At 38.7% G+C, this 72,089-nt stretch overlaps 1 protein-coding gene and 1 long non-coding RNA gene across 3 annotated transcripts; one reads left to right on the top strand and one right to left on the bottom strand.

Moving 5' to 3' along the window:
• Positions 1–13,071: 13,071 nt before the first annotated feature.
• Positions 13,072–27,063, bottom strand: LOC130462054 (uncharacterized). 2 transcript variants are annotated; one of them, XM_056830409.1, is made up of 15 exons: positions 26,918–27,063; positions 25,336–25,523; positions 19,171–19,477; positions 18,846–19,076; positions 18,440–18,739; positions 17,893–18,315; positions 17,515–17,790; positions 17,203–17,415; positions 16,770–17,116; positions 16,480–16,683; positions 16,280–16,387; positions 16,121–16,202; positions 15,936–16,037; positions 15,686–15,830; positions 13,073–13,302 (listed from the first exon to the last, which is right to left on the bottom strand). In XM_056830409.1, exons 3-14 carry the CDS (start codon positions 19,462–19,464, stop codon positions 15,732–15,734), a joined length of 2,679 nt encoding a protein of 892 aa, XP_056686387.1. In that variant the 5' UTR covers positions 19,465–19,477; positions 25,336–25,523; positions 26,918–27,063; the 3' UTR covers positions 13,073–13,302; positions 15,686–15,731. The 2 variants fall into 2 exon arrangements, with proteins under 2 accessions (XP_056686386.1, XP_056686387.1); XM_056830408.1 differs by lacking the exon at positions 26,918–27,063 and having other exon boundaries at positions 13,072–13,302; positions 25,336–25,913.
• A 3,362-nt stretch (positions 27,064–30,425) lies between these two features.
• LOC110790842 (uncharacterized) lies at positions 30,426–30,939 on the top strand. Its single transcript, XR_002533939.2, has 3 exons — positions 30,426–30,545; positions 30,648–30,709; positions 30,796–30,939. It is a non-coding gene; the product is annotated as an uncharacterized lncRNA (long non-coding RNA).
• The last annotated feature ends 41,150 nt before the right edge of the window (positions 30,940–72,089 follow it).

Consider the following 72,089-nt stretch of genomic DNA (forward strand, 5'->3'; position numbering starts at 1 on the left):
TGCAATATATACATATATAGATATCAAAGGCCTTGTTTTAACTGATCTGATCAGCACGGATCTGATCAGAACTGATCTAATCAGAACAGAAATATTCACAACTAATCAATTTTGTTCAGATCAAATCAGTTCTGATCAGAACAGTGCTGATCAGATCAGTTCAACTACTGAGTGGATGAACTCGCCAGAGTGACACACTATTTACCGAGCCTGTTAAACTAAAGTGCAGAGTAGGATTCACCTAGCTAAAAACTAATGAACTGAGAAAATAAGCAAATAAGAATTTGGCTACTTTTCAAAAATTGAAATGTCTTCACATATCATGTTCGATACTATAAATTGGAGCAATATTGAATTAAGAAGTTCGCATAGATTAGGGAAAGATTGAATAAGCTCAACGCAATGGATACCATAAATTGATGAGAGAGTGTGCCCTCTTCAAAGCTTCCATCTTTGGCATAAACTGATTTGTAAAATGCCAATTCGCTAAACTCCCCTTTCTTTTTCTACAATTATAGGAAACAAATAAATAAACAAACTTTTGGAGTAGGGCTGATTAGAGTATCTTTGTGTTTTATGTTCCTATCTACTTAGAATCTATAGTAACTAAAATGCAACAACTCAAAGAAGGTAGAAAATCATACCAAATCAGCTCTTCGATTAGCAAAACTTGTAGCACCACTCTTGTGAAAAACGGTCTTGTAATGCTCGAGCATTTTTTCCCAGTTCAAATTTTTCCTAGTTTCAAGAAATCAATGTTAGCATGAATAAAATAAATTAAACTTACTAAATTTAGGATCTTTCGAGGTAACAAACCATGGCCTTTGGTGTAAACTAATATTTAACCAAATCCGACCAACTCGAACTTAGAGGAGACTCCATCAGGAAGATTGGCAAAGTTCTGTTCTGGAGTTTTCAATGGATCAAAATGTTTTTTCTTCAATGTGTATCTATGTTGCTTCCATGGTCTGTCCATGCGGTTTAAAAGTGATGTGTTAACTAGCTCCCCATCAGGTATCACAAAATGTTTCTTCAAAGAAAAAGGACTCAATGTAAGTGTTAAACTGTGTGAAAAAGTATGTTTCAAGTATATAAAACGGAAGAAGTGCCAAATTAAGAGTGAACTTCTCTTATGTATGTCTATCCTACATTCCTACTGTGTCGATCAACCTCGATAACTTCTGGTAACTTCTGATATGCTAACATAAAAGTGTATAAGATAGGCTATTATAGTTGGTTAGGGTAAGAATCAACCATGCTCAAAGAAGTAGAGCGCTTAGGTGGTTGAATTGAAGTTGTAATGGCTTAAAATGTAAGTTTTTGGTGTTTGAATGAAATGCAGTTTCTTCTTTATTAAACATAACTAGTGTGTGCCCGTGCAAATGCACGGGGCATTGATCATGTAGAAAGCTGGAAAAAAAAACACTTTGTGTACAAATTATAAAATATTAAAGATTAAATTATGCACTGTAAATTTTTATTAATAGTTGATCAAATATGAAATTTTCAGCGGACACATACAATATTATAAAGTTTTACATATGTAAGATGAAATTAAAAGGTGAAAAAAGTATATTGACTTCCTTCGTAATTAATAAATTAAAGAAAATAGAAAAAAAATTATTATAAACTATTACGTATGATATTTAAATATATCCAGTAAGACTTGTTAGAGTGTAGTAATCCCCATACCATAAAAAAAGTGTGCATAGCAGCTGCAGATTATTGTGCATACCAGCTGCAAATTATTGTGCATAGCAGCACCATCACAGTATAGTAGAAACATCAACACAATACAACAGCAAAAAATAGCAGAAACAACACCATACAGCAACAAAATACAGCAGAAACAACACAAAATAGCATCAAAATACAACAGAAACAACACAAAACAGCAACAAAACTACAATTAATGTAAGTGTTAAGAAGGATAAATCCACATACCCGAATAGCTTTAACTATATTAGCTCTTAAGTTAGCGTCCAGATCACGCCAACTATTCAAACCCACTGGACACGTTTCATCTATTTTTGCAATATCTCCAAGGAAACTCACAAGGATTTTACCACCTTTTTGAAGAGGTTGGTTGAATTCATTGAACTTAACAATGTATATGAATCCCGGTGTATCAATCCAAACGTCTCGAGGCATAACCGAACCTTTCACAAGGTGGTGTATTCCTTCAGCATCTGCCAGAGATATGGAGTAAATGAGATAGAAAAAATCACCAATATAATTCACAGTTTGCATATGTAATTTAAGTAGAGAAATGTTTACCTATAGCTATAACCTCGTCCTTCTCATCAAACTCCCTCTGATACGGCCAATTTCGAACAATAATCCGATGTCCAGGTATTGATTTTTTCACAGTAGTATCCCTTCCTTCCTCTTCATCCAATCCTTCGTCATTCTCAGGGGCTGATTCTTCTGATTCCTCCCAATTGTAAGTTGGCATAACTTCAGCCTCGATGTGATTGGATGGAGGAGATCGATTTTGAAATACATTTTCACTCACATGCATGTAAGTTGGAGGCACCTGACCAGAAGCAAGCTTCCGACTCGATCTTTCCCTGACATGGTGATTGGTGGTGTAGTAGGTCGTGACATCACAGATTTGACTCTAATGGGTGCAACAAACGCTCTTTTTTCCAAATGTGGTTTTGTACCTATGAGTGAAGCTTTTTCAGGCTGCGGTGTAACTTTATGAAGGTGTTGGGCAGCTTTGTACCCCTCTAGAGAAGGTTTTCGGGTAGCTATATTATGCTTCACAATAGCTTGAGTAGTAGGTTGCAGAGTAGGCTTGAGGATTGGCTTCACAGTAGGCTGCTGAGTAGGCTTCACAGTAGGTTGGTGTGAGGCTGCAAGCTTCGTTGATGTTGCTTTTTGTGCTGCCATTTCAATCTGGTTGGGAAACACAGGTCTTTTTGACCATCTACTTTGTGCCACCTTTGTTTGCAGTTGTGATGCTCCTAAAGGAAATAAGGCCCTTGGTCCAAGTATGCATTTAATGGTAAGTCTAATAAATGCGGTTCAGTATTAATTATACAAGTTAATAATTCAGTGAGATCAAGTGAACTGTATGCCTAGCTAGAGGCCGCTTCAGTTCAAGTGAATTAATGATATTAATCCACAGCTTACTCTTGACTGAACCCGTAGGGTCACACAAATAGTACGTAAACGGATCAAGTATTTAATGGCATTAAATACTCCTTCTATGGATATTCGGAATCGACGGATCTTGGTTTCAGTGGGAGCTGAGATCGTCAAAGGCAAATAAATGAATACTCCGGAAACGATGATATTGCCGGAAACGGAAATATGGATCGTATCGGAAATATAATTATTATCCAAGTCGTAGATGTTGCCGGAAACGGAAACATGGTACGTGTCGGAAAATATTATCGGAAATGGAAATATTGTCGGAATCTGAAATATTGCCGGAAACGGAAATATTGTCGGAATCAGAAAATAATTCCGGAAACGGAAATATTAAATATTCGTTCGAAACGGAAATTAATTCCGGAATCGGAAATGTTAAATATTTTTCGTATCGGAAATGACTTTCGGAATCGGGAAATTAATCGGAAGCGCGTCGTACGAAATAGCATCAGACGAGGTTGCTAGACGAAGGCCCAGCACGAAGCCAGGCCCACGCCCAGCAAGCCTGGCGCGCCTCACAAACAGCCCAAGGCCACGCGAGGCCCAGCGCAAGGCAGGCCCAGCGCGCGCCTAGGCTGCGGCAGCTTCGTGGGCTTTTGCGCGGGCATGGCCTGCGCGCATGCGGGTCATGCTCGTGTGTGTTTGTGTTTACGTACGAAACCTAAATCGTGTAGGATTTGTTTAAAGATTAAATTCCTATGTCTACTAGATAAATTAATTAATAGAGTTTTAATTAAGTTCAGATTAATTAATTCGTTTCCTAGTAGGATTTCAATACCTTTTCCATTCCCTATAAATAGGGGATTAATGCTCACAATTTATAATGAGTTTTCTAAGTATTCAAGAGAATTTTAGGCATAAAATTCAGTCACTTATTTGCCTCATAATAGCCGAAAATACATAGTACCTTTGGGGCGATTCTAGTTAGTCAAACCTAAGGCGGATCCGGACGTGTTGTGGACTTCCTACGAAGGGACGACACTTGGAGTCCTAAAGACTTGTTCTTGTTCGGTTTGGGCGCAGCAAGGGAGGGCACGCTACAAAGAGTATGCATCCTAAATTATGCTAATTGTTATATGGCAATTAATTTGGATTCCTGGCTTTAATAGTTTTTCCGCATGATTTATATTCAGTTATATGTATCATAACCTAACAGCTCCTGTAAGAGTTGGCGAAATTGATTGTGGTAATAGGTTAGAGGATGGTTTTGACTAGGTAACAGCTAGTTTTGACGATGTTTTATGTTTTTGCTTTGAAAGCATGAAAGTAGACTGAGGCATGGATGATTGTGGTGCACCCATGGAAGGAGATTATGTAGGAAAAGTTGGTTTTTTAGCAGCTGTGGATTGTTTGATGGGTTGTGATATGGACCCAAATGTTTGTGATGCTCCAAGTATTGGAGGGGTGAACCGTCCCCAGTTTTGGATGGATGGATCAGAAGATTTGGGTGATGGATCAGAAGGTTTGGGTGACTTCGATGCACCAAGGCTCGATCTTTCGTCGGTAGCTAAAAATGTTCTTTTAGTACTGTAAGTCATACTTTTTAGTTTCTGTTCAGCAAGTAAGAAACACAATCAGCCATACATATGAGACAACAGCAGGTGTGCAGGACCTATCAGAAGGCAACAGCAGGCGTGCAGGACACATAAAGCAACAGAGAAATATTAATCCTTGTCTAAGTATGCAACCAATAAATGAACAAGTGAATTTCATTTAAGTATGCAACCAATCAATGAAAAATGTGATAATTTCAATGAAAATACAGAATCTACATGGTGGCGTTTTAATGAAAAAAGATACATTCTAAGCATAGAATTGCAGTCCAATCCTTGAATACTTTATTGTTTGTTTTAATGCAGTTACTGATATTACCCTAGCATGGTTCCAATATCTCTGAAGGCTGGCCTTTCTTTTGGATCTTTACTCCAGCATTCTTCAATTAACCTAATTGACATAAATGACTTATTTCTTTGACATAACTGATTCAAATTGACAAAACCTAAACAAAATCATTCCAAATCATTTTCCCCACATAATGGACAACTCCAAATAAAGTAGGAGAATCTTTTCAGAAAAAATGGATCATTTGATCTTACAAATGAAATATTTCATGATGAACAAGTAAACAAGCACAACCCTACAGAAACTGCTTATATTTCTATAACATCATTGTTCCTATGCTTCTCGTAACTTCTAAGTCATACCGCAATCACGTGTACACCATATAGCTTAAAGCATGGAGAATAACCTTGACATTTTCATTCAGATTTGAGTTCCAATAACACCAGGTTCAAGTAAGCCTGCTTTAGGAATAACAAGCAGCAGACTTGTCAACCGGACATATCAGGTGTGCAGGACATATCAGAAGGCAACAGCAGGCGTGTAGGACACACAAAGCAACAGACAAATATTAATCCTTGTCTAAGTATGCAACCAATCAATGAACAAGTGAAGTTCATTTAAGTATGCAACCAATCAATGAAAAATGTGATAATTTCAACGAAAATACAGAATCTACATGGTGGCGTTTTAATGAAAAATTATCCATTCTAAACATAGAATTGCAGTCCAATCCTTCATGCTCCATACAATTTTTTTTTGTTGTTTTTGTTGATTATGTGCTCCCTAGTTTGCATAGATTTTTCATCACTAAAAAGGGGGAATATTGTTGCCCCTTAGGATTAGATGATGACATACAAACTATACTAATGGGCTACTAAGTTTATTTGCAAATACGACTAAGAAGTCTGGAGCAGGAGTTGAAGATAGTCAAGCAAAGAAGACTTGAAAAACCAACAAATAATCAAGCTCAGCCGAGTTTCTTTGGAGGAACTGTGAAGAGTTCATATGCAGGAACCTGCAAAGGCGAAGCTTCATGTGGAAATATTTAAAGACTAAAAATAGAGTTACTTTTAAGATTAATGTAAGTGCTTAGAAAGAAGACTGTCTAGGGAACTGTGTGGGATGTGATCTCATGAGTATTAAGTTGATGAAAACATATATCTTCAAGTGTTTTTCATATTTTAAGATCCTCTAGGTGATCCTCTAAGTGTTATTGAGAATTCTTGTTGCGTATCTTTTCTTTCTTGAACTGGAGTTGAAATCAATCCAGTATTGTAATCCGCTCGTTTGTTTAAGGGTTGAGTAAATCCTTGAAAGGCAGGTTTGAGTTAAGACGGTGAGTGGAGAGAAGACTTCTAAGTTGAAGTCTGAGAGATCAGTTGTCTTTTTATTTTATTTTTGGCAGTATTTAAAACAAGTACAAGCCTAAGGAAAACACGGCTTTATTTCCTTGCTGCAGTTGAAGTTTGCGAGATCAGTTGTTTCGAAAGCAACAGTTAGGAACTCGTGTTGTGATAATATGTAGTGCATTTGTTGTAACAGAGTTGTTGCCATTTCAGTGAAAGAGCTTTTAAGTAAATCCCTAGAGGGTCGAGGTTTTATCTCGAAGAGTTTCCTCGCTAAAATTCTCTTGCACTTATCCAAGTTCTTGTAGCCTTAGTTTAATTTTTTTAAAAATTAGCTGCTCCCACACTACAATTCAACCCCCTCTTCCAGTGTTCATTTGAGTAATATATATATATATATATATATATATATATATATATATGTTCTCCAACCTAAGTCGGGCACTAAGAACTAAGAACGTGTATTGGAGATGATAATAAGAAAGCATACTATTATGCATTGTTAGGAATCATGAAGAACATTCAAATAGCATAAAACCAAATACATGTAGTAGATTATCACAATATCACAAAAGTAACTGGCATAGAAAAATGTTTAGGGCAATGTCTTCAATAATTTAGTTTTTCAATGATTCCAACTCCACATAACAAGCAATAAATAAAGAAACACCACTCCACATAACAAGCTAAAACACAGATTCCCAAAAGCAAACACAATCCTTAGAACCTCCTTGTACATCTCAAAACCGCCTTACCTTACCAATTGAGTCATCATACATTGTTGATAATAAAAAATATTCACATGTTTTGTCCATGAAAATTTCTCAGTTTTAATACTTCCTTCGTTTTAAAATAGTTTTTAACACTTTGCTTTTTGCACTATTCACATACTTCCCTTTGATTATTTTTTATGATCTATGCTTGAGAAAAAACATGTTCATGCTTAAATTTCGAATTTGGTTTCTTTGGTTTTTATTCCTTTTGAGGCAGTAGAAATTGCTGCAGAAAAGGACAAAACCCCGTGAAGTTGGTGGTTGTGTAAACTCTAACTTTTTTAATTTGTTAGTCCAAGCTTTGAATCAAAAATAAATAAATTAGAATTTTGTTTGGTTTCTTACTGAATCAATAGTTTATTCGATGTTTTTGGCTCGATTAGTACATCGGTTTTAAACTTTTGAATAATTTTATTTACGAAATTCAGTTAACTCGGAAGACATTTGATCTATTTGAAGAGAAATATGAAGGTTGAAGGACACTGGGGGAGTATAGGTACAACATTTCATCATTTCATCCTTTATATTTTATTTTTATTTTTGGTAAGTAAGAGAGAAGTATTATTCATACCAAAGGATTGCAGTCTAAGAATTAAACACGAAGCAAACTTCCTCTCAAGATCCCCACCCAAACTACAACCAGGAGGCACAAAACAAACCAATGGAAGCAGCAAAACAACCAAAAATGACTAATTGTACAGCAAAAAGCTATCTTAGGGAGACTACAACTTAGCAAACCATCATTTATCGACCTGACAAACCTTCTTCCTCATAATACTATGAATCAGTCAACACAGGAAGCTGAAACACTAAGGAAGCCAGCCAACACAAAAGAATCAACTGTAACGTAAAAAGACAGTAGCAAACCTCAACAGATAACGCGCCTGCAACCAGATTGCAAGAGAAAAAAACCAGACTGCAAGAGGAAAAAAAAACCAGCCCCTGCATACATCAGAACAGAACATCAGAACAGAACAGAGCACCCTATCCAGAACAACTAGAAGAAAAGGTTGAACTCATCTTGAAACCAGTAACACAGATGCAAATTCTCAGCCTGCACTTAGCCAACAGAAGCAAGCCAACAGGCTCCCAACCCACTTATTGCATAAACACTACAGACTCGCTATTAAGGGACTAAAACAGCTAACTTAGCTCTGTTTTTTAACTCTGAAAATAAATTTCAATCTAAACTACATTGAACCAAAAATTCAGGTTCAATTATTGTTAAGGGAATTCTTGTTAGTTTTATTTTCAATAAAATTGAATTCGCTACGAACTTCAGCCATGCTACATTGTGAAGACATTCATAGGGGTGAAACCGTTAATAGGCTCATCACTATATATGGGTGTATAGAGAAATAAATGTGTTACTCTACAAACCTAATTAAGGTGAATGATATAAAATTAAACATTATTCTGCAAATGCAAAGAATAACGGCGTAAAAAACCAAGAGACAATACAAGAGAGTAACCCAAAAGCTACAGGAAAAGAGCATGATATAAGTAGTACATTGAAAAGAGCATGATATAACTAGTACATTGAAAATAAAAGATAATAAGTCCATAGATTGAATCAATGGAATACAAATACAAAGAATAACGGCGTAAAAAAAATAAGCATGATCAATCGGCCCCACCCTCTTCCGCGACTGGTAAAGAATCACCTAAATCAAACAAATCTCTTGGCTTATTCTTAACAACATGGAACCATCCTTTTTGTATCTCATCTTCTATGTAAAAAACTTGTTTTGCTTGAGATGAGAATACAAATGGATCATCTTGCAATAATCGTCCAGTATGCATCAATTTAGAGAAATTGACCCATACTCCGCCGTTTGGATATGTTCTTACACCCCTACGAATGTCTACCCAATCACAACGAAAAAATACAACTTTATAATCTCCATAGTAATTTAATTCATAGATATCCATCACTTTTCCGTAGTATGCTACTCCATCCGCTTCAACCATAACTCCAGAATTTTGTGTCAAAAGACGACAATCGCGATTAGTGGAAAGGAATTTGTATCCATTGATTATGTATCCTTTTAATTTTCTACCATACGAATGCAAACCACCCGCCAAAGCTTTTCTTAGTTTCCCATCTTCGGTGGTTGCATCTATGAAATGTACCTACGATAATACTTAATTATATCAAATAAAGTATATTTTTTCAAAAACAGAAGTATGTATTAACATTAAAAGAACTTAAGTAATCTTGTTTCACAGCCACCCTCCAAATTCATTGATGATCCATTTACTTTCATCACTCTCCGCGACGGAAATTTCTAAGTTCATTTGACGCTTCTCGGTTAAAAATTCACTTCATGGAAGGAGAAAAAACATAAGAGTGATTTATTATAAAATTTGTTATTCAAAAGAAAACCAACATAATACTTACTCTAAATCCCCTTTGATCTCATCAGAGTGAAGTAAAACGTAGCGATGGGCTTGTTTTAAGCTTTGGCCATCAAGGCGAATGCTTACCTCCTTTCCAATGACTCGACCGCCGGAATTAAACAAGTAATCATTAGGATTTGAAATTTCATCATCCATCCTTTTAGGCATGTTGAAGATGGTCTTAACACCTTCAAGATATCTCGAGCAAAACCTAATTGTCTCCTCTAAAAGGTAGCCTTCCGCAATAGATCCTTCAGGTTGGGATTTATTGGTTACATGTGACTTCAAATGGGACAAATACCTTTCAAATAAAACATTTGCATATAATAAATGTAAATTATTTCATAAAAAAATATAATTCACATAGGTAATATATAAACCTTTCAATGGGATACATCCATCTGTATTGCACTGGTCCACCAAGTTTAACCTCCTCCACTAAGTGAATCAACAAATGGACCATGATTGTGAAAGATGAAGGCAAAAACTCCATTTCCAACTGACAAAGAGTCAAAACAATTCCATCTTGAAGACCGTTTAAATCATCTGGATCTATAGTAGTAGAGCACAACTTTTTGAAAAAGGAAGATAATCTAGCCAACAAGTCAATCACTTTTGTAGCGTTAGATCGAAGCTCTTAAGGCAACAGGAAGGATATCTTGCATCTGAACATGGTTGTCATGACTTTTGAGGTTAATTAACTTCCTTTGCTTCATATTCACACAACTAGAAAGGTTGGATCCATATCCATCCGGAACTTTAAGTTTCTGCAAAACATTTAAGAATCTCTCTTTTTCCTCCCTAGACATAGAATAGGAAGCTGGAGGCATGTATTCACTTCCATTATGATCAGTACTAAGCCAAAGGTGACGCTTTATTCTCCATGCTTCAAGGGCTTCATCCCTACTATCTCTACTCTTATCCATACTAAGAAGTCTTCCCAAAATATTCTCAGACACATTTTTCTCAATGTGCGTAATGTCTAAATTATGCCTTAGAAGATTATGCTCCCAATACACCAAATCAAATAATATGCTTCTCTTGGTAACAAAGAGAATTTCATCTTGCACATTATTGTTATCAGTATGTTCTCTTTGTCTCTTTTTCGGTGGTGCCTTTGACTTTCCATAAACATACTCGACCTTTTCTTGTTGACTCAATATATCAGTGTCGCTAGGACGAGATGGGGCTTCACCCAACTCATTAGTTCCAAACTTCTCACAAAAATTTTCACCCTGACGTCGATATGGGTGATCTGCGGGTAACCATTTTCTATAGCTACAATAAGAAATCTTGTTCCCAAATCTATCAGAGGGCGTGGAATCCATGCATATAGGACATGCATTGTAACCTTTTGTACTCAAACCAGAGAGCATTTCATAGCCAGGAAAGTCATTAATAGTCCAAAGCAGAGCCGCGCAAAAATTAAATTTCACTTCGTCAAAAGCATCAAAAGCATCAACCCCTCCCCACAGCAATTTCAACTCATGAACTAATGGTTGCAAATACACGTCAATATCATTTCCAGGACTTGCTTTTCCGGGAATAAGTGTGGACAAAATGAAAGAAGATGGTTTCATACATAGCCATGGTGGAAGATTATAAGGAATCAACACCACTGGCCATGTACTATAAGTAGTGTTCATTAAACGGTAAGGATTAAACCCATCACTCGCAAGACCTAATCGAACACTACGAGGGTCTAATGCAAAATCTCTATGACGCTCATCAAATGCCTTCTACGCTAAGGCATCGAAAGGATGCCTCAAAATCTTCTTATCATCTTCACCCAATCGCTGTGTATCATGCCATCTCATATCTTCTGCTGTTTCGGATGACACGTAGATTCTTTTTAGTCTTGGGATAAGAGGAAAATATCGCATTACCTTAGCTGGCACACCTTTCTTACAAGTATTCGTACCTTGATCACTTACATCGTCACCCTTCTTACCCTTGGTTGTTTTCCACCTCGATTTACCACAAACATGACACTTGTCTTTATCTAAAAATTCACCCTAATACAGCATACAATCATTAGGACAAGCATCAATTTTTTCATACCCAAGGCCTAAGTCTTTTATCATTTTCTTACTGTAATAATCAGACGAGGGAAAATCAAGTATTTGAGGAAATGCATCTAAAATCAGCTTCAAGAGCATATTGAAAGATTCAATGGACTAGTGATGAATACACTTCAAGTGAAATAAGTGTAGAAAAAAGATAACTTTGAAAAATTAATACACCCCTCATATAATTTCTCCCTAGAAGCTTGAAGTAGCTTCTTATATGTCGCATCTTCTTCTATTGTAGAATCATCATATTCAACATCTGTGTCGTATGACACGGGCTCCTCAGTCCATTCACCATCCTCTCTTGCTTCAAAAGTCGGAAAATTGGGTGGCACATTAACACTAAAAGCTGATCTTAATTGTCCTCCCATATTATCTCGACCTACAAACCCACTTTGATTACCAAGGGATCCTTCACTAGTACTCCCTCCATCACTCCCTAACATACGTTGAACCATATCCCCTTTACCATGAAAGATCCAATTTCTATACGACTTATAAAACCCCTTAAACAAAATATGTGGCTCTACATCATTAACCGGGAACCATTTATCCACCTTACAGTGCTTACATGGACATCTAATTTTTCCTTCGAATAGACCTTGCTTGGAAAACGCAAAGAATTGCATACAACCATCGACATATTCAGGGTGGCCAGTGGGTAGATCTATCCAACTTGTATTCATATCTATACGAAAAATAGTATAGTAATAAGATATATATTTAGTAATATGCATTGTATAATATGAAATTTTATAGGTAAACGTTGTGATCATTCTTAGAACCTTGATATAGCATATAATTCATAACATAACTTTATGCTTTCTTTTTTTGGCAATTAACAATCATTTTATTAACAACAAAAGAGACCTTGAAACATCAAGGTTACATTAATCGAGGGCTACCAAACAAAATCACCTCTAACAGAGGCACCAACCCAACCTAAGATATTACCAATAATCTAATTAGTGCTTCTACACTAGTGGAAAAAATACCTGTTGAGGGGGGCATTTTGGGTTTATTGAGGCGAACAAGGCCCGCTGCGACAGACGTAGCTTCAACAGCTCAGTGATCTGTTGAGGCGGGCTTTGTTCGCCTCAACAGGTGATCTGTTGTGGGGGGCTTTCAAAAGCCCGCCTCAAAAACCTCTACAGAAAGCGCGAAAATAAGGACCTGTTGAGGGGGGCATTTAAGAAGCCCGCCTCAACAGCCTCCTCTGTTGAGGCTCACTTCTTAAATGCCCCCCTCAACAGGTCCTTATTTTTGCGCCAAAAGTTCATATGTTGTTGAGGCGTACATTAAAAGCCCCCTTCAACAACATTAATTTTTTTTTTTCCAAATTCTTTTAAAATATAAAATAGGCGGCAATAACCACAACTAGATATATACTCCATTGAGTATTGAAACCTGTACCCAATCAAAACCAAAATAGCAAAGGTATGAATCTGCTTATCTTTGATAAATAAATCATTACATTAACTTCATTTATATTAACCCAACAGAGCAAAGCGTATATATAGTACGTATGTTTACAATTTTTAAACACCTAGCTAGTCTAACAAATTACAACTAATATTAACAACTAAAGACAAAAGGCTAGAGAGCTAATCTAACAAATGTCTCTAATCCAGCCACTTAGGTCCCTTTAGATCATGCATTACAAACCTTAAGTAAGGTCGTGTTGACTTTCTTCCAATCGACTCGATCCCTAGCCTGCAAGTTGCATGGAAGGAAAATATATATGAGTACCAAAGTTTACACTCACGATATTGTCTTTACATTCCATTGAAGCATAAAATTAAAAGATATAGTTGCAGACTATAGAGATAATTAAGTACGTTGTTGACCTATAACGACCCAATGAGCCTTAAATGTGCATACGTAGATTAGAATGAGTTTTAGAAAGTTAAAGCTATGTATATTAGTAATGTAATAAGAATCAAATGAGTCCTTAGGTTCTTTAGTTCAAAGTTGGGAGCGGAAATGTCATTTTAGCTCTAAACATGACCTATAACGACCTAATGAGCCTTAAATGTGCATAAATAGATTCGAATGAGTTTTAGAAAGTTAAAACTATGTATATTAGTCATGTAATAAGAATCAAATGAGTCCTTAGGTTTTTTAGTTCAAAGTTGGGAGCGGAAATGTCATTTTAGCTCTAAACATGACCTATAACGACCTAATGAGCCTTAAATGTGCATAAATAGATTCGAATGAGTTTTAGAAAGTTAAAACTATGTATATTAGTCATGTAATAAGAATCAAATGAGTCCTTAGGTTCTTTAGTTCAAAGTTGGGAGCGGAAATGTCATTTTAGCTCTAAACATGACCTATAACGACCTAATGAGCCTTAAATGTGCATAAATAGATTCGAATGAGTTTTAGAAAGTTAAAACTATGTATATTAGTCATGTAATAAGAATCAAATGAGTCCTTAGGTTCTTTAGTTCAAAGTTGGGAGCGGAAATGTCATTTTAGCTCTAAACATGACCTATAACGACCTAATGAGCCTTAAATGTGCATAAATAGATTCGAATGAGTTTTAGAAAGTTTTAACTATGCATATTAGACATGTAATAAGAATCAAATGAGTCCTTAGGTTTTTTAGTTCAAAGTTGGGAGCGGAAATGTCATTTTAGCTCTAAACATGACCTATAACGACCTAATGAGCCTTAAATGTGCATAAATAGATTCGAATGAGTTTTAGAAAGTTAAAACTATGCATATTAATCATGTAATAAGAATCAAATGAGTCCTTAGGTTCTTTAGTTCAAAGTTGGGAGCGGAAATGTCATTTTAGCTCTAAACATGACCTATAACGACCTAATGAGCCTTAAATGTGCATAAATAGATTCGAATGAGTTTTAGAAAGTTTTAATTATGCATATTAGACATGTAATAAGAATCAAATGAGTCCTTAGGTTCTTTAGTTCAAAGTTGGGAGCGGAAATGTCATTTTAGCTCTAAACATGACCTATAACGACCTAATGAGCCTTAAATGTGCATAAATAGATTCGAATGAGTTTTTGAAAGTTTTAACTATGCATATTAGACATGTAATAAGAATCAAATGAGTCCTTAGGTTCTTTAGTTCAAAGTTGGGAGCGGAAATGTCATTTTAGCTCTAAACATGACCTATAACGACCTAATGAGCCTTAAATGTGCATAAATAGATTCGAATGAGTTTTAGAAAGTTAAAACTATGCATATTAATCATGTAATAAGAATCAAATGAGTCCTTAGGTTTTTTAGTTCAAAGTTGGGAGCGGAAATGTCATTTTAGCTCTAAACATGACCTATAACGACCTAATGAGCCTTAAATGTGCATAAATAGATTCGAATGAGTTTTAGAAAGTTAAAACTATGCATATTAGACATGTAATAAGAATCAAATGAGTCCTTAGGTTCTTTAGTTCAAAGTTGGGAGCGGAAATGTCATTTTAACTCTAAACATGACCTATAACGACCCAATGAGCCTTAAATGTGCATACGTAGATTAGAATGAGTTTTAGAAAGTTAAAGCTATGTATATTAGTAATGTAATAAGAATCAAATGAGTCCTTAGGTTCTTTAGTTCAAAGTTGGGAGCGGAAATGTCATTTTAGCTCTAAACATGACCTATAACGACCTAATGAGCCTTAAATGTGCATAAATAGATTCGAATGAGTTTTAGAAAGTTAAAACTATGTATATTAGTCATGTAATAAGAATCAAATGAGTCCTTAGGTTCTTTAGTTCAAAGTTGGGAGCGGAAATGTCATTTTAGCTCTAAACATGACCTATAACGACCTAATGAGCCTTAAATGTGCATAAATAGATTCGAATGAGTTTTAGAAAGTTAAAACTATGTATATTAGTCATGTAATAAGAATCAAATGAGTCCTTAGGTTTTTTAGTTCAAAGTTGGGAGCGGAAATGTCATTTTAGCTCTAAACAGAAGCAAACAGAGGAGAAACACACAGATGGAAGTGAAATTCTAAAGACCACCAGATCAGAATTCACATGCAACAGCAGCAAGACCAGCAGATTAGTATTCAAAGCAATAAATTAGCAAATCCAGCAGACTTGTAATTATGGAAAAATTAAAGAACTTTACCAAATCCATGAAGATATAAACGCTTCCATCTTTGTGTCTAAACAACCTAAGTAAATAAATACTCGGTTGTAAAAAACTTAGCCCATTGCTCACGAACCACATCTATTTCCTCATCGGTATAAGGCGCATTTCTTGGAGTGTAAGCCTGAAATAAGTAACATGATAAGTAATGCTACTTGTAAATTAAGAATTCTACTACGTAAAAGTACTAGTATTAGTAGTTCAACTAACATATGGTAAAAGAACGAACATTGTCTAACCGCTCATCAGTGTTATGGTGTAACGTGACTATTTCATGCATGAACTTCATAACGTAATAGCCACACTCGTGGGCGCCGACTTGTTGAGCACACTGATTTGGAGATAAATCATAAATTATATATCCAAGTAGTTACCCAAAAAAAAAAGTAAAGCTAATTAGTAAGCATGATATACCTTTACATGGAAGCCTTTCAACCCCTGCATAGTCGCTCTATTCGGACAAATCCCATCATTAAACTTGTACACTTGGTATGCCCTGGAAGTTGAGTAAAACTTCATGAATCTGATTCGGCACGAAAAGAAATAACTTAAAAAGAATTGAAAGTAACTTACAAACACAAGATTCCCCATGCACTATTTTCTCGGTTGGAACCTATCGCAGAGTCGAAAATATACGCACAACCTCTACGTAGGTCTAACACGTACAAAATCCAATGATTTCTGCATTATATATAAATGTTATTGCAACCTTATGCATGAAAATAACAATAACATAGCTATTTACCAAATATCGATCAATCTCTAACACTTACTCTTGATGGTATGGGATCAAAAACCACTTGGTAATGTTAGGATCACCCTTCTTCTCCTTTTCAATTTCAGCATTGAAAACTACTTTCAAATACATTGATGCAGCCTGAGGGTTGGCCTTGATTCTAGAGCTTGACATTGCCTCGGGACAAACAAACCCAATCTGAGAGTTGTCAAATGCAAAGGTGTGTTCGTGGAATAAACACCTACAAAGTAAATGTATAATGCAAAAATTTCAAAAACTATTATAGTTGACAAAACCAAAAACAAAAATATCGATGGAAAAGTTTACATCATATAGACTTGGATCACTGAAATGTTGAGGCACGCCCCTCTAAGGAACTCTTCAACGTCAACCTCATTTACATAAGTTTGTCGATCTTCGTCATAATGCCAAACCGAAGCGGGCAATGGGATTGAAGTATTTTTATATACATCACCGGGCGCCGTATTGATGATAAACTTCAAATAATTGCATGATGGGCCAAGACCTTGAATTGTGTCGTCTGCCAAATTTTGCTTCTTACTTTTGGCGGCTGATTCTTCAGTTTTACGATCACAACTACCTACCATCTCTTTGGCCGTCTTAGAGTTCTTCGACTTCGATTTCGACTCCAACTTATTTGAGCATGAATTTCCCTGTAACAATAATGTTAAGCTAGCATGAAAAGTTCAGTTTTGATTTCAGTGTTGAAGCACAGGGGAGTGGGAAGCATATGGTTTACCTTGGCCGTTAACTTCAGTGTTGTCTTCTCTTTGGACCCTAAATCAAGTGTTGCCTTCTCTTTGACAATTAATTCTGTTGTCTTATCTTTGACAACTAATTCTGTTGTCTTCTCTTTGACAATTAATTCGTTTTTCTTCCCTTTGGAGCTACCAACCACCTCTTCAAAAATCTGACTCCTGGACTTCTTTGTTGGGCGTGGAGTAGAGTACTCCTAAACAGAGGTAGAAACCAAAGGAGTTCAAGGCTCTGAATCTAATTCTAAACAGATGCATAACGCAATGAATGACAATTAATAATAAAAAAGTTATACCTCGTCTTCTTCGAAAATCACCAAGTGAATTGGCCATTGCACAAAACTAGCAAGAGCCCTGCCTAAGTTATTGAATCCATCTCCAGTAGGTACCGGAAGAGTGTCATCATCATGTCCGTCGTAAATACAATCAACTTGGACCTTATAATGACTAGGCTTCATCGATCTAAAGTGTTGGTGCAACGAACCATCCAATGGGTACGCCATACCATCTGCCACTATCACTTTGTTACCCAAAACTTTATCCTCAAGGGCAAGACGACATGGAGTTATGGCCTTCACAAATAAATTTACAAAATTTCAGAAATCACTACAAAGTACAATATTAAAAACCTAGCTAGGGGTGTTTTGAGTGTATGCACTATAGAGAATATATACCTTCAGCTCGCGTGGTTGCTGCGATGAACTCGGACAACAGGTTACGAGTGCACGGTTAACATCAAACTCATCACTTACAAGAGCAGAATCAAGTGCGGGGGTAGAGAGGGTGTGTAGTTGACCGGTTGCTTTCAATGTGGCTAGTTGGTTTTGGAGGGCCTCCGCCACCTTTCTCTCTAATTGATCTTCAAACTCCCTTCTCACCGAAGCTCTGATTGATTCGATAGCCTCCGGTGATGGTTCAATATGGCCACATCTACTACTTCGGTCTATTGGACCGAAAGCAACTTTGTAACCGACATTAACTCCACCTGTTGCCTTGACACGCCCACGGTGATCCTTTTTTCCCATAGCCTTGGTGAGGGCATCTTCTCCCTGGGTGAATGAAATATTTCCTTTTCCCTCTTCTTCTATGTACTCCAACTATAAGAATTAGGAAAGTAAAAATTAGATGGTATACATGATGGAAAGGAGAAGCAATCTTAGCAATAGAACTAGGAATTAGGAAAGAAAAGGATATAGAACGTAAAATTTCATATGCACTTACAGCCATCTTAGCAATATTTACGGCTTCTTTATCATTCGGGTCAACTTCCCACTTTCCCTCTTTGTTTTTAACTTGATGAGCCAAGATCCACTCTACTGATCTAAACTTCTTAAATCTATCTGGCGCTGTGGTGAGTGTTGAGGTCACTGAGGAGGAGCCACTTGAGAGGGTTAAAGCTGCCTCTGGCGGTAGTCGCCCATCATTTATCCACTCTGGTCTCTTTCTAACATAACCCTTTTGGCCTGTGCGATGTGGGTGCTTGTTTTGTAATGCACTTTTACTTGCTTTTTCTCTACGAACCTGTCAAAAAACACATAAAGAACATGTCGAACATTTAAAGATGGCAACAACAAACTAATCATATAATTATATAAAAAAATATCTAGCAAAGTAAATTCATTATTACCAACATCTCCGGCTTGTTTCGTTCTATCACAAATGTTTTCCAATCATCCTCTGTGATTTGATGGTAGATGTCCCAAGGCATGTCATTTGTCTGATGTTTCGGCATTTTTTCTTTCTTAGTTATCCAACGCCGCGTTAACCTGGACTTGAAAGCTCCAAAGCGTTTCGCCACACACATATGAAAATATTTTTCTCTCCTTTTAGCCGGATCATCAATAATGTGGAACAGAAGCTGTTAATTTTATGGATAAGAGATTGTTAGAAACGTATGCTACACAAATAGATAATCTAGGAGAATACAAATCAAGTTTTTATTCAATGTTTACCTTGGTCTCCTCCCAAAACCCCTTCTTTGTGTGTTCATCTAACGTTGAATATTCTTTCACATTAATGTTAATTCTAGCAGCACAAGACCCAACTTGCTTCCCGTATTCTCCTGACCATTCTCCATCGGGGATTCCATATTGATTATACTGAAGATGCATAGGCTTTTTGGCTTGAACTCCTTTTGACGGACCACGGAATTTGGTCTTTTTACTAGTGTTGGTACCTTGTGATTCCCCCGTAGGATGACTAGCTCCATCAATTCCCTGTATTTCATTATCACGATGATCATCCATGGTAGCTACGGTCCTGCAACAAAGAAAAGAGAGCAATACTTAGTAAAGGGAGCAATACTTAGAAAAGAGAGCAAAATGCTACAATTGGCCATTTACAAAGCTATACCTAAAATAATGGCCTTATGGTATTACACCTAACATGCAAAACAATCCCAAATCAAACCTCACCTAAAAAAACAACCCAAAAAAAAATCATAACTCACCAGTTCTACGAGATCAATGCACAGAACTGATCAGAACTGACCAGTTCTGTGCATTGATCTGCACAGCTCAGATCAGAACTGTGCAGATCAGTGCACAAAACTGGTCAGGTTCTGATCAGTTCTGTGCACTGATCTGCACAGCTCAGATCAGAACTGTGCAGATCAGTGCACAGAACTGGTCAGTTCTGATCAGTTCTGTGCACTGATCTGCACAGTTCTGATCTGAGCTGTGCAGATCAGTGCACAGAACTGATCAGAACTGACCAGTTCTGTGCACTGATCTGCACAGTTCTGATCTGAGCTGTGCAGATCAGTGCACATAACTGCACAGTTCTGGGCAAAATGCTACAATTGGCCATTTACAAAGCTATACCTAAAATAATGGCCTTATGGTATTACACCTAACATGCAAAACAATCCCAAATCAAACCTCACCTAAAAAAACAACCCAAAAAAAAAATCATAACTCACCAGTTCTACGCACTGATCTGCACAGCTCAGATCAGAACTGTGCAGATCAATGCATAGAACTGATCAGAACTGACCAGTTCTGTGCACTGATCTGCACAGTTCTGATCTGAACTGTGCAGATCAATGCACAGAACTGATCAGAACTGACCAGTTCTGTGCACTGATCTGCACAGTTCTGATCTGAGCTGTGCAGATCAGTGCACAGAACTGATCAGAACTGACCAGTTCTGTGCACTGATCTGCACAGTTCTGATCTGAGCTGTGCAGATCAGTGCACAGAACTGATCAGAACTGACCAGTTCTGTGCACTGATCTGCACAGTTCTGATCTGAGCTGTGCAGATCAGTGCACAGAACTGCACAGTTCTGTGCACTGATCTGCACAGTTCTGATCTGAGCTGTGCAGATCAGTGCACATAACTGCACAGTTCTGATCAGTGCATATTCCTTGTGCTACTTGCAGTTCTCGTGGATTGATAAAATGCAATATATGTCAAATTTGATTCCTGGTCTAATTTGATGATTCTGGAGTTCAAATCTTCACCTTCAAACATGTAAATTACACCATACTGTAAGCAAAGTATCAAATTGTAAACAAAGTCATCCTCAAAACGGTTTTTATGTACTTATCCATCATCAACCACCAGAAAGCAAACATCAGAAACTAAGTTACCAATCACAAAGCCATGCAAACAAGAACAGGTAATTGATATTATTAGACAAAATGTACTGAAAACTAACCTAGGAAAATTCAACTACAATTTCTGCAACCTGTGCTTGGAACCTGGCTCACATAAGAGGATACGACATTCACCAAGTTTACACCTGTGTGAAAAAACCAGATAAAGTTAGTCAAGTTATTAGAAGTATCAGACTCTCAGTAACTTAAATAGGAGGGATAAAGCAGGAGACTATCACTGCAATTCCTCTTCACAATACAAGTGGCAATTGATTGGGGTTGAATTTTTAGAAAAAAAATATGAATTAATATCCACAAGTATCCTTCACTATTCAAATTTAAGTAGTCAAGATAACAAAAATTCCAAGGCGCACAGGCTTTTAGATATGAATAGAAAGAACAAAGTCAAAAACTTCAACAATGCATCAGAAGTGAAGCCCGAACTTACACATGTATGTTTCAATTACAATTCGTAACCCATATTCCTTCCGTATGATCTGTACGCATATGATTAGTATTATTTGCATCCTCCTCTTCTGGCAATGGTTGAACAACCATTGGTAACGGAGGTGTGTCATCATACTCATCATACTCATCTTCATCTACAACATCATCAATACCCAAAATATGTCTTTTTCCTTGGGCAACAACACGCCATCTAGGATCAATATTGTCAACCACATAAAAAACTTGCTTAGCTAGTGATGCTAGAATGAATGGCTCGTCACTGTCACTTAGTCGATCAAAATTCACCAAGGTTAAACCCGGGAAAATTTCATCTCGCTTCACACCATTTTGGTTGTTAGCCCACTGACACCGAAAAACAGGGATCACAAAATAGGTATAATCAAGCTCCCATATTTCTTCGATAACACCATAATATGATTGTGTTGAATCAACCGGCCTTTTATCCTTAGCGCTTGCATAGACCCTAGATGATGCAACAACCTTTACTCCACTATTTTGCACTACACTCTTTTCATCTTGCCTTCTAGTGTAGAATGTGAACCCATTGATATCATATCCTTCAAAAGATCGAACACATAGTCGAGGACCTCGAGATAACCACTTGATCGTATCAGAAACATCATGGTCTTGTTTCTTTCCAACTTCCTTCTTAAACCATTCAATAAATGTGCGATTATGTTCCCGCATCAACGCTCTTTCCTTCAACTTAGGATTACAATGTTGCAATTCAAGCAGATGCTTTTCTAAATAAGGATGAACCTCTGTAAGATGCTGCAACACACAAAGATGTGCCTTCTTCTTCCTCTCCGATGGAGGAGATATCACATTTTTACCAATTACTCCCTCCCCTGCGAGCCTACCAACATGTCGAGATTTTGGAAGTCCTATTGGTTCAAGGCTTGACAAAAACTCAGCTAGATATCCAGAAATCTCTTCTTTAAGGACTCCCCGAATGATACTACCCTCTGGATTAGCCGGATTCCTTGCTTTGTCCTTTAAAGTCTTAAAAAATCTCTCAAAAGGATACATCCATCTTAAGAACACCGGACCACATAACTTGACTTCGCGAACTAAATGGACAATCAAATGCACCATTATATCAAAGAAAGAAGGCGGAAAATACATTTCAAATCGACATAGAGTTTCAACAACATCATTGTGCAAAGCATCCAAAGTCTCCGGATCAATCACCTTAGCACATATGGAATTGAAAAACAAACAAAGTTTTGTTATAACATGTCTCACGTGTTTCGGCAATATCCCACGAAGTGCAATTGGCAAAAATACATTAATCAGTGCATGACAATCATGAGACTTCATACCAATCAACCTAAGGTCCGAGAGAGACACTAGGCGCTTAACATTCGACGAATATCCCGAGGGAACCTTAATGCCATGTAAGCACTCACAAAACTTCTTCTTCTCCTTTCTCGACATTGTGTAACACGCTGGAGGCAGAAAGGTCTTTGTACCATCCTTTTTTTTAACAGGCCACAAATCTGGTCGAATATTCTTCTTTTTCATATCTTTCCGCACATTCTCATTGTCCTTGGTCTTTCCTGGTATGTTTAGCAAAGTCCCGATGATAGCATCGCACACATTTTTCTCAATGTGCATTACATCGAGACAATGCCTAACCGACAAATCTTTCCAGTAGGGAAGATCCCATAATGGAGACACTTTCTTCCATAAAACACCCTTTTTAGACTTGGACTTGAAGCACTTACCGTATTTGGTTTCAACATTTTTGATACGTTCATAAACTTGTGATCCTGTCAAAGGTGTACGAGCTACTCCTTCCTCGGTGAACCCATTGAATTCCTTCTTCTTCTTACGATAAGGATGATATCGACTAAGGTGCTTCCTGAAATCTGGGTAGATATTTTTCTTGAAATGATCCAACCGTGTGGGCTTCATGTCCTCTTCACATATAGGGCATGCTTGTTCTCCTTTGGTTTTGTACCCAGACAAGTTTCCATAGGCCGGAAAATCATTTATGGTACAGAAAACCATTGCCCGCAATGTAAAGTTTGAGTTGGTGTGAGCATCGAACATTGGAACACCTTCATTCCACAACAATTTCAAATCATCTATGAGTGGAGCGAGATACACATCTATATCATGTCCTGGCTGCTTAGGCCCTGAGATGAGGAGTGACAACATGATATACTTGCGTTTCATACACAACCATGGAGGAAGATTGTAAATTGCAAGAAGAACCGGCCAAGTGCTATGCTGACTACTCAGAGAGCCGTATGGATTCATCCCATCTGTACATAGAGCAAGTCTCAGATTTCTAACCTCCTTGCCAAATTCAGGATACTTCTTATCAATAGTTCTCCATTGAGGAGAATCAGCCGGATGTCTAAGGAATTCATCTTTCTTCCTCCCTTCCGCATGCCACCTCAGATACTTAGCATTCTTCTTTACGGAGAACAAGCGCTCAAACCTAGGTATGATCGGAAGATACCACAATACCTTGGCGGGCGGTCCCCTCTTAGCTGAATTGGCCCCTTTACGCTTGTAACGCGACATAGAACACGTTGGACACTTATCCAAATTTTCATACTCTTTTCTGTAAAGAATACAATCATTTGGGCAAGCATCTATCTTGACGGCCTCTAAGCCTAAGGGATTCGTCAATTTGTTGGCATAATAGGCAGAGGTGGGAATGTCATTGCCATCGGGAAACCAAAGACCTAGTCGTTTCAATAATTTCGTGAAACTTTCTTCGGTCCAACCACTCTCCGCTTTCAAGTTGGAAAGTGATGCCACACATTCTAACAATTTGAATTTTGTACACCCAGGGTACAAAGGCGTCTCAGCAGCCTTTAATACCTGCTCGAGTATGTGAGGTCGTTCATTCAAGTGATCTTTCACCGCATCCATCATTTCATTTATTTCATTATCTTCTTGCTCATCATCATCCATCTCATTATTCTCAGAAATATCAGAATCACTCTCATCACTCTCTGCCAGAACATCAAATTCATTCACACTAGAACTTGGACGATCAAGTATTTTCTCACCATGCCAAAACCAGACATGGTAATCTTGCTTAAACCCACGACGAAATAAATGATCCTCAATTTCATCAATATCAGCTAACCGCCTTACATTGTTACAATCACGGCAAGGACAATAGATCTTTGCGGCTTTCGTATTCCGTTGGTGTGCTAAAGCACATCTAAGGAACTCCTCAACCCCACTCAAGTATTCCACCGTAGTATGGTCACCGTACATCCAACGACGACTCATTTCTAATAACACAAGGTTTTACACAGAATTAGATAAATCAAGCCACAAATTCTTAATTTTGACACAAGAACTATACTAGCTTGGCATAAGATCTTTGTTCTCTAATGATGCAATCTTAATTTTGACACACGAACTATACTAGCTTAGTTTCTGATGTTTGCTTTCTGGTGGTTGATGATGGATAAGTACATAAAAACCGTTTTGAAGATGACTTTGTTTACAATTTGATACTTTGCTTACAGTATGGTGTAATTTACATGTTTGAAGGTGTAATTTACATGCATGAAGTACTGTTTTAGCTTCTCAGTGCACTGATCAGTTCTGTTCTGTGCACTGATCTGCACTGCCCAGATCAGAACTGTGCAGATCAGTGGACAAAACTGATCAGAACTGTGCAGTTATGTGCACTGATCTGCACAGCTCAGATCAGAACTGTGCAGATCAGTGCACAGAACTGGTCAGTTCTGATCAGTTCTGTGCACTGATCTGCACAGCTCAGATCAGAACTGTGCAGATCAGTGCACAGAACTGGTCAGTTCTGATCAGTTCTGTTCACTGATCTGCACAGCTCAGATCAGAACTGTGCAGATCAGTGCACAAAACTGGTCAGTTCTGATCAGTTCTGTGCATTGATCTGCACAGCTCAGATCAGAACTGTGCAGATCAGTGCACAGAACTGGTCAGTTCTGATCAGTTCTGTGCATTGATCTGCACAGTTCTGATCTGAGCTGTGCAGATCAGTGCGTAGAACTGGTGAGTTAAAAAAAACTAAGATTTGGTTTTAAGTCCAAACCTTGGTCTGATGGCTGATTCTTCTATTGCAAAATGAGGAATAGATGGATATAAGGAAGACAGGGTTGAATAGCTTGGTCTGAAGTTCCTCGAGAACTGGCACCAAGAAGCATAAAACAGAACATCTACACAGTCCTGATTGAGGTTGTACACCAAATGCAGCGCTTTTTGCAATGATGCTTCATCTCCCTTGAAAATTAGAAGTAAGCAAATGCTATTAGATTTAGTTGAAAAGTAACAGAAAGGAAAAAGCTCCACATAAAATAACATAGCTATAGAATCTCCTAATTTGGTTATTAAAGTCCTTTCTTAAGTTAAATATCAAACCACAGTTTGTTTCCATGCAACAGGATGGATAACTGAATGAGCCCCTATGCATGCAACTATGCAAGAGTTAAGCTACAAGCACCTGGCACTACTCATACTCAGCCATAGTCAAAAGCCTTGTAAGTAGAACTAGTTAATATGAGACTGGTCCTCGGCAAAGGAAGAGGCACGGAGGTTTGCTGCGGACTGTGCATACATTTTCAAATTTTGACAGGTGCTCGACGACCTGGCTTGATTAAATTTTTAACCAAGAAACAAAAAAAGACTAAAAAATCTCTAGGGGGGCAGACTAGTTTTTTTCACACCGTTAACATAATACTTGCAATAAAGAAGTGTTTACAATCTGCGTTATTATCAGATACTGTAGCAGGCTATATCAGGTACACCAGCTGGTTGCATCAGGTACACCAGCTGGTTGAGCTGCTGCGAGCCCAAACCACAGACCGATAAATCCAACCTTGACCGAAAATGCCATAACAACTAGTACAGGCAATGCAACCAAGTAGAAGGTGACAAAGTTTATTGTTGCACCTATTTTAGTCCTTGTTGAACCTGTCAAAGCCCCACAGGCAGCTGTCTATGGACAGTTTCCGATCTCACAAAACCCCAGAATAGGAACTCAACAATAGCAAGAGCAATATTGTAGCATAATAAAAATGGAACTAAAAGAACTTGAAAATCAAAGCAGCAGCAACAACAGTCTCCACTGTCATACATCAGAATATTGTAGATAAGCGTGTACAAAAAACATCACAATATACTATAGTGAATACATCAAGCTATGGTAATTTTAGAGCCTATAAAGCTACAATCCAATATCAACGATTAGTTTACATCATTAATAAACTATCAATATTACAATGAACACATGAGTATATTTTATGCAGACATATTTTCAACAGATTCATATCGATTCGCTCCACTTAAAAGTTCAAACACTTCATTTCATCTGCATACTTTGGATCGAGCTACTCACATAGCTTACATAAACCATCACCATAAAAGAGACCTTCATCATTTAGACACAAAACCCATATCACTAACTTCTATTTTGTAACTGAACTAGAAAAATTTAACCTAACATCTATTTTGTAACTGAACTAGAAAAACCACAAATATCAAACCCTAATTTGTAAATTCATCCAATATTGAAACATTAGCCTAAATTCTCTGCATAATCAACTCATTATGCTCAACTAATTGAAGAGAAACTGAATTTTAAGACCAAGCAAAACAAGAATCAATTATAACCTAACCTTGATATATTGCGGCACTGTGTGAAACAGAGTCAACCGAGATAGGGAAGACGACGGTGGGGAAACTCTCCTTCAGATGGTGGTGGTGGAGCCGCGCGGTGAGGAAGGTGGTGGTGGTGGTTATGGTGGTGGTGGAGTCGCGCGGTGAAGAGAAGAGATGTGAAGAGAAGAGAAGCTTATCGATCTGTTTGGCGGTGGTTTTATTTTTTTAAAATTTAATGTAGCCTATTGAGGCGGGCAATTAAAAGCCCCCTTCAACAGATAGACCCTATTGAGGCGGGCAATTAAAAGCCCCCTTCAACAGCTTCTATCTATTGAGGCGGGCAAGGAAAGCCCCCTTCAACAGCTTCTGTAGAAGCGAACACTAAAAAAGCCCGCCTCAACAGAATAGTAAAATATTTGACCCGCGTTGACTAAGTAGCTATTGAGGCGCGCTTATGTATGCCCCCCTCAACAAGGGGGCTACAACAGGGGTTTTTTCCACTAGTGCTACAAGAGACCTTAAACAAGATCTCTTTTACAAAAGCATTTACTGATTTAAAAGCCTTCTTAAAAACAACAGAATTCCTACAAAACCAAATGTTATAAATTGAATCTGAAAAGCACATGACATAACTTTATGTTTCTTCTTTAATCCTTCTTCATTAGTGACTAATATTTGGTACCTATATTTGTCTTCTCACTAGAATGTCATTTCCATTAACTCCATATTATATTATTTTTAGCATAGAAGGTCATACGTTCAACTGCACGTGAATTCAACAAGGAAAACAAAGCATGCGAGTTTCACTCATTTATGAGCACCAAATTTCGACATAATGAATAAGATGGTAAAAGCTAAAAGAAAATATCCAAGGCAGAAGTCTAATAATTGCACTCAATTTTTTTTTTTATAATAAGTATGATTTGATCTTTTTATCACTTACACACAACCACAAGTTGAGTAGAAAAATGAAGGCAAACTCTTCATAATAATAAGAATGTCAAATTTAACACTAAGCACCTGTAAAACGCTTGGGAGAGAGATGTTGGGATAAAGTAGATCCTAAATTCCACGAAGAAGCTTAAAACCGGCGGCCACTTGAATTAAAGTCCAAAGCTTCCAATGCTTCTTTGTAAGATAAAGATTTGAAATGGTAAGTAAAAATACAAATTTGAAATGGTAAGTAAAAATATAAGTAGAAGTATAAGAAAGGCAAATAATATTTAGCAAGTAGGTGTTGAAACTAACGAAGAATATTACAATTTACAACCCTTATAAAGAAAAAACAAAAAATCTATAAGGTGACAATAAGCGACAATAAATATGGCAGATGTGTTGATTAGTGGTGATCGTGATTTGTATATTCTTATTCTCTATAAACTTATCAAGAATAGAGAGAATGGTTTCATGTATTTCAGTAGCGGAAACGAGAGATTATCAAGCTTTAATTGACAGAAAAGAACTATCAAAACTGAAGACAAAAGGCTGGCTAAATACCTAGCTAGTACAATAAGAGGAAAAAAATTTAGTAGAAGATATTTGGATCTACATAATGTGAAGTAGAAGCAGCTCTATGATCAGGTTGAAACTGAAATCCTACAGACAAAACTGATCTGAACAAACTGGTCAGAACTGAACCGATAAAAACTGATCTGATCAGAACTGATCAGAACATAACGTATCTGATCAGAATAGAACTTATCTGATCAGAACAGAACTGATCTGATCAGAATAGAACTGATCTGATCAAAACATAACTGATCTGATCAGAACGGAACATCATAACTGATCAGAACTGATATGATCAGAACAAACCTAATATGGGAGAAAACAACAAGGATACTATTACTGGAGCTGATCAGAATAGAACTGATCTGATCAGAACTGATCAGAACAGAACTGATCTGATCAGAACGAATCAGAACAGAACATCATAACTGATTAGAACTGATCTGATCAGAACACTTGCATTATCTAGATTATACTAATACCCTAAAACTCTCAACCATATATGAATCCTCAATATATAAACCCTTCAAGCTCGATCAAAACCTATCCCAACTCCACTATGATTGTTCCAAGCACGATTACAACAACGAAATAATCCTAATCATCATCATCATAAACCAACATATATTGCATAAATGACGGATGAAGGCATCATTTTATCGTCATATGAGAATTTCATGCTTAAAACTACAAAAACTACAATCCCACTAATTTTCGCATCATCTTGAACTTTAAATATTGAAATTCAAGCAAGGAAACACCATTTATTGTAAATTAACATAGTAGAACTCCACAAATTAACCACCACCATAGAACCACAATCAGACTATCAAAATTATAAAAATAAATAAAAATAAAAATAAAAACTACGATATAAATACATGTGTAAAGAATACCTCTAGTCAAATAATTCAGCTTCTTCGTCGTCAATTACTTCAGATGCTCTTCGATCTACTGCCTCTAATCAACTACAGTCAATCGGCAATGGAAAACACAAATATTAGTTTTGCTTTGAATTAACTAAAGTCAGATTTTACCATTTCATGCAACTTCAGAGAGGCAACCTCACATCATGGACATCAGATCAGGTCTGTACAACTATGCTAAAGTCTAAATTCACATGCACTCTAGAAAATAATGAGCTTCATAATTGGTTATACTACTCCGTATATACTGTTATGGGGCTGTAGTGAGATTCTCTTGTAGTTATTTTCTTCTATGTGAAATATAAAGTGGACTAAAAACAAGTGAGCAGACCTTCAGAACATGTTATAATTGGTTATCGAAGTTTGATTTTCTTGTTAATGTAGAGGCTATCAGAAGTGGCCACTGTTTTTTCATAAATCCGTTATACTTTCAAAAATATTGAATGATAAAGAGTCCTAAAATTAGCCAAAAATAACGTTGGCTAGTGGACTAGTGGGTGCTTGGTGCAACCTGTAAGTGATGTACGTTAGGGCGATTTGCGCAAATACGCAATTTGCCACTGAATTGCTGCAACATGCCCTCCTCCAACTTCCTAGCCATCATTTACCTTGTGCTAACTCCTAAGGCACTGCTTATGTTGTTTAACAAGACCCCAAAATAACAATAGCTTGCAATTTACTTTATCTGCCTTTTATGTATATATTCTGCAGTTGATTACACGCAAAAATTAACAAAGATATATTTATATAAAATCTCAAAACACCACATATTGCCTTTATACTCACTTTAATCTTTAGAGGAAACAGATGCTCACATGCATATTATAATCAATCGATCCGATTATGCTGATAACATAAAATTTTCAATGACTGATTAGTAATAAAACTTAGCAATCACAGACATTTTTACTCTTTTTTCTTTTCAGACTAAGTTGTTATTTAATACAGTATTTTTTTCTTTTTATTTTCATTAATTGGCAAATTTCTACATTTTGGAAGAGTTTGATACTGTTAGAAAGCCTAATCATGAAATATATATCTTGTCTTGTGGAAGATAAGTGAGATTGATGTTACTGGTTTTATTTGCAGTATGACTTTGAGCTAGTGTTTGCAAAAAAAAATCATCAAATTGTTGAAGAATATTTGAAGAAGCCAGAATTTGGTGATCTTATGAGGAGATTGGGTGCTTTGGGTGATACCCATGATAAGAGTGAGTAATGTATTTTGGTAGTTATTTTCTGCATGCCTTTTAGGTTCTCATTTTGGTTTTACACTTTCCATGTTATTGATTCCTCTAGTTTTCTGATTTCAGGCACATTGACACCAGATGAGTGGGAAGTAGCTTACTTATATTTGGCTTTTGTGCTGAGAAAGGTAATTGGTACACTAAGAATATTGCATTTTGTTGTTTGATAAATCAGGTGATATTATTCTAAAATTAAACATCTGTTCCATATCAGCGAGGGCAACCGGACCCAACGCAGAAGCGGAGTATGAAAAAGGGCGACAATGATACGCCCATTAAAAAGGAAGACATAATGTACATTACTAGTTGAGTTTAACAGGATAACATTTATTTGACTCTCAAAACACAACTGCGAATCTGGGACGGGTCCTATCCAAGATGCCAAACTATAGGCAGGCGTTCAGAGTTCAGACCTACAACTCGGGGGTGGTGCTTTCTTTCAGTTCCATGCTTTGCTGAATGTAGATTCTTATCTGCATTTCAGACAGTTTTGAATGCAGTAGGCAATAAAGCAGCAAGTAATCTTATCTGGGTAGACATACAAAGAGACACATTGTTCTCCTTTAGTAGAAAAGATTTCTCTCTGGTAAAATACCAAATGGAATTACCACACTAAAGCGTCTCACCTACATACATTTGTCGAATAATAACATAACAGGAAGCATTACCGTATTCCATAAGCAATATCCCTAAATTACAGTCCTTATTCCTAAACCATAACAAACTCACTGGACCAATACAAAATTTCTGTAGGTAAACCTTCTCAATTGCGGGATTTACATCTGAACCATAACAAAACTACTGGAATCAGTTACTGAACCATAATTTTTGGGAGTTCATTTAGGTCTGTTTGATGCAGTTCTTGTTGATATCCATTTCCATGTTATCATTTCTCAAGTTATTGGTGGTTGATATCGTATTAAAAGTCTCTTGCAGCCAATATAATGCCAAAATAACATTAAGTGAAAAACAAATCCATCAGGTATGATCACCAATCCTGCTGACTCCTGGAAGCCAACAGAAAAAGGATAGAAAAAAAAGCCAATCATCATGTAAAAAAAGCCAATAGCTCTTGGTATTTTCTAGAATAGTTAAATCCAGATTTTTGTTTTTCCATCCACACTATCAAGCCTAACCTAGACACCTAATCACAGAACCCAAGTTTATGTCAATTTTGGCCCCACTAATTAGCATTCACATATTCAACAATCTCCAGGCAAAGAAAAGAAAATACATCAACAAATACACAAATTGAAGCAAAAATTCAAAAAAACTCTTTTCGGTCAGGATGTTGAGACAATTATTTCACAAAATACAGCAACAAAAACTAAATAACCATACAATTTGTATAATTTCCTGAAAATATTTTAAATATGTAGAGAAGAATTTAAAACATACAATTTCAGCAACAAAAGTAAAAAAGTAAAAAAACAAGAAAAACTAACCTAGAAGATAGAATTACAAATTGAGCGGATTTATCAGATACACCAAGGAAGCAGCAACTCAAAACCCAGATGATGCTTGAATTTCTGCAACAAAAAAACAAAGGAAGCAGCGAATTTATCTTGATTTTTTTGGGCGAATTGCTAATTCAATTGCGATTTCATTGAAAATATAGGATGAGAAGTGAGATAAAAGTGGGCTGAATTGAGAGAATTGAGGGATTTGATTGTGCTAACGTATAGGTTGAAGATGAAATCCAAGGGATTCTTTAACGGTGTTGAACGTGATAGAGGAAGAATGAAGACGGATTCGTCGGATTCGTCGGAGGGTGGTTAGGTTTTGGAGCTAGCTAGCAAGGTCGGTGATGGAGGAGTTGAGAGAAACGTGGGAATTGCATCCCAGTAAAGCGGGATTGCGAAAATTTCAGTTAGGCGGGATTTTTTGTGAAAAATAAATTCTTTTCGCAACACGTGGGTACCACGTGTCTTTTTAAGCACATATCGACGCTTCGGGGCGTCGAAATTTGTTTCGACTGTACAAACCGTCGAAATATGCAAATTAAATATTCGCACCCGCCTTACCCATGCGACCCTTTCCAACAGCATCGAAACTGATCGGTCTAAATATGCACCCTTTTTTTGTAGTGTAATAATACTCACTAGAATCCAAGGGAATGTTGGCCTCGTATGACGTTTCATGCAGTCGCGGAATTTTTCAAGCTTCTAAAGGTGAAGCATGTGGTGTTGGATTTCTTCAATAGTCGTAGAGTTCAATCTTCGGATACCTTATTGGTTGTTGAATACCTCGCTCCACTAATATGTTAGTTCAAGTCTTTAGACACTAACATTTATGCGCTAAGCCTTTCGTTTACTGCTCAAGTTTCAAGATCTCTTGTCCGTATGCATTAGTGGGGGTTGTTGGTAATTATAATGCAATACGGACCCCTTTAACATGATAATGCATGTGGGCCCGTTTAAGAGTTTATCGTGGGTATTGGTTTTGGAGAATTGTTTTGGAGTTGTGGTTTACACTAGATTCCTTATAAATACTCCTTATTTATTCCAAGATATATACCCAGAAAGAAAAACAGTGAAACCAAAAACCCTAAAAAATATTATCTCTGTCATTATTGTCCCATAGAGATCTGAGCAGTTCTTGTAGTAATTCCAGCCTACCAATCTGGGTACAAAGTTGAAAGGTAGATGTGTTATCCTTGAAGAGCAATTGTCACTGAGAACCTTGTACCGGTGGTGGCGAAATACGCTTCTAGGGCAGGCGTAAAACCCGTCACAGCTTTTGAGATCAATTATTAAGTATTGTGTTCTTCCCTATTATTTTATTGTTAATTTCATGGTTAAAATATTTTATTTCCAACACCTCATAGTATTATTTTTTAAGGATGGCAGTATCTGAATACATGTTCTGCATTTTGAGAATTTAATTGTTAATTGTTTTCACTGGTATTACATATGAATTTTATGTTCTTATTTTGTTGAATGTTGTATACTTAATTGATAACCAAGGATGGTGTTAAAAATTTACTTCTTGCGGCTCCTATGCCAAACATATCAACCACTCACATTCTCGGGAGTAACGAGTGCTTTAAACCATAAACATCCAACATTTTCAACCGATGAGCTTTAAGATTCTTAGTGCTATCTATTTCAATAACTTGATCTAGTTGGTAATGCTTGTAATCTGTCCATATTCTCTGAACTTAATTTTCTTCTATTCAGTGGTGAATTTTTTGTTTTTTTCTCAATTAAGATAATCATGCATCAAGTGTACAAAAAATGATCAACCATTCTTCCTCCTTTGATATGCCCAATTTTATGATGTTCATTTATTACTCTTACATTTTAACTTATCTTTTAGTATTTTACGGAGTAACAAAGTTGCCACATATTCTCAAACTACGATTGACGAGCTAATTAAGGGAGAGGTGGATCTCATACGTTACCGAATATCACCGAACCAAAATCGATGAAGATGACGATGGTCTAGTGTGACTTAAGCTAGCTCAAGGAGAAGGTTACCTCAGTTCAGTCTTGCAGACGAACTGCCAAGTCTACCACCAGTAGACAATTCTACCAATACTTTCCCTGTTGTTACTGCAGAGTTTGTTGTTGCTGTAGAAGATGTTTTTGTTGCTGATACACAATCCCCAGTTGCTGCTGCTACAGAAGCTCCAGCAGCTGCTGCAAAGACTAGCTCTTTGATTTTTTTTTATTATTATTGATATTGGAAATCTCTTTGATTTTGTTTTTTCCGTACCTTGTATAAATCATTTATATTTTGTCAATGAATAATAGGATTTTGTTGTTGAATGAACAATATTATTTTGTTATTGAATGGAAGGATTTTTGGAAATATTGTGTGGATATCATTTTCATTTTATCTATATAAATTTGGTTAACATACAGGAGCTAAGATCGTAACATCCTATTTTAGGGATGCGTGTGCTGCTATTTTTGAATAATATTAAAAATGGTTTTTCTACGTTGTACCCCCGTATTTCTTTAATTTCTACGTTTTAACAATGCATTTAAAATTTTCCACATTGTACCCATGTACTTGTAATATGTAGTCAATCTTATACTTGTTAATCTAACGTTTAAAAACTCCGTTACTTTTTAAACAACTAAGGTGTTTCTATATTAAAATCAACCTTATGCTTGTAGTTAACCCAATATTAATGTAGAAAATTCTTGCTTTTTTAAAAATATAGCGGAAATTGTTAACATTGGGTTGTCAACAAGGATAAAAGCGGTTAAGTTTTGCAATTATGAGGGTACAATGTGTAAATCTTAAAATTCTTGGGTACAACGTAGAAATCAATGAACTACAAGGGTATAACGTAAAAAAACCCTATTAACAAAGAGGGGTGTAGCATAGAACGATTGTGTAAGGAAACTGCTTTCTATCTTAATATTAAACATGAAGTATATCGTAAATAAAGTACGGAAGATGTTCTCTATTATAATATTTAACACGGAGAATAAAGGATGGTTATGTACGGAAGGCGCGCTTTATAGGAGACGGTTATGTACGTTAACCATTCTATATTCCTTCTTCATTTTCTGATTTTGGGAAGGATTAGATGATGCTTATCTCTTATCACTGTACTTTATGACTAGGTATATAAAACTCTTTATAGCGCGTTGAGTTGAAGAACGCCTCTCAAGCGTCCTATAAAGTGTATTTCAACAGTACTCTTTTCCCTTTTCTATAGTCAATGGAAATATGGTTCATTTCGGAAAATATTAACCAAAATCGAAATATTACCGAAATTGGATGTCGGAATCGAAAAATATTTTCGGAATCGGAAATATTATCGGAAACGTAAATATTTTTCGAATCGGAAGTAGGACAAGCGATTGCTCGAAGAGCAAAGCCCGCAAGGTGCAAGGCCCAGCGCAAGCGCCACGCACAACGCCTGCGGCCCAGTAGGCTTGCGCGTACGGCAAGCAAGAAGCAGCAGCAGCGTGGACTTGGCGCCATGCGTGTGCAGCGAGCACGTAGGCCCAGCCCTTGAGGTTGCTTGTTGTCTTGGGCGCCAAGCTTACTTGTTCGGCAAGTAACTTGGGCCTCAAGGTAAAAGTTTTCCTAGTCCTACTTAAACCAGAATTTTAGGATAGATATAATACTAATAGTATTTGATTATTTCTAAAACACTAAGAGATTAATATTAATTAGAATCCTAATGGGTATAATTAATGTAATCCTAGTAGGACATGACTACTCTATTTCTCCCTTATATATATGTCATCCATGATCACAAATAATATATGATATACAAAATACATTAAATTCAAGAGAGTCTAATATTTGCCCATCACATATTGTGAGTTTCCCAAGTGCATAAAACCTTAGAGCATATTCTAGTTGGTTGAATCTAAGGCGGATCCAAACATATTGTTGACTTTCTATGGAGGGGCGACATTTGGAGTCCTTTACTTGTTCTTGTTCAGTTCGTGAGCAACTAGGAAAGGCACACATCACATTGTATGTATACTAAATTATGATAATTGACTATGTGGAAATTAATTTGGATTCCTGGCTTTATGAATTTTCCCTATGAACTATTGTGAGGGGGTCGAAAAAAACACGACAGGGAGCCTCTTGAGAAAGAGTGTACGGCCCGCACGACTTTTCCCCTCTGGATATGTCAAGCATATTAAGTAAATAAGAACTAACTTTGGGCGTTAGCCTCTTTTTACTAGTCTTATTGGAGTCGTCATCCAGTTTAAAAAAATTGACAAAAATCAGTTATCGTGATATGCCTGGAGTGTAAACATATTTGATTCACAACGACCATAGGTTCCTTTGTGATCCTTCGTATGGAGATCCCTCAACGTACATCAAGCGGAGCATAGATTGAGAATTCGGGGGACGTTTACTAATACGGGGAGTGCCCAACATTAGCCCATGCGGCGCGGTCCTTACTAGTTCAATTGTGACGACGATGGGACATGCATTATGCTACATTACTACTCTTGATGGATTTTAATGCACAAAGATTTACTAAATAGATGTCAAAACGCTGATTTAGATTGATTAAAGGGGCTTAACAATGCCGGTTTGTCCAAGAGTTTTTTATTTAAGCGTGGGCAATATAACAGATTAAAGTTAGCAGATTTATATGGTGGGCAAAGCAATAAAATGTAAATTCACGTTACAGCAAAGCGTAGGCTTTACTGTGGTTCTCAGGAACACTTACCACTCGCCTTAGCAGAATCTCCTTTTAGCTTTAGAACGACCTTTATACTGACTATTAGACTTTCCTTTTAGATTTCTTAGTTTGGCTTATGAATTGGCTAGAACTTCGGTAGTAACTGAGATGGTTGAATACTTGTATGGATAGAGTTCTGCTTAACAAGAGTTAATACGGCAGAACTGTTATCAATGCGGGGCGAGACGTCAACAGAAATTTAGGATACTAGAGGGGGAAGAGAGAATTCAGAATATTAGAGGAGTGAGACTGAATTGATGATTGAAAACGGGGTGCAGAAGGGCTGTATTTATAGTGTAGGTAGTAGAAATAAGATAGATATTTGAAAAGATCGAGCACAGGAAAAAAGTAGCGGTCAATTTGTCAGTGGAAATTTCCAACGCTCAAAACTGTAGCGCTAGAATATTATAGCGCTTCATAAGATGGGATTTGAAGAGTTTGAGTTTTTGTCGGAATCAATTTGCAGCGCTGGAAAAAAGTGGCGCTTGAATTGTGAGCGCTGGAATTTTCCAGCGCTCGCTATGCCAGCGCTAGAAAATTCCAGCGCAGGTAGATCTGCGGATTTCCAGAAAACTCGATCTTTAAAAGCTCATAACTTCTTCATACGAATTCGGATTCCTTCAAATAATATCTTGTTGGAATTCTAAGGAATCCACCTTTCCAATGTCGCTGATCACGCATTAATGGCCGTCGTAAATCTCGAGTTATGTGCCAAACAGTGGAGGTCGGTCCATTTCAGCGAAACCCAAGTAAAAGCCTTATAACTTTTTCGTTTTAAATCGAATTTGGGCTTATGATAAGTCTATGGAAAGATTACTCCAAGGTCTATACAATCATGTGATGTGCATGATCCAAATAACAATTTATAAGATAGAATTTGACTTCGTAAGGACGTATCATTTGCTAAACGGGCTAATGAGCGTATTCTAGGCACTCCTAAGCACTTTAAGTAACTTGGGTTTAACATTTACATGTGTGGTGCCCAGTAAGTATGAGTTTGAGAAGTGTTATTGTTTGAACTATGTTACTCTAGAGCATGAAAGCAAGCACTAGAACAGTGTGGCGCGTACAAATGTGTTGTAATGAGGACAATCACATTCTATCTTTCTATCGATGCAACCATATATTAAGCCGTATCGGAATGAGAATGCGACTAAATATGTGTCCAATCTATTTTAGGAAGCTTTCTATTTATGGAAGTTTACTATATTTAACAGGCTCTGCTCCGGGTGGTCTCTTTAGTCAGCCGAGGGTCGTTCTTTAGCTAATCATAGTGCATTGTTGGTGAGCGGGGTATAGTTTCATCATCTAACACACTGTGTCGGGCCTAGGGACAAATGTAGGCGTGTACAGATATATTGTTCATAACCTTACAGTTCCGTCCCTCCCCAAAAAGACATTTAATGAAATAGACCAAACATGTGCCAACTTCCTATTGGGGTCTGACTCTGAGAGCAAGAAAATCCATCTAATAGCTTAGCTTAAAATCTATAGTGAGACTAATGTTGGAGGCCTTAACATTAGGTATTCTCTAATCCAAAACCATTTGTCTACGACAAAACTTTGCTGGAAAGTTAACTATACCAAAAATCTAGCCACTAGCCTTGTCAAGGGAAAGTATGTCAACAACATAAACTACCTTGCTTCCTTCAAAATTGGTTCCCACATATGGTAGAATGTTGAAAAAGGTTGGGAATTGTATAGAAAACTTACTACTTGCTGCATAGGGGAGGGAAATCACATTAACATGTGGAATAATAACTGGTCAGGAAAAGGAAGCCTTAGATCCATAGTCATTGGACCTCTAGGTAGAGGAGAGGAAGACCCACCCCTTAGCACCATAATGAAGGATGGTCACTAGAATCTGAACCCAATCTCATGCAAAGTTCTCACAGATTTTATCCATTGGATCCATGCCATTCCTCTTCCTAGATATGGGACTGACACCCCCTTTTGCTCCCTCTCACAAGGCCACCACTTTGACACCAAAACTGCTTATAATCACATTTGCAACACTAAGTTCCCACAAACAGTCATTGACAGAAAGTGGAGTCCCATGTGGAAAGCTAGATGCCCCCCCCCCCAAGGATACACTTCTTTATATGGTTGTGCTTGTGGAATAGACTCCCCATTTCCCATTATCTAGCTAGTAGACAGATCATACCAATAGAAAATAGCCAGTTTTGTCCTAATTTTCGGAACATCTACTTATCACTTGTCCTAGGGCAACAGAATTTTGGTCAAATGTTAAGTTTATCCCCAAAGTGAAACTCCCAGAGCCTGATTACCTGGTTTTTGGAAAATGTGTTGGAAAGAAAATTGAACAATGATTTTAAAATTGAGCATGCCACTGTTTTTAGTTTTTGTCTCTAGAAAATTGAACAATGATTTGAAAATTGAGCATGCCACAGTTTTTTGTTTTTGTCTCTGGATTTTCCAAAAGAAAAGTAAACATATTAGCTTTTGGACTGTGCAAAAAATTAACCTAGCTGTAGAATTTTACCAAAATGACCAAACACCTGTGTTAGATTATGTATAATATAATAATATAATTCATGCGGAAAAACCGAATCCAAATTAATTGCTACATAGTCAATTAGCATAATTTAGATTACATACAATGTGATGCGTGCCTTCCCTGGCTGCTCCAGAACCGAACAAGAACAAGTCTTTAGAGCCCGAAACGTTGCCCCTCCGTAGAAAGTCCACAGCACGTTCGGATCCGCCTTAGGTTTAACCAACTAGGATTTTACTTAAGGTTTTATGTATTCGGTTTAGGCTATATTATGTTCTCCCTTTAACACAATGTAAGTAAAGAATATGATTTTCAATGTATATAATTATGAGGGCCTAGCCTCATATTTATAAGGTAGGAAATAAGGAATTTCAGTCTTACTAGGAAAAGAATTATCAACCCTACTAGGATTGAAATTATTATCCAATTAGAATTGTAACTGTAGACACCTAATTTGTGTCTCCCCTTCGGGATGATGATGATACCATTATCCTTGTTAGGCGATTGGAGTAACTCCAGGCAGAAATCCCAATTGCTAAGAACACCTCCAAAATCCAAGGTCCAAAATCCAATCCCCGAGACCGTTCTTCTCCCGGAACTCGGTACAAAATACAACTTCCAAAATCCAATTTCAAAATCCAAGTTCAATCTCAATTAGTGGACCATCCCATTGGTCTTACTAGGCCTTTTCCACTCAAAATCATATAAGGCAAGTCAAATTCGGGCGCCGACCCACAAAACCGAGCATGCCGGGCCTTGCCCCGTAAAACCGGAATTCAAAAACCCGAGAAAGGCTTGTTTTTAGACGCAAATTCAAGTCTTAACCTCCAAGAAAACACTACACGCAAAACATCGTACTATTCGTACGAAGGTACACCCATACAAGACAAATCAAGGACGACATCTTTCCGTCCTTTTTGGCGGCATTCAGGCCACGTCAGCAGCGCCCAGCGCCTGGCGCCTGGCGTGTGCTGGCGTTTTGCACCATTTCCCTCCTATAAATACCCCTCATTTCCATCGAAAAAAGGAGAGCACAACACATACAACATCGTAATTTCGACATTACTCCTCACAATACAAACTTCAAAACTCTTCAAAAACACATACAAAAATTCCAAAATTCAAGAGAAATTGGGAGCTCGTGCCTAAGCCTAACTAGGTAAATCCGAATCCCATTTCAATCAATCATGCTATTTTGATTTCAAATGATTAGAAAGTTGGTGTTTTTTGCCATAAAAAACACAACTTGCAACAATCATACATGCTTTTTCAAAAATACAAACTTTTTCAAAATACAAAATACAAATTTCCAAGATTCAAGGATATTCAAAGTTGTTTGCATTCATTTCTTTGAAGTAGAATCACCTTCAAGTGTGGAGTAATCAAAGATGACACCTTTTAGCATTTAAAGGTTTAGTCTTTTGAGATTCAAGACTCCATTTTTCAATATACAAGTTCAAGTTTTCAAATTTCAAGGATCCTACCATGTTTAGTGTTGTTCATAACTACCTCTCTAAACTAGGATCATTTCAAGTTCAAATTTCAATCATTTCAAGTTCAAGTTTCAATCTTTCAAGTTCAAACCTTTCAATATTCAAGATTTCAATTTCAATATGCAAAAACTAGGACATTTGGGTTGAGCAATCTCTCCCAAGTCGAGCTTTTTGGCTTTGAACTCGTGCCGGGCGCACTTATTTTTAAGGAGCCGCTTGGCGTTCGAATCTCATGTGCCAAGTACAAATTTCAATTATGCACCTTTCAATATCGCAATTTCAATATCGCACCTTTCAATATCGCACCTTTCAATATCGCACTTTCAATATCGCACTTTCAATACCGCAATTTCAATACCGCAATTTCAATACCGCAATTTCAATACCGCAATTTCAACACCACAATTTCAATATCGCACTTTTAATTCCGCACCTTACTTGCCGCAATTTCAACACCACAATTTCAATATCGCACTTTTAATTCCGCACCTTACTTGCCTAGTCCATTTCTAGGCAATGTGGACCTACTCGCTAGTCCTTTTCTAGGGAGTCTTGTATTTACTAATTCCGCACTTTATTTAGTATTGTGATATTTCTTTATGTGCTTTATCGCTTTCATCACCAACATGCTAAATACAACAAAATACATAGGTTACATCACGCTTAACGAAGATATTTGTGGACAAACCGGCCTTAGGTTCCTTAAATCAATCATTAAAGCAAAGTGACCACCGTACAATTAGAAATTCTATTTTGCTCTAAATTTCAAACCCACATAGTCTAATCTTAGGGTTTATTTTTGAAACAATGTTGTGCCAACTTACTTGAATATTTCGAAAGCTCGCCGAATAAGCATTTTCGTTCCCGAGCCCGAATCTCACCCATCCGTTTCAAGGATTCAAGGCCTTATCCAAAAATAGAGTCATTTTTCGGTCTTCCCAAACGGGACCTAAAATAAGTTTGGTGGCGACTCCTTCGAGGTGCAAAAACAGTTCAACGGTTCTCTAAACGAACCGCCGCGTGCCAAACCCCCCATTGTAGGAAACGGGAAAGGATCAAAAAAACCCCCTACAATTCTTGGCGACTCCACCGGGGAATCATTTCTAATTTCAATTTCGAAAATGAGAGCAGATTTCGAGTAACCAGCCACTGATCTGCCGAAGTACCGGATGCCAGCACTGGCGCCAGGCGCAGCCCCTGCGCCCAACGCCACTGCCTGCATCCAGGATAGTGGCTCACAGTGGCTTGTTGCCCACTTTTGCTCAACTTTTCGTGTTGGGAGTTAGTCTGTTTTTGCATCTGGAAGGACGCTCCCAAGCCTCGTGAACGAGTGCCGAAAAAAAGGCTTTACAAATACAAATTCAAGTACGATTTCAATTTCAATTTCTAGGCATTTCATGCATTTTTCGAAATCCATATTGTGCAAAATGGATTTCTACCTTTGCCCAAACGGATGTGTTCTACATTCGGGCTAGCCCCGGGGGGACCGAAATGGTGACTCTCCATACGGTTCCCGACCAAAGTGTGTGACCATTTCCGCGCCTACCGAAACTTGGCATTTGCTTGACATTCCCGATGTCAAGTATGGAGGCCGTCTACCGACACAAACTTCCCTTAGGCGGAACGTGAAAGCTTGTCGCCGAATCCGTCTCTTAGCCAAGTACCTTTTTGACACCCAAAGCCGACCACTTGCATCATACAAAAACTTAGACCGACCTTAGGTTGAGAACTTTGCATGTCGCATCTGAAGGAAATATGTCCTTCACCCAAGGTGCATTAAGTGTAATACCAAGGTTCAGATTAATTGCGAACAATTAATTCAGTGAGATCAAGTGATCAAAAAAGCTAGCTAGAGAAATGCTTCCGATCAGTGAGTTCTAATGAATATTAAGCTCACAACTTACTCTTGACTGAACCTACAAGGTCACACCAATGGCATGTAACAGATCACCGGATTAAATGAATCGGAAATTCATTTAATAGCTTTTCGGGAATTAGTTGGAAAACGTATTATACGATACGACCTTGCATCGGAATCGTATATCGTATCGCGAATATTTGTAAGCTAGGCGAAACGAATAAATCGTATCGTACGACGGTGATTCGTCGTATACGAAACGATAAATAATATATCGGAAATATATTAATCGCAGATACGAGGAGGCAACGCTGCCAGGCCAACGAGCCAAGGCGCGCAAGCGCATAAAGCCCACTGGGCGTAGCAGCGAGCCAGCGCGCAAGGCCCATGCCTTGGCTGGGCGCGCGCGCATGTGAGGAGTAGCAGCAGCAGCGCACACAGCGCGGCCCAAGGCCCAGCGCCTGTGTGGTGCGCGCGTATGGGCTTGCTGTCCGGTTCTTGCCCTTGGTGCTTGGCCGGATAGTATTATAACGTAAGGGGTTATAATATTATTACACACAAGTTTTCCTAACCTAATACACAATTCAGCCACACACATCAAACCCTAAGGAGGAGAGAGAAACCCTAATTCTCTCTCACCCTCCATGGATGTGTTCTTCCAAAAGCACAAACTCTTGAATGATTGTCTAAGCTACGATTATCAAGACGGATCTGAACATGTCGGTGAACCAAGCAGAGGAACGACAAGTGGAGTTCTTTGTTCGTGTTCGTTGACATATTATTGTGGAAAACACGCTTCGAATGTATGTTTGCTTAATCTGTGCTTTATACATGTTTCCTGGCTTTGGGGATTGTTTCCGCACATGTTATTGTGTTTAACTGTATTCCCCTACACTGGTATCACAGCCTTATGTATTCAAAGCATGAATTAGCATGATTTTATTGTTTTTGCATCTGTCGAAAATTTTGAATTTTTTGTTGAATTTTCGGAATTTTTACGAATTATTGGATGAATTGCATAATAATCAGGTCCGAAATAAAAAATATTCGTTTTTTCGAGTTTTAAAACCCTAATCTGATTGAAAAGGATTTTCTAAGATCAAATCATGGGAACGGAATTGCAAAAACAGGCCTCGAAGTGTCGTGTTTTGGGCGTTTTTGTTAATTTTTCATTAAAAATTAAAAGTGTTGGACAGTAATTCAATTAAAAGGTCGACCTTAACTACTCGGCATTGCTTGAAATTTTGATTTTTTCAATAATTATAAACCCTAATTTTGTATTTCCCCAATTCTTAAAATTTGAAACCCTAATTGTATTTTAATTAATTTTGGTTTAGTAATTCGGTTAATTGGGAAAGGGGATATAATTTCATGGGACAGTGGCTAATTTTATAAATTATTGGATTAAAATTTTGAATGGTTTCGTTAATTTTAATCGCACTTAAACCAAATTATTAAAAATCTGAAATTTAAATGTTAATGAACGATTTAAAGCTTCGGATTTTATTAATTAAAAGTTCAAACTTTAATGTTGATTTGTTCGTTCTAAAAAGTTTGAATATTGTTAGCCCTTGATTTAATAATTTCACGAAATTGCATTGTCGTTGGAGTTTATTAAATCGTTAAAAATCGTTGTTTTTCGAAAATAAAAATCGTAACTTTTTGAAAAATAATATTAATGCAAGTTCGTGAAATTAAATTTATTTTTAATTGAGTTGGTCCGTATCACGAACCAAAGGCACGAACACAAGTATGGTGGACGTATGGCTCGTCGAGCCATACGGGGCTGATGTGCTTTGGCCGAGCCGCAGCGACACGGGCAGCAGCAAGCGTGTTGCGTGCCTCGTGTGCGCTGGGCGAGGAAAGGGGCAGGCAGGACGCTTGCGGGGGGCTGCGACGAACCAAGGCACGAGCCATGCGACGTCCAACGCACGAAGGCACAACGACGCAGCGCAGGGGCAGCGACAGCTGCGGGCACGCGCGCGCACGAAGGCCTGGGGTGTGCGAGCTTGCTCGTGCGCCTCATGGGCCACACGCAAGGGATTGGGCTGGGCGCAAGCCAAGTCCAAGTACGTAATCGGACTTTTTTCGTTGAAAATTGTTTATTTCGTTGGGCTTCGTATATTTGCATTAATTTGGGCTAACGGGATATTTGATTTAGTATTTTATTTGCTTGGGCCAGGCCGCGAGTTTTAATTTAATTTTCATAATTAGTTATCTGGAATAATTATTGGTTTGAGTGGGAGCCACTAAATGAATTTAAAATTAAATAATTATTTTTAATTATTTTCGTAGATCGCATTATTTTAATTAAATTCAATTTTAATTAGAATAAAGTCTAAGGATTAATAATTTGGAAATTGATTAATCTTTTAGGACGCGTTTATGTGAACGTGAATTTTAATTAATTCATGTAAATACTTGCATATTAATATGGGCCATTCGTTTTAGCACACGAATGGGTGAATGCATAGAATATATATTTTATGTAATGCAAGTACTCCAAATGACTAGTATGGCCATTTAGGATAGTTAAATATGGTCTGCGTACCGTTCTATCTTTGAATGTAAAGTTTTAAATATGCTCCGCGTACCATGAAAATTTTGATGTAATTTAATATTTTCAAGTATTTCTAAGTTTATAACTTTAAGTTAGCAATTGAACGAAGATTCAAGACGATGCCAAGCTAACAAGGAGGTGATGAAGATTGGATGATTCAAGACAAGATGTTTTGGGCCATACTAGATCACCATTTATTTATGCAATTTGATATATATATATATATATATATATATATATATATATATATATATATATATATATATATATATATATATATATTATGCTTGAATGTATGAATGTATGTATTCTTTGCATGAATAGGTTGTTTCATATGACTCGATTAGATTAAGTTCACTAAATAATCGAACTAACATAGAAACAACTAGGTCCAAAGTAATATTGAGTTTCAAAATTGCCTTCCAAATCAAGCACTTACAAAAATCTAAGGATCTAAGATAGTAGGTTTACGCTAAAGCGAGGTGCTATTTTAGTTGACTTAGGTGGTAAGGCGTCCTAAAGGAGCACGTTGATTGTGGTTTCAACTCAAACAACAATGGCATTATGTTGTGGCAATGGGATAAATTATGATATTAATTTATTAACCAATAGTAATTTGGAGATTACTAGCAATAGGTTTTGCTTACCTAAAATCTTAAAATACTTAAGACATGCTAAAGCTGCTTAAGGATTTAGGACTTTTGGGGTCTTGGAATCGTTTCATTCATTTTGGACCATGTTTTTGCTTTTTGCATGAATGAAATGTTTAATAGCCTTGATGATTGCGTGAATGCTTTTATTTCAAGTTATTAAAATATGATAAGTGTTTTTCTTTGCTAGTTCATTTTGTAGAATCGTAAATCTTCAACTTTATTGCGTTCGGACAATAGAACTGCGATATTTCCTCGATCGATTGGTAACTATTTTGAGAGAGATTCTCAAAGAAAAGGAGAGTGAGAGCGTATCTTGAATGCTATTTTCTTATAGTGATCTTCATGGTTGTTTTCAAACTAGAATTTGAATGGTAGACCAATTGGACCTCATATATTCAGAATACTGGGTAGTTTTGAAATAATGAAGTATTGAGTTAAAGACTCATGTATAACCAATGGTTAACAACCAAATTTCTTTTGATTCGATAATGAATTAGACTCATTGGATGTTGTCATTCAAAGTGAACAAAAGAAAGGGACTTTGTACGCATAACAAAGTAAGAAGATCAAGCAAAGAGTAAAATCTTTAGGACTATAAGAAAACGTGCTAGAAAGGATAGGAAAAGGGAACAAAAGAAATGAATTCAAGATTCAATTTCTACCTTGAAGTTTATGTTAAAGAGAAACGACTTAGCAAATAGACTCCTATGGTATTAGATTACCGCTTGATATTCTAACTCTTGTTAAGAACTCAAATTCCGGGAGCTAAGTCTGGTTATCGACCTACAAGTGGGAAATGAAGCAAAGTTATGCTACATTGATTGTAGGGTCATCATGTTTGTTTTAAAGTCCTTCTAAATTAAGGCTGGAACTTAATGGTATTATGTTCCATTAATCATCATAATCAATTTCTGTTTGGACAACGGAAAGACTCACATTCAAAGTAAACAAAAACATTCGTTGAGTGTTTATTTGAATGAAATGGTCATTTAAGGGTTGAGTCATATGATTGATTAATAAACAAACGAATCTCTTCACACTCAAACTTCAGAAGGTTCAAATCAAACACTTTGATTTGTGTTCCACATATCTTTGGCAATGTCATACGACCATATCAACAAGTCAACATTCTAAGATTTCATGGCATGGATTTCTGAAAGTTGGTTAATTTAAGACACGTGGGTCTTGCTTGTTGAACATGACATAGAAATGGACTATTGTTAGAAGTTTCTAGACAATGAAGTACATGGGCCAAAGATGGATTTTATGACTTACCTAATTCACAAGAATTTGAGAAAATATAGCTATATTTACTCAAAGTGAAATGTGTTAAATGCTTCAATGTAATTCACAAAAGGGTATAAAATCAACTTGGCAAGAATTTTGGAACATCTAGGCTCGGTCAAGGTGATGTTTGCATGAGCCAAGAAAGATTATCTAGATTGTTTATATGGCATTATAACAATCGAAGCTCCATAAGAATATGGTATGTCCAAATGGAGAAATCGGAATCTATTTCGATTAACGATAATCACGACTATTTTCCTATTTAGTTTCTAATTACACTCTCAAGTGACTTTCACACTAAACAAAGTTGTCAAAGCTAAGGATAAGATGTCATAAGGATTGAACTTCGGTTCAGTACATCTTTTCAGTACATATATATCTAGGGTTGTCGAACCCAGTGGGAGTTAGTGTTTACATCAAACAAACTCAAGGATAGATATATGTTTCTTTATGAGCGACTCATAGAAACAAAAGGTATTGATTCTACCACAAATCTGAGAACATATGGTTGTTGCTTAAGATAATGTCTTTTAGGAAACCATCATATTTCCAAAAAGGCAAGTGGGAGAAAAATGACCTCGAATGGACTTCGAGTCAAGCAACAAACAAATGTAGGGTACTTAAGAGTCTTTGGAAAAGCTCCGTATTTATAAGCATTTGAAAGAGCTTCATGAAGACATTAGAAGTGCTTCAAGAAAACCTTAATACTCAAAGGACTTGAGTAATGTCTTTATAGACACTAACGTTTGATGTTCAATACCTAGGTAAATCGTATAAGGAATAGAATTCAACCAAGATAGATACAAAGATATCTTGAGGAATGAAAACTATGAAGACTTTGGAAAGTGCTTCAAAAACATACGACTTACAGGTTAGCTACAACGAATTAAAATTCCCAAGTATGGTTCGAGACTATACAAAATGGTTTGAGGCCATTTCATCCAAAGTACCTTCATCTTGAAGAATCAAATCTATGATTTGGTTGATTTGCATAAAGGGTTCACTCCCATTAGTTGCAAACATGTTTTCTAAACATAGAACGTTGATTTGCATAAAGGGTTCACTCCCATTGGTTGCAAACATGTTTTCTAAACATACAACGTTGATTTGCATGAAGGGTTTACTCCCATTGGTTGCAAACATGTTTTCAAAACATACAAAGATGATATTGTATTCACATACAAAAGAGAAGCTAGATTGGTGGTTAAAGATTGTAAACAACTTCACGGCGTTGATAATGTTGAAATCTTTTTCACCAAGTCGGAATGCTTGAACTATTTTGGATAAATCTAGCAATCATTGCATATGGCAATATGGCAATTGGAAAATGAAACACCTTACTCAATTGGACTTGTAGAAAGGAATTGTGTACATCACACAATGTAAAAGTTTTGGATGCTAGATAAAAGAGCAAGCTTAAGAAATCTATTCATAGAATAAAGCATGCAAGTGGGAGTTGGACCATATTTGTCTAAAAGGCTATTGAGCAATCATAGCTTTATGAAAATATGGATCATCTTATAGATGAGGAGTTTAGTGGGAGCTAAGTCATGTTTATTGGTTCTATATATGAGATACATATCTCTCTATTGAAAATGACATTCAAATGGTTAGATTTGAAAGTGTTTGTCAATATTCGAACCATGGCGAAACTTAGAACATACTGGGTTAAAGATCTATTGGATAGGATCTAAAGCGTTGTTTGGATTCTGTAAAAGTAATTACTAAATCAAACACAATGGAGAGACTCAAAAGAGACTCTCAACCCATATGAGTAAGTCTAAGTTATGAATGCTTTAACTAAGTATAAATCTAGGCTGTTATTACTAGAGTTAAGCATGAAGGACCTTGAAGAGGTACCTTCACCTTATATCACATGGCAATGCCAAGATTTTAGCAAGATTCAGTATCACTTGAAACAGAATAAAGCTAAAAGTCACATGGATGTATTTTAAAATGCGAATGGTTTTTGCATTAAAATAAATCATATATAATGTGATATATAGATCGCCAAGATAACTCGTGAACATTGGATCGTGACGAGTTTATACCAATCTCTATTGATCTGGATCAAAGATCATTGGAACAGTATCAAGAACATCCAATACATTTGGAGATGTAGGATAAGCACTTGATAAGAGGAAGTGAAGATAACTAAAGTTTTGATGCTACATGCATTTGCCTAAGAAAAAGTTCAATCTTGTTGTTAGGCAAACCACAAACAAACGCGGGCAATTAGGCGTCGTGATTAAAAGGTGGTTACATAGGTTCTAAACCATATGTGATGCATGGGAAACTGAATCAATGATTAGTTTCCAAGTTCTCAGTTGAAAGATGTATCTCCCACATCTATGTGAACTAGTTGGAGCATTCCAAAAGGGAAGCATCATTTGAAATTCTACATAATTCAAATGAATTCATTATTGCCTAAGAAGCAATAAAAGGGAATTGTTTTTAGTGGGAGTTCTTCAATGAACTCGGGTTGATCACAAGTCTGCTACCTGGATGATTTTCTATTTTAGATATGATTATCATTCTAAACAGCAACGAAAGACTAGATCATTCTAGAAACATATTCAAAGATCCTTTTCATCTTACATCGAAAGGCTTTCGATAGAAAAGATGCTAAGGATAACAAAGTATGATAAACTAAACCTCTGCATTGAATGATACACAACATTCATATGCAGATATGGAATCAAGTTTGAGTTCCATGAATGTTTTAAGTATTGGGTGAAAGGCTTATATCTGTAAAACATTAAATGCTTGATTGTGGGTTAGAGGCCCACAAATTGGTAAGCATTTGGTTTAAACATTTATCATTTATGAAATTATATTTCATAGTTCATTTTATCTTGGTTTAGTATTAAATGATAAGTCCATGTGATTCAAATCATTCAAATGGGATGTTAAGATGGATTCTTCGACAAAGAAACACCCATAAGTGAACTTGAATATTGAAATCACAAAAGGATCCCTAATCCAGGTCATTGAAAGGTGGACGACCAATGACTAATGAAGATTAGATTGCAAGTAGATTACTTAGTTCCGTTTCTTGAACTAGAGTGACTGGATATCAGAATCTTTTGCATAGATACTTATTGGATCTTGTATCGGATTGACCATGAGAACACTTTAAGAGATTAAGTCATGTCATAGGTAGTTCTCATTAATGATGATTAGAAATCGTTCCTCAGAACATGAGCGATTATGTCTGCTCGTTTGAGAATTAGTTCGCTTTGATACTAGCTAAACGTCGCACCGTAAAAGGAGGCTATAAAAGCAGTTATTGGGCGTACTATGAATCAAAGTGAGTGTTCATAGATTGCAAGAATGGATTGTCCTCCTATCTTTGATAGGATATGATGTTTGTTGTGTAACAAGGCCTCTCGGGGAGTTAGATACTGTAAAATGCATGGCCGTGCTCAGAATGATTAGGCTTCACCTTCTGCAAAAGTTTGACAGTTGAACACTATAAGGATGGCTTGGATCTTACCTTATGTTCAGTAAGTAACACTAAGTGACAAAGGAATGTGGATGCACACTTGTCTGAATGACAAGTGGGAGATTGAAGGAAATATGTCCTTCACCCAAGGTGCATTAAGTCTAATACCAAGGTTCATATTAATTGCGAACAATTAATTCAGTGAGATCAAGTGATCGGAACAGCTAGCTGGAGCAATGCTTCCGATCAGTGAGTTCTAATGAATATTAAGCTCACAACTTACTCTTGACTGAACATACAAGGTCACACCAATGGCATGTAACAGATCACCGGATTAAATGAATCGGAAATTCATTTAATAGCTTTTCGGGAATTAGTTGGAAAACGTATTATACGATACTACCTTGCATCGGAATCGTATATCGTATCGCGAATATTCGTAAGCTAGGCGAAACGAATAAATCGTATCGTACGACGGTGATTCGTCGTATACGAAACGATAAATAATATATCAGAAATATATTAATCGTGGATACGAGGAGGCAACGCTGCCAGCCCAACGAGCCAAGGCGCGCAAGCGCGTAAGGCCCACTGGGCGAAGCAGCGAGCCAGCGCGCAAAGCCCATGCCTTGGATGGGCGCGCGCGCATGTGAGGAGTAGCAGCAGCAGCGCACACAACGCAGCCCAAGGCCCACCGCCTGTGTGGTGCGCGCGTATGGGCTTGCTGTCCGGTTCTTGCCCTTTTGGCTTGGCCGGATAGTATTATAACCTAAGGGGTTATAATATTATTACACACAAGTTTTCCTAACCTAATACACAATTTAGCCACACACATCAAACCCTAAGGAGGAGAGAGAAACCCTAATTCTCTCTCAGCCTCCATGGATGTGTTCTTCCCAAAAGCACAAACTCTTGAATGATTGTCTAAGCTACGATTATCAAGACGGATCTGAATATGTCGGTGAACCAAGTAGAGGAACGACAAGTGGAGTTCTTTGTTCGTGTTCGTTGACATATTATTGTGGAAAACACGCTTCGAATGTAAGTTTGCTTAATCTGTGCTTTATACATGTTTCCTGGCTTTGGGGATTGTTTCCGCACATGTTATTATGTTTAAATGTATTAACGTACAGCATCCATATTCATGATTAGTGTGACAACGTGCTTCTTGTGCATTGTGTGGGCGTCTTTGCACGCATGAATGGCTAACCTCGAGTTCTAGCTTGCCAAAACCAATTAGCCTCCAACTAGGAAACCAAACCCCTAGGAGCATCATTCAAACCTCATGCATCTAAATCGCCGATTTTAGGGTCTTTAAGATTGTCACTCCATTTGATTCAAAACCCTTAAACACGCCTCACGCACAAATGCCAAATTCAAGTTCAATCCAACGGCGTCATAATGCCGAATTTTCAAGTCCAAGCTACAAATTTAAAAATTCAATCCAACGGCGTCATAATGCCGGATTTTCCATTTCAAAATTTCAACTTTCAAATTCAAAATTCAATCCAATGGCGTCATAATGCCGGATTTTCGAGTCAAAATTCCAAGTTTCAAGTTCAAAATGCAATCCAACGGCGCCATAACGCCGGATTTTCTATTTTCAAAACCCAAAAATTTCCAAGTCAAGTTCAATTCCAACGGCGTCATAATGCCGGATTTTCTAGACCAAATTCCGAGTTTCAAAGTTCAAACCAAATTTCTAGTCCAAAACCTCACTGTGGGCCCATTCGAGGTAGAGGAAATATTTCATAATGAAGGGTCTGTACCACACTTTGCGCAGCCAAGTGAAAACTCGGAACCTGGGTTACCTCAAGGAGACATTTGCGGGATCTGGGCCAGCGGTGATGAAGACACATATCAGGACCCTCCTGTTGAAAACATCTCCGACGATGAATGCCGAGAAATCGTGAGCGCCGACTGGTACTTGGACCCCAAAGCAGAAAACAGTGTTCAAGTCATGACTAGGTCTGGTCAAATTCAAGAGCCAGCCAACAGAACGGCACCAGCAACAGATGTTTCTCTACCCACCGAGGAGAACCCTCTAATCAAGCAATTGAAGCGCACTAAGGCAGAGGTTAATATTTGGCAACTCATGGCTTCCTCTATGGAGCACCGCACTGCTCTTATCAACGCTCTGGTCAAACTGAATGTCACCCCAGAAGTCACTCCTGACGAATTAATCGGGTTGCTTACAAATCTGGAAGAAGGAATCACCTTTACTAATGAAGACCTCCCACCCGAGGGGGCGGGCCATCACAAGGCTCTCTATCTGACTGTTGAATACAAAGACAAGATCATCCCCATGACTCTAGTGGACAATGGATCGGCTATCAATATTTGAAAATCTGGGTTTCCCCCCTAGTGACTTTTCTAGTTCCACCCAAGGTGTTCGTGCCTATGACAACACTCGTCGGGAAGCAATGGGAACTCTCACTCTACTACTCCGCACAGGGCCAATCGAGCGGAAAGTGATCTTTCAAGTGCTTAACATCAAAGCAAGTTTCAATCTCCTACTGGGAAGACCTTGGATCCATGACCTCAAAGCAGTGCCATCTTCACTTCACCAGAAAGTCCGAATGGAGGTCCAAGGAAATGTCATTACCCTGCACGCGTCTCATCCAAGGACCAAGATAGCCGACAAGGCTCTGATATTAATCGAACATGATGACAGGGACGAAGACCTCTGGGGATTCAGTGCTGAAGTTGGGGCCATCGAATCCCGAATGAATCCCATGGCAAAACGCATGATGATCAAGCATGGGCATTTCTTGGGCACTACTCTGCCACCACCCACCGAATCTCCTGTCAAAGCCCAAGGACAGACCAACTGTTGCGGTCTGGGATACAAGCCTACTAAGTTCGATGACAAGCAGCAAAAGGCTAAGCTAAAGGCCCGTCGAGCTGGCAAAGATCAATTCAAAATACCTCCTCATAAACTCACACTCAATGGGCAATTCGTGAAAGAAGGAGAGGATGACTTATACTTTGACTTCCCAGAACCATTCTATGACTCTTCAAAGGGAGTTCTCTACCCCGGATTCGAGATCTTTCAAGACTGTCACTTTCTAGAGGATGCTCCTCCAATACAAGACAAGTCCTCCCCTGAATGCCTTGATTCATCAGCTTTCGGTCTATTGTTTGGCCAGGAGATGATCCCTACCATTTATGAAGACACCATGGTTCAAATGATCACTCAAATCGAAGACTTCGACCCATCTAAGCTGATTACTCCAAGTGAGAAGATGGTCAATGGCTGGAGAAAGTCTCTCAAGATAACAACTCCAAATGGCAAAATTTTCAAGATTACTGTGGGCGAAGGATCTATGATGAGCGAGTCCGAGTCTGAGGATGAGTCTGGATCTGAGTCTAGCAATGAGTCTAAGTGTCTAGAACTAGAGTCTTGCATCAATCAAGTGCCTCTAAAGGCCGAGCTTCAAGTCAAAACAGTCAATGTAATGATTGCTGATTTCAATAAACACTTTGATTTCTACCTACTCTTCGAGTCCTAATTCAAAATCAAATCCTAATCCACACCACTTTTCTTCACAAGAAAAAAGTATCGTTTCCTATTTGATCCCTTTGAATTCCATATTCGAAGCTGCGATCGGATCTATTTATTAAAAAGAATCGATTCAATACATTTCTGGAGATTCGAACCCCTTTTTTTCGGATCCTTCGATAAAAAGATTCATTCTCTTCATAAAAAATAGGAGATAAGTTGGAATCCAATTCGAACTAAGGATTCTTGTGGTTCCGGAGGATCCAGTTACAGGAGAACCAGGAACAGAGAGCTTTCCCCCCTTTTCCGCTTGAATCACTGCTGTTAGAAGCTTGATTTTTTCCGTTTCCTCAATTATGGGCGTCCTGTTTTCATGATTTTCGATAGCTTTTAGAAATTCAAAGTCAGTTTCTTGTGAAGAAAAGTGGTGTGGATTAGGATTTGATTTCTACTTACTCTTCGAGTCCTAATTCAAAATCAAATCCTAATCCACACCACTTTTCTTCACAAGAAACTGACTTTGAATTTCTAAAAGCTATCGAAAATCATGAAAACAGGACGCCCATAATTGAGGAAACGGAAAAAATCAAGCTTCTAACAGCAGTGATTCAAAACTAGTTCAGATTGGTTTAACTCTTTATCCATCAGAGCGGGACGATCTTATCAAGCTACTTTAAGAGTATGTAGACGTCTTCGCATGGTCCTATCATGATATGCCAAGGGTTGATCCAAGCATCGGTCAGCATACAATTCCCCTTATTCCAGGGTCAAAGACCATCAAGCAGATGCTCCCTCGCATGAAACCGGATGTTTCCATCAAAATTCAAGAAGAGGTCTCCAAGCAGTTAGAGGCCGGGTTTATTCGAGAAGCAAAATATCCAGAATGGATCGCAAATGTCGTGCCAGTTCCAAAGAAAGACGGCAAAGTACGAATGTGTGTGGACTACAGGGATCTTAACAGGGCCAGCCCTAAAGACGGTTTTCCATTGCCTCACAACGACATCCTGGTCGACAACACCGCAAATCATGCCTTACTCTCTTTTATGGACGGGTACGCAGGCTACAATCAGATTACCATGGCAGAGGAAGACATGGAGAAAACAACCTTCATCACTCAGTGGGGTACATATTGCTATACAGTTATGCCGTTTGGACTAAAGAACGCAGGAGCAACTTATCAAAGAACAACAACAGCTATCATGAGCGATATGATTCACAGGGAAATTGAGGTATATGTCGACGACATGATTGTCAAATCCAAAGAACGGCACGAGCATACCTCAGTACTTCGGAAGTTTTTCAACAGGCTCAGACAATATAATATGAGGCTCAATGCTCAAAAGTGCGCATTCGGGGTAACGTCAGGCAAGTTGCTCGGATATGTTATCAGCTCTCGAGGCATAGAGGCTGACCCTTCAAAAATCAAGGCAATTCTCGAGATGCAACCACCAACGAATGAAAAGGAAATTCGGGGTTTTCTCGGCAGACTACAATATATCAGCAGGTTCATTTCAAGACTAACAATGATCTGTGAACCAGTATTTCGAAAGCTCCGGAAAAGCGAGCCCAAAGTGTGGGATGACGATTGTCAGCATGCATTCGAAACAATCAAAAGCTACCTTTCCAACCCACCAGTACTAAAACCAGCAATGCCAGGGATTCCCCTTAGGCTCTACCTTACAACAACAGATTCAGCAATGGGGGCTATGCTTGCTCAAGAAATTGAAGGCAGGGAGAATGCCGTATACTGTACGAGACCAAATACACTCAGCTCGAGTAACTCAGCATCGCCTTGGTTTGGGCCACAAAGAAACTACGACACTACATGCTCTCCCATACAATACATGTGATCAGCAAAGCCGATCCTCTCAAATATCTATTCGAGAAACCAGCACTCAACGGACGTTTGTCCAGATGGTTGGTCATGCTAGCAGAATTCGACCTCAAATACATTCCACAGAAATCTATCAAGGGTTCAGCAGTCTCAGATTTCCTAGCCGATTGTCCTGTCGAGGCAGAAGAGGAAGATTATGACTTACCCGACGAGCAAATCTTAATGACCAGTGATGACAGTTGGTGAATGCATTTTGATGGTGCCTCCAATCAGAACGGATGTGGTGTTGGAGTAATTCTAGTAGCCCCAGACGGCACACACATTCCTATATCATCAAAACTGCAATTCAACGTCACAAACAATGCGGCAGAATATGAGGCATGCATTATGGGCATGGAAGCCGCCTTAGCCCTAGGTGTCCAGAAACTTCGAGTGTACGGGGATTCTTCCCTAATCATCAATCAAATTTCCGGCAAATGGAAAGTAAGGAGCGAGAGCCTGGCTCCATACCAGTCCTATCTCGAGCAGTTGTCTGAACAAATAGAAGAGCTCCGCTATACATACCTCCCGAGAGAGGAGAATCAATTCGCCGATGCACTGGCAAAATTGTCCTCAATGATCAACATTCCAAGCGGCATGGCCGAAATGCCACTTACAATTGAAACACGTCAAGAAGCAGCATATGTCCATGCTATTGACAACGTCGAGCAAGACGAAGATGAACCTTGGTTTACAGACATCCATAGGTATCTACAAAGTTCAGAGTATCCCCCACACTTTTCAAGCAAGAATCGAAGGGCTCTACGACTACAATCAGCCAATTTCGTCATAGAAGGCGGCATTCTGTACAAAAGGTCCCCTAACAGTCCTAACCTCCGATGTGTTGACAAGCACGAAGCTCAAAGAGTCATGGACGACATACATGCAGGAGTCTGTGGCACCCACATGAATGGGAAAATGCTAGCTCTCAAGATCGTCCAGGCACGATACTACTGGACTACCCTCGAACGGGACTGCTACCTCTTTGTCAAGAAGTGTCCCACATGCCAGAAGTGTGCGAATCTGAAGCACATTCCTCCATCACTACTATACTCTCAATCATCACCGTGGCCATTCTCAGCCTGGGGTATCGACGTCATCGGCAAAGTCACTCCAACAGGCATCGGGGGTCATGAGTTCATACTGGTCGCCATCGACTATTTCACCAAATGGGTCGAGGCCAGATCATTCAAAGTATTGGGTTCCAAGCAAGTGGCCCAGTTCATACAAGAAAACATTATATGCAGATATGGCGTTCCTCACGAGTTCATCAGCGACCAGGGAACCCATTTTCAAGGAGAGTGTGAAGATCTATTCACCGAATACAAGATTAAACATCATCGCTCTTCACCTTATCGCCCACAAACCAATGGGGCAGTCGAAGCAGCCAAAAAAAATGTCAAGACCATCATCACGAAAATGACTACCAATTACAAGGACTGGCCCCAAAAGCTGCATTTCGCATTGTGGGGATATCGAACTTCAATTCGCACTTCAACTGGTGCAACTCCGTTCTCATTGGTCTATTGAATGGAAGCAGTACAACCTATCGAGCTGGAGATACCTTCTCTAAGGATAGTCCTAGAAAGAAAAATCCCAGAAGCTGCATGGGTACAAGCAAGGTATGACGAGCTAGTCATGCCCGATGAGCGACGGCTTCAAGCCGCTCACCATGAACAAGTCTATCAGCGCCGAGTGGCCAGACATTTCAACAAAAGGGTCAGAACCCGAAACATCAAGGAAGGCGAGCTTATCTTGAAAGCCCTTCGCAAAAGCACCATGGACCCAAGGGGAAAATTCAAACCCAACTGGGCAGGCCCATACATCGTCAAGAAGATCCTCTCCGGGGTAGCAGTTGAACTAATAGACATCGATGGAACAGAATTCAGATCTCTTACCAACCTCGATCAACTCAAGAAGTTCTATGTCTAAGTTCCATGTTCAAATTCAAGAATCCAAATTCAGGTCTTGTAAGGTAGTCAGAACTACGTCCGGCCTGATTCCCTAACGGGACACGTAGGCAACCTCATTTCGAGGCTCGGCCACTTTAATACAAAAAAAATTCAAAATTTCCTCAATTAAGGGCATCCTAAAAATCAAATCAAATCAAATTTCAAAACTCAAATGTTGTTGTCTTTATTCCAAATGTGTCAATTCAAAGCAAAGCATATTCAAGCGGAATTTAACACAATAACTCTTTATTCTGGCCCTAAGGCCTTCAAAGCTAATTCAAATACAAAGTCAGGATCAAGTGAAGCAAAGTTCAGAGCCTTTTCACTTCCTAAACACATTTTCTAAACACATCTTTCTAAACACATCTTCTAAACACATTCTAAACACAATTCCTTCCAATACAATTTCAAACACATTTAGCCTATAAAGATCAAGGGTCGGGCGACTATGCTCTCGAGTCTTGGCACCTTGAGTACTATCCCCTGGCTCCTCCCGCAATCAATCATCAATCTTCCCCTTGCCCAAGCGGTGGGAGAAGGAACTCGCAAGCCTTCCAAGACGGGAGGACGACGAACCTCCTTTGGATTCCGAACGGTCAAGCACCGGATGGGCCACACTCCCGTCACCTTCCTCATAGTCAGTTGATGCAGGACGTCTAGCTCTAGAACCTCGGACTCTAGCTGGTTCGGAGAAAGAAATGTCCCTCTGGCTTAGGCCTCTCATCAATACAATATACCCCGCAGACAGAGTAACTGACTCAGGTGGGAACTGGATACTCAAGAATGGTTTGGTGATCCAATAACGCCTCCAAACTTCAAGTCGATTTGCATTCAGCGCAACAGGTCTCGGGTTCTCTTCCTTGCAGTCCGGGATCTCCCGTTCAAGCCATATTGTCTCATCACTCGAGCAGGCGAGTAGAAGACCAGCATTGTGAGGCTTGGCACCCTCAAAGCAGTAGAACCAGGGGCATGTTTCATAGCAGCAATTCCCCACCAAGGAACTACACACCTTATACAAGATTCAATCACATAGTACAACCTCCATTATTCAAGATTCCAAAGCCGCAAGCCGCTCAATTTCAAGCAGTCCGGATCAACGCTTCGGGCAGATTTCGGCCCAATTTTTCAAAATTCAAGCATTCTAGTCCTAGATCGGCGTCCTAAGTCGAGTCTGCATATGCATTAGCAAATGTTGAATATACTTTGACTTGCGCTTTTCCTAACCAAAACCCTCAGTCAAAGTGGGGGCTTATAGTGGGTACATACACCCGAAAAAATGGGCAAATGTTTTCAAAAAATTTCACAAAATTGTCATGCATGCATATAGCTATAAAATTTCAAGGCACACACAACGCGTACCAATTTCAAGCATTCAAACATACAAAAGCCAATCTTCAAATTTTACAAACCAATTCAAGTTCAAAACCATACAAACCATACAAAAAAATTCAAGTTTCAAGCCATACAAACACAATACAACCCAGCCTATACAAAATCAACCCAAGCAAGCTGGAACTCGCTACCATGCAGGGTCAGTCTGAGTCATCATCAGCGGTGATATCAACCACAGGCCCCTTGTCCCTGTTATGCCTCCTAAAGCGCTCCAGCTCCTGATCCAGCTCCGTCCCAGGGGTATTAGGATCCTCCTCCGAGATACGAAGTATGCCAGTGGAGGGATGGACTCCCTGCTGAGGAGCGGAATACTGATACGGCGGCGACATCGGCATATACGGGTACGACCCAAACATCTGAGTCTGGCGCATCCTATCCATCTCCGCATAGCAAGCCCATGAACCTGCACCCCAAGGCTGAAAACCACTACCTCCGAAGTAGTAGCTGGAAGGAGGAATAAAAGGCCGTGAACCACTAGCACCTCCAAATGAATGCCTGGTGGGATCAACATGTACAAAAGGGGAAGCTCCCCACTCAGCATCAGAATGCCTCTAATGAGGACCAGCACCGGACCCCTATCCCAGCTCAAAGCTTGGTCCCTCTTGTCTCAAGGACGTCTCCGCCTGAGGCTCCCTGTCAACAGAGTCCCTACGGTCTCGACGGCGCTCCTATACAAGATACAATTTCAAGAATCAATTTCCTAGTTGGAATTTCCAGTATACAAGTTTCAAGATCAAGTGAGGTACCTCTCTGTTCCGGCCAGAAAGCTTCCGGGTCAGCTTGGCGCACTGCCTTTTCCAAGAATCAAGCAAGAGCATCCAGCGATGCACTCTCGCCCGAGGAGCCTGCATACAAAATTTAAGATCAATTTCCAAATACAAGTTACAAACAGTTTCAAAAATACAACAGTACTTACAAGGGCATAATGCTCAGGTACATCATCATATGATTTCCGGTGCGAATGGTCTCCGCCACCTCTTCCCCGTCCGAGTTCTCATAGCGGAGGATCCTATCAGCATGAGGAATGTCCTCAGGATCAACCTTCTCCTCCTCCTCCTACATACAATCATACAATCATTCAATCAATACAAGAATACAAGAATACAAAAATACAAGAATACAAGTTTCAAAAGCTCACCGGCAGTATGAAGCGTACTGGTGGAGCCAGCCTCCTCAGGAAGTCGTCATAGCTCCCCTTCCTGTGTACAAACTCCCTCCAAGAGCGGCAAACAGCCTCGCCCCTAGCCTCCGCATAGAGCCGGGCCAACTCTTCATCCAACGCCAGCATGGACTCCGGCGGATCCTTGGGGACAAGCCTATCCCCTGAATGGTGTTGAAGGGACACTCGCTCCACCAGATACCACATATGGCGGTACAGCCCTGGAAGCGAAACCCGCCGCCCAGACAGGAAACAGGCACGAGCAGCTGAGGCAGGTACAACCGCATTGGCAAAAGGACGCCATACCACCTACAAAGCAGACAACTCAGGCAACAATACAAATACAAGAGAGCAAAACAGTACAAGAATATTACCCTATCAGCAGGAAAAACTCTCCAAGCTCTGCGAGAAGCCGCCAGGGACGCACCAACGCGCACCGCTCCTATCCAAGAGGCAGCATACGGGTAAGCCGCATCTCTAGTACGCTCCGGCGCCAAAGTCGGAAATTGCTCATAAATCCAAATCTTTCAAGTAACAAACAAAACATCAGTCAAGTTCAAGATACAAGCATACAAATACAAAGTACAAAGTACAAGGAGTCTCGAATACCTCCAGCATGCTCCACAGAGCAGCCATGCTCGGGTCACTCCCCAGTGCAGTCCGGGAGGCCCGTCCCATTTCATACAAAAGGTGGATATATGCCAAACCACCCCAGTTATAACTCGGGACTGCTTTCAAGTCCCTTAGAGCGGACAAGAAGCTAATATGCACCCGACTGTTCCTACTCGGGGCAATCACTCTGCTAACCAAGACAAGGAGGAAGAGCCTAACCTTCTGCTCCGCGGACACACCCTCACCACAGATAGCATCCACAAGCACCGTCGCAGAAGCGTGAGAGTCGTCCTCAGACAAATCAACAACAGGGCCGATCAAGTCCCAGGCAGCGGTCGAGCGCCACATGAGCTCAGAGTCAAAGGTCACATTCCTCTCAGAAAAAGGAAGACCTGTAATCATAGCAAACTCAAGGGGGGTAATAGTAATCTCCCCCCATGCCATGTGGAAAGTGTTGGTGGTATCCCACCACAGCTCTAACAAAGCCCACAAACGATTTTTATTCCCCGTTCTCCTCGAGGAACCTCCCATGGTGCGCCGGAAATCGGCCAGGCCCATCTGCGACCAGATCTCCATAGCCTCTGCATCAGCACGGAGAGCTTTAAAGGCCCTCTGAACCTCCACCAAGGACCAGTAAGTACGGAACGGCTTCCCGTCGGCCTACAGGTGAACGAGTTAGCTCAAGACCTATACAAGTACAAAGTACAAACCCAAAACACAGTACGAGACTCACCATGCCAGCGCGAGGCCGCTGAGACCAATGCCAATCCGGCCGAAACACCAAGTCGGAAGGGGTCCAACCAACATGCACCCGGGAAAGCAGGCACATCTCGGGGAACCATACCCCCACCTGGCGCATTTATTGCAGCCGCTTCATCATCCGAAGCGTCTTCCTCAGCAGCTCGAACCACAGATGATTCAGCGAGCTTTCTTCGAGTGTGACGAGGCATACTAAATCAAGTAGCATACAAAGAGTCAAAATTCTAAACTGGGGGCTATCCTACACTAGCCCACACAAGGTCAAACGATGCAAAACAAAATCCCCAGTGGACCTCTAATTCAAGGTACAAGTTCTACACCAACGCCTAGGCTACCCACGCCAAAGCAGGTATACAATTCCTACACCAACGCCTAGGCTATCCATGCCGAAGCAGGTATTCAAGTTCTACATCAACGCCTAGGCTATCCGTGCCGAAGCAGATACAAGGTCAAAAATTCAAAAGTACAAGTTCCAACAGTTCAAGTTCAAGTGGCTATCAACCATTTTTCTACAAGATTCAAGAAGCCTAAGCATACAAGCATGATTTCAAAGTACGAGAAAATCAAAACTACATGCAATCCTAGAGTTATTTCATAAGCAAAAACATGAAAAACTTACATGGACAAGGCAAGAACAAGACCAAGGGGAGAAGCTAATCGACCTTTGAGAGAAAAGAAGCAAGAATTTCAAGTGAATGTGCCTCAAAATGGCACGGCAAGGGGCACTTATATAGTGCTGCCCAGCGCCAGGCACCGCCCCAGCGCCGTGCGCTGACCTGCTGCATGCGCAGGTCTACAGCGTGCGCGGTCTCCCGTGCTGATTGCACGTCCTTTGCTGCTACGGTCTTCCGCACCAAACACCAAACGTCGCATCAAACCATCCATCGAAAATACGGGTATACAGATGTAGCTCCAAGTGCAAACAGATGAATATTTCAAAAATACAAAGTCCAAAAAATACAACGACTCAGGCTCCCAACTCCCAACGGACCCAAGCTCCGGGAAAGTCAGTCGAAGTTCAAAATTTTAAGGGCCAGTAAAAAGCTCTTATCCCTAGCAAAGCACATCCAGGCTGATTAACTCCGGGTGTCAAAATTCAAAATTTAAGATTCAAAAATTCAAATTTTCGATGCCAAGCTCCGTCCTGAACTGAAGGCGAAAAAATACAAGTACAAGTCAGAGTCATCACCAACCGCACCGAGGTAGACTCTATCCGTTTTCTAACGCCTGTTTTATGCAGGTACCGGCGTACAAAGAGTGGTCTCGATTGCAAAACATCTTGACCATTCTCCGTCCCTTTCGAAATACTTTGACTTGCTCTTTCCTAACCGAATGCTCAGTCAAAGTGGGGGCTTCGGTAGACACCTAATTTGTGTCTCCCCTCTGGGATGATGACGATACCATTATCCTTGTTAGGCGATTGGAGTAACTCCAGGCGGAAATCCCAATTGCTAAGAACACCTCCAAAATCCAAGGTCCAAAATCCAATCCCCGAGACCGTTCCCCTCCCGGAACTCGGTACAAAATACAACTTCCAAAATCCAATTTCAAAATCCAAGTTCAATCTCAATTAGTGGACCATCCCATTGGTCTTACTAGGCCTTTTCCACTCAAAATCATATAAGGCAGGTGAAATTCGGGCGCCGACCCACAAAACCGAGCATGCCGGGCCCCGCCCCGTAAAACCGGAATTCAAAAACCCAAGAAAGGCTTGTTTTTAGACGCAAATTCAAGTCTTAACCTCCAAGAAAACACTACACGCCAAACATCGTACTATTCGTACGAAGGTACACCCATACAAGACAAATCAAGTGTAACACCCTAATAATTCCTTGCTTTTATAAAACATTTTCCAACTTAAAATAAAGGAATTACTAAAGCATTACCGCCACCGTGATAACGGTTAAGCTATTTCCAGAATTACGCAGCGGAATTAAATGTCAACTAACTTTTAAAAACATAATTAATGAAATATTGAGGCCTCCTACAATTTGGAACCATAATGGCCCAAAACCCCCAAAGTATAAATAATTCAAACATTTCAAACATAACTAAAATAAAGTTAAATAGTTCGAAATACGAAAACATGCAACTCTCTCGATCATCCCAAGCCACATGGTTCCGATCTACCAACCTGCTATATTATTCTACTCCCCATCAATGCAAGTGCAAATGATAGATCATCATAGGGTCATTAAGGCAAAGGCCATGACCAAAACATACAAAGCACGTAGTCAGCAAAAGCTGAGTACTTACAAGCATAGAGTGAATGAAACTAAAACATGCATCACTCACTAAGTACTAATCAACATGCAAAAGCCATATAATAATAAACAATCAATCATGAATACAAGACTCGACTCTTGACTCGACTCTTGACTTACAATTCAATTAGAATAAGCTTTGAACGGGCCAAAAGAATATTCCACAAAGGGAAAAGGTGATGGGAGACAACCATACACCAAATAATAAATAATAAAATCGGGCCATACCGAGTGTCGGGCCATACCGACGGAGTTCCTGCGCATATTATAAATGAAACAACGTCTTGTATCATTAGTAGGAGTACGAGCTTTCCGGCAAGACTCCCCCCATTGTTCATACTCAAGGTATATACGTTCCAAGAGTTTTGAAGCTTGTTCTGGTTGCACTTTACGTTTATTAATATTTTATTAAAGGCGAACTCAAGACTCACCAACATGCACACATATAATTAATAAACAACAACCAAAACAATCTTATTTTAAATGCTTTAGGACTTGTGATCAACAAGGAAAGACACTTGTGATATTACTACCATGTTCCTCCTCACCAAGGTGAGACTCCACATCATGCACATTAACATGAGGGTTGTGCCCTTGCACGACAAATCCTAATTCATTTCATACATAATATTCCCAACTGAACCCTACATGTGTGGTGGCTTACGTGAGCTAACCCTTCACATGTGGTAAAATAAATCGTACAACGAAGTACGAATAATTGGCTCAAAGTATGCTAGACATCCCGTACAATAGCATACCAATAAATAATCCATCCCTTGCATGTGAAATAAACCATACATGCATAAATATTGAACAACATGATTGTCAATGAAATCCATACTCATAATATTTCCAACATGCTTGTTCAACAATTAATCCAATAAATCCAACATCACAAGTCACATGCTCGTTCACCAAAATAAACATGATTCCACATAATGTAATTCACATCATCAACAATCATGTAATGTCATTGACAAAAGGTGTTGTCGCCCTAGACTTGTACGTACCTTGAATACCTAAGCGTAGGAGCCACTTTGCAATAACGAGCACTCAACTAGAAATCACCTCCTATCATCAAAATAATGAAACTTAAATTATTTCCATGTTCATTAAATTTCCAGCAACTTTATGAAATTTAAAACCTCCTTTAAACTTTAGAATTTAATCGTTTTTCCATAATAAAATCGTCTCAATTTGCAAAATCAATCCTTAGTACAAAAACATAATTTTTCCGCCTTTAAAATCAATAAAAATCCACACTTTAAATCTTTATTCAAATCTGAAAACATAATTGATTATCATAATTAAAATCATCACCTAATTATGCTAATCAATTGACTCATTAGGTCTAGGTTAAAACCCTAACTTGAAAATCCCAATAACACTAGTTTATTGTCATAAAAATCAATGCTTTATTCAATAAACAAATCTGAAAATTCATCCTTTAATAATTAAAACAAACCTAATGAATCACAACACGCAAATCCTCAAACCACGGTATTCATAACCGGTTCCCAGCATTTTAATTACTCAAAACAATATTAATATAATAATTTAAAATACGGAATTTAAATAGAATAGGTAAGGAAGAAGAGAATTATACCAATCCGGCCTATAGCACGGAACAACCACGAATTAATGTGATTGGGCGAAAATAGATTGGAAAATGAACAACAACGAAGCAACACAACACACGACACACCACTCGTGTGTGCGTGTGCAGCGCGGCACGAAGAGCAGCAGCAGGGGCGAAGGCACGCGGCTGGGCGCTGTGCGCGAGGGAGAGCGAGGGGCTGGGCGCTGTTGCGCGAGGGAAGGCGAGCGAGGGCGAGAGGGAGTGCAGCGCTGGGCGCGACAACACTCGAAGGCACAGGGGCAGCGCGCGTTGGGCGTGAGGCCGAGCAGCACGAGGGCACGGGAACGGCTGCGTGCGTGCGGGTGTGCGGACGAGAGAGGAGAGGGAGTTGGAGTGATGGCCAAGAAAGAGAGAAAAGAGGGTTTATGAATTTTAGGGGCTCATTTAAAGATGGGGGAGTCCTATTTATAGGCTTCCTAATCCCTTGATGGGCTAGGCTTAGGAGATTTGAGTTGGGCTTAGGAAATAAATGATTGGGCTAGCTTAGGGTTTAATTTAAACTCTTTTGCTTGGGCTCGATTAGTAAAACGAATTGGACTTTTTATTTAAAACCCGAAGCACATAAAAATCATTTGCAACTCATTTAATTTCCCGACTCAAGAATTAAATTCGTTTTGTAATTAATTAAAATAAATAAATATTCTAATTAATTAAACTTCATTAAATAAAGTACATTTAAATATTATTTAAATGCTAATAAATCGTAAAATACTTTATAAATATAATAAAATATACTTATAAATATTATAAAAATACGAGGTATTACATCAAGGACGGCATCTTTCCGTCCTTTTCGGCGGCATTCAGGCCACGTCAGCAGCGCCCAGCGCTGGCCTGGCGCCAGGCGCTGGCGTGTGCTGGCGTTTTGCACCATTTCCCTCCTATAAATACCCCTCATTTCCATCGAAAAAAGGAGAGCACAACACATACAACATCGTAATTTCGACATTACTCCTCACAATACAAACTTCAAAACTCTTCAAAAACACATATAAAAATTCCAAATTCAAGAGCAATTGGGAGCTCGTGCCTAAGCCTAACTAGGTAAATCCGAATCCCATTTCCAACAATCATGCTATTTTGATTTCAAATGATTATCAAGTTGGTGTTTTTTGCCATAAAAAACACCACTTGCAACAATCATACATGCTTTTTCAAAAATACAAACTTTTTCAAAATACAAAATACAAAATCAAGATTCAAGGATGTTCAAAGTTGTTTACATTCATCTCTTTGAACTAGAATCACCTTCAAGTGTGGAGTAATCAAAGATGACACCTTTTAGCATTTAAAGGTTTAGTCTTTTGAGATTCAAGACTCCATTTTTCAATATACAAGTTCAAGTTTTCAAATTTCAAAGATCCTACCATGTTTAGGGTTGTTCATAACTACCTCTCTAAACTAGGATCATTTCAAGTTCAAATTTCAATCATTTCAAGTTCAAGTTTCAATCTTTTCTGAAGGAAATAATGCCCTTGGTCCAAGTATGCATTCTATGTTAAGTCTAATAAATGCGGTTCAGTATTAATTAACAAGTTAATAATTCAGTGAGATCAAGTGAGCTGAATGCCTAGCTAGAGGCCGCTTCAGTTCAAGTGGAATTAATGATGTTAATCCACAGCTTACTCTTGACTGAACCCGTAGGGTCACACAAATAGTACGTAAACGGATCAAGTATTTAATGGCATTAAATACTCCATCTATGAATATTCGGAACCGACGGATCTTGGTTTCAGTGGGAGCTAAGATCGTCACAGGCAAGAAATGAATACTCCGGAAACGATGATATTGCCGGAAACGGAAATATGGATCGTATCGGAAATATAAATATTATCCAAGTCGTAGATGTTGCCGGAAACGGAAACATGGTACGTATCGGAAAATATTATCGGAAATGGAAATATTGCCAGAATCGGAAATATTGCCGGAAACGGAAATATTGTCAGAATCGGAAATATTACCGGAATCGGAAAATAATTCCGGAAACGGAAATATTAAATATTTGTTCGAAACGGAAATTAATTCCGGAATCGGAAATATTAAATATTGTTCGTATCGGAAATGAATTCCGAAATCGGAAAATTTAATCGGAAGCGCATCGTACGAATAAGCATCGGACGAGGCCTGCCGGACGAGGCCCAGCACGAAGCCAGGCCATCGCCCAGCAAGCCAAGCGCGCCTCACAAACAGCCACGCCAGGCCCAGCGCAAGGCCAGGCCCAGCAGGCTGCGCAGCGCGCACAGCGCGCACAGCACGCGCAGCGCGCAGCGCGCGCGGGCGCTGCGTGGGCTGCTGCTCGCGCGCACGCATTGGGGCCCATCGTGGCTGTCGTGCGTGTGTGTGCAAGTGTTTGTGTTCGTGCACGTTTCCTAAAACATGCAGAGTTCGGTTAATGATTAAATTCCTAATTTATTTGATAAATTAATTAAATTAGAGTTCTTGTAGGATTCTAGGTTTAATTAATTTGTATCTGAATAGGATTTCGATTCCCTTTCCATACCCCTATAAATATGAGGCTAGGGCTCACAATTTATAACAAGTTTCAAAGTATTCAAAAGTGAGTTTTTTGAGAGAAAATTAAAACACACATCTTGCTCATAAAGTGCCGAAATTTTCTAGTACCTTAAGGGCGATTCTAGTTGGTCAATCTTAAGGCGGATCTGGACGTGCTGTGGACTATCTACGGAGGGACGACACTTGGAGTCCTAAAGACTTGTTCTTGTTCGGTTCGGGCGCAGCTAGGGAGGGCACGCAACAAAGAGTATGCATCTAAATTATGCTATATGATTATGTGTAAATAATATGTTGTCCTGGGTTAATGGTTGTTTCCGCATGATCTATGTAATGTCATATGTATCATAACCTAACAGTGGTATCACGAGCCCCTTATTATTTTCATAATCTAAATTGCATGAACATGGTTAAATATTACAAATTTGCAAGAATTAAAAGGGGTGATTAATTTTCGTAATTGTTAATTAATTGCAAATTGCGTTTATTTAATTATACGTACGCAGTTTTTCGGCAGTTTCTTCGTTACTTATCCGAATTGAGTGATTTTTGTGTCAATTCCGAACCCAGAATTCTCAAATTCGAAGCCTAACTATGACTTTTCGAAGGTTTTAGTTTTTCGAATGCAAAATTTCGTAAATTTAAGATGTTAAATTAAATATTTGCGATTCTTGTTGATAAATCTTGAATTTTTGATTGACCTACTGCATATGTTTAACAAGTTTGAATGCCTAGTCTTGTTAATTATGCAATCTAATTTGTAATTATGATTAATTTGTTGAAAATTAGAATAATTTAGAATTAATTTGATTTTCATAATTAATTGTAATTTAATTAGAAACCTATGATTAAAAACCACCATAAAAATTGTAAATTTATGATAAATTTTAAATTTTTTATGACCTAGACTTGAATCCATAACAATCGGAAATCAATTGGATAATAAATTTTCGATTTTTTCGCCCTAAAATTATGAAATTAATATTATTTATTAATTTGTCATTATTTTTAAATATAAATTTTAAATTTTTATGCGATTCGTTCATAAAACTTGCACGCACGAAGCAATGGACGCTTCGTGTTACCCTTAAGGGGTGTTGTATAATGCGGGCATGCGACGACGAGCAAGGGAGCTCGTCGCCCGTGCGGCACGAATGCAATGAGCAAGGGCGTAGTGCACGAGCACAAGGCAGCAGCCCTGCCTTGTGTCGTGTGCCACGAGCAATGGACGAATGGGCATGGGCGAAGGGCGAGCCAAGGCAGTCGCGTGTGGGCAGCAAGCAAGCTGCGCCACAACGCGCGCTGCCTCGCACAAGAGCGCGCAGCCTCGCGCGCAGCGAGCGCAAGCTCGCGTGCCACGAGCGCTGCGCCTAGCATTGCTCGCGCGCACAGCGAGCGATGTCGCCCGCCCAGCTAGCGATGTCGCGCGCCCAGCGAGCGATGGCTCGCGCGCCCAGCGAGCGATGTCGCGCGCGCACTGCGAGCGATAGCTCGCGTGCGATGAACGCTGGCGCGCGCAGCGAGCACCAATGCGTGCGGAGGCTTGCGATGGGGATGCAGCAGCTATGCGACGAGCGCATGGGCTGCGCGCACATGGCCAGCAATGGCTGTGTGCGTGCGGCCCATGGGCGTGCAACGCGTAGGGTTTTGCGTTACGATTAAAGATCGTTTTGAATGTTTAATTTGAAAATTTCAGTTCACGTAATTTTAATTAATTTTAAAATTAATAATTTAAATTATTTTCTTGGATATTAATTTTGAATATTGTAATTATAATAAATTTTATTTATTCTAATTATTTTACTAAAATTAAAATCATGAATTAATTTAAATACGACTGAAATTAAATTAAACTTTTGGATTCAATTATAAATTGATATGAGCTTTAAATTTTAATTAAATTTGTATGTTTCCGGTTGGACTAGAAATACATTTTTATGTTTAAAATTAGTAAAGCATATAAATTTATTGGTTTAAGTGGGAGCGTTTTTTAGTCATAAACTCTTGATTAGGTCTACAAATCCTTAAGGTTAAAACAACTTGATTAGAATTAATAAGGACTGAATAATTGGTAAATTATTGGTGCCCTTGATTAATTGCTGCAAATGTTTACGTGATGCATAATGTGTTTTACTAACCAGCTATGTGGGCCATTCATGATAATGAATGGGTGAATGGTATATATTGTATATGTACTGTTTTGCAGGTTATGAAGTGACTAGTATGGCCCAAATAGGATAGAAAATATGGTCTGCGTACCATTAATTTGAATGTAATTGGTCTAAAGTACCAAAGTTATTTTTCAATTCAAATATGGTCTGCGTACCATCAAATAGTTGTAATTAGTTATAGATTATCCTATTTGAAGAAAATGGTGCCTCCCACGGAGATTTTCAAGACGGACTTTGAAGTCAAAGCTTCAAGATGAAGTCGGGCCATACTAGATCACATTTATCTTATGCATGTTTTAAGTTATTTATTGTTTTAAATATGTCTTAAAATGCATGAGATCAAAAGCTTGATTATGTTGCATGATTAAGGATTTTAGTTCACTTAAAATCTAACCAACATAGTAAGAGCCTTAAGTTCCAAACTTAAAAATTGAGTTAAAAGGTGCCATGCCAAAATATACACTTGCTTGGATATCCTTTACATCAATCTGGTAATAGTTTTCGCTCAGCGAGGTGTTACTTATTGGTCCTAAAGGGGCAAGGTACACAAATAATTGTGAGTACATGTTAGTTTTGTTGAAACTCAACGATATAAGTAAGGAGTCCTTTTATGTCGTGGCAAATTCGATAGGTTTACCTAATAAGTTCTTAGACGTACCTATCAACCAAGAATAGTTTCTAGACTATTAGCAAAAGGCTTTTGCTTACCTAAGATGTTCTAGGATTAAGTCGACAAACTGTGCTTAGTTCTTCAATGATTTTAGGATCTTGGAATCATTTTATTCACACCTGCCGGAACACATAATTTGAATAAAATGCTTAATAAACATTGAATTATGCATGCATGCTAGAATTTAAGTTTATTAAGAGAAACTGTGAATGGTTATTTATTTGTTTATTCTTTTCAATAGTAGTTTTAATATGGCAAACAACAATCAAAACATCATCATGGGTTCTGAGCTTATGGTCAAGCTGAACCTGACAAATTTTCTTGAATGGGAAGCTAAGCTAGTTGAAATAGTCAAACTCAATGGACTTGAGTATGTACTGTCACATCCCATGCCAAGCTACTATGCCAGAGACATGACCCCTGAGAGATTTTACGCCTGGGATGCGGATCTCAAAAAGGTTATGAGTCTCATGCTGAACAATATCCCTGATGATTGGGCTAAAAGGTTTGTAGCCTATGAACCTTTTACGCTCATCAAGAATCTGAGGGATATCTGTCGTGGAAGTACGGAGGACAGGGACCTGAACGTCCATGAGTTGATTGAATCAATGTCTGGTCTAAAGGTTAGTTCTCCCAACAGGTGTTATAGGATGGAGGTCCAAGAAACACATGTTCAGCTCCTTCGCACTAAACAGAGGGTAGGCGTCCCACTGAGGTTCCATGTGGATCTTATGTGTTCATATTTTGATCGCCTAAGTCTACTAGGAACACCAATAAGCGAAAGGATGGCAGTCTCTGTCTTGCTCAATTCACTACACAGTGGGTTTGGTCGCTTCAAGCAACTATACCTAAGTGAACCAAGAGAAGAAACAGTTGCAGAATTTATTCACCTTGTCAGAAAGGCTGAAATAGTACTGGACTGTGAAGCCAAAGATTTACTCAAGGCTAGAAAGAGACCATTCAAGAAAGGTGGAAAGTCCAAGGGCAATGCTAAATCAAAGCAGGACAAGTCCACATC

This window comes from Spinacia oleracea, chromosome 5 (genome assembly GCF_020520425.1).
Source record: "Spinacia oleracea cultivar Varoflay chromosome 5, BTI_SOV_V1, whole genome shotgun sequence".
Classification (NCBI taxonomy): domain Eukaryota; kingdom Viridiplantae; phylum Streptophyta; class Magnoliopsida; order Caryophyllales; family Amaranthaceae; genus Spinacia; species Spinacia oleracea.

Bases quoted from the DNA above. Each gene is read 5' to 3' on its own strand.
- LOC130462054 (XM_056830408.1), bottom strand. From the start codon at position 25,604: ATGTTATTTTATGTGGAGCTTTTTCCTTTCTGTTACTTTTCAACTAAA. The intron at 16,203-16,279 runs GTAAGTTACTTT...CTCAACTTCCAG, and splicing joins GCATGGGGAATCTTGTGTTT to GGCATACCAAGTGTACAAGT. The intron at 16,038-16,120 runs GTATATCATGCT...TCTCCAAATCAG, and splicing joins TGAAAGGCTTCCATGTAAAG to TGTGCTCAACAAGTCGGCGC.